Below are 72,089 nucleotides of genomic sequence, written 5' to 3'. Positions count from 1 at the left end.
GGAATAGAAGAACCTTGAGTATCTTCGGCAATGATGGCCTGTTCTTCGACTTCTCCATCCTCAGGAAGAGGAGGAAGGGAAGCCATAGTAGGATGATTCTGCAAGAAAATAGCGACAAAAGAAAATTAGCGAGATACCAATACAATGAGATGCAAGGAAAAGTTTAGAGCAAGACAGAAACTCGAGAAGACAAAATACCTCGGGAAGAGGATTGGAAGCACTGTATGGTTCTACTCGACAAAAGGAGGGAATAGGATCCTTCTTGGCTAGTCGAGAAACTCTTCGAACCAATTTCTCCAAGTCCTTTACAGAAAGATCGTTGGAGATTCTGTTGGCGTCGTTTTTGCCAGAGTACGTCCAAAGGGGATTTTTGCGAGCCTGAAGAGGCTGCACTCTAATCCTAAGGAAGTAGGCAGTGATTTGAACACCAGACAGCTCTTTGCCTCGAGTGTTTTGAAGCTGATGAATACGAGACATGAGTGCCTCTATCGCCTTTTTCTCTTCCTCAGAAGCTTCGGCATCCCAGGAGCGGCGGCGCTGAATTCTGGCATTTCCGTCGAAAGGAACTATGTTGTGTTCAACGGAGTTGGCGCTTTCTTCGTGAATATAGAGCCACTTTTTGCGCCATCCTTGGACAGAATCAGGAAATTTGACGTCGAAATAATCGACATCAGTACGAACACAGATAACAACGCCACCTATGTTATAAGTGACGTTGTGGGAGCCATTGCGGCGGAGGCAGAAAATGCGTTTCCACAGAGCCCAATTGGGAGGGATTCCGAGGAAGCATTCGCAAAGTGTGATGAAAATAGAAATGTGAAGGATGGAATTGGGGGTCAACTGGTGCAGTTGAATCCCATAAACGAAAAGAAGGCCGCGGAGAAAATCGTGAATTGGGGTCGAAAGACCACGGATAAGGTGATCAACAAAACTAACCCGGTACTCCATTGGAGGCTTGGGGTAGCTTTCTTCGCTGGGAAAGCGGATGGCGTCTTCCTTCTTCATGAGGCCAAGCCTCTTCAGCGTGTTGATGTCCTGGTTGGAGATTTTAGATCTCTCCCACTCAAGATCCTCGACGGCCATCTTGGATTCCGGAGTACTGTGGCGAGTGAGTCGCGTGCGCGGTGGCATCAACGGCAATGGGCAGAGCAATGCTCGTGAGTGCGGATGATCAGAGAGAGTTGGGCGCAGGAGAAGCTTTTGCGAAGAGGAACAGATGAGCGGCGCAAGCGAGGGGATGAACGGAGGTTGAAGAAAGGTTTATATAAGAATCGGGTGAAGCAGTGCGCCGTTGGATGAAGAAATCGTGTGGTGAAAAAAGATCTCCTAGATACAAGGGTAAAAAGGTATTTTTACTGAGATAGGCGTTACCGTACGTGCGCCAGAAAAAGCGGAGGACGTGTGTCCCCCACTTGCACGACGTGTCAACGTGGTGGAAGTAATGGACCCACAGGGCAGAAAAATCACGACTATTCAACAGAGATGAAGTAAATTTGGTTAAGGGAAGCATGTCGACAAGGAAAATAAAAGAAGATTGGCGATAGGGAGAATTATTAAGTACTTCGGGAGCCTTTGATCAAATACAAGTTTTTGCCCAAATGCTCGGGGGCTACTTCGACAAAAAGTAAAACTTCGAGTATGGCAATATAGAAATTACGGGAGCCTACAACCAAGCACAAGTCCTTGGCTGTAGCCTCGGGGGCTACTCCCATCGGGAGCGCTGTTCGCGCACCCGAGAGATAAAAAAAGAAGAAGAAAGAGATCATATTGGGAAATAATGACAATATAGTGACAAGGTGGACTAAAATGTTGAGCCTACAACCAAGCACAAGTTCTTGGTTGTAGCCTCGGGGGCTACTCCCATCGGGAGCGCTGTTCGCGTGCCCGATGAAATTAACAAAGGAAAAATAGAAAAGCAAGAGAGTATATTTCGAGTTATAATTAACTCTACATATACTCCCATCGGGAGAACAATATAAGTCAAAATTGACTCGATAAAATGTGCCATTCCAACAGCCGGAAAAGCACTCGACAATATATTCTCAGAACGCCGAAGTTGCGATCAATTTCTGAATGCCGCAAATTTGCGAAGGTAAGACCCCAGATCCGTTCTGCTGGGCGTGGCATCGCCAAAGACTGCGCTCTGCTACCTTTATCCGTATCAACAGATACGAAGAAAAATCCTAACGGACGCGTTAGGTACCCGATAAATTTGACTGGGACTCGACAGAATGGTAAGACCTTAAGCGGCACCTGTCGAAGTTTACACCAGTATCCCGAGATCATGTCCAGGGACGTGATCTTGAAGTAGGTTTTTGCGGATTGCCACTAGAGCAGTTAACTAGTACCTGATCCGTCAGATGAACTAGCCCCAACTACCATTATCCCTGTACAATATAGAATTTTATGTGAAGAAATATAAAAAAGTTGAAGCTTTCGAATAAAAATAAACAGTGGAGATTTTCCCTGATTCTACAATTCAAGCAAAATCTCGGGGGCTACTGACATAGGCATCCCAAATGGGCCTGCCGAAGATAGTACCCGGGGTTTATTGAAGGCCCACTACCCGAAGAATAAGAAGATTCGGGAGCCCAAGATATATCAAGGAAAGTCAAGAGTTGTAATAAGAAGTGTTATTTGTAATCTGGCGGGATGAGTTAGAAACCATCCCGGACTCTGTAACTTGTATAGCACGAATCCCTCGGCTCCACCTCCTATAAAAAGGGGGAGTCGAGGGACGAAGAAAGGATCGAATCATTGTCTACAAACCCTAGTTTTCATAATCGTCGAGTACTTTCCGGCTGAAACCTTCGAGATCTACTTACCCTCTACTTCCAACTAAACCCTAGCCTACAATCCATAGGCATTGACAAGTTGATACCTTGTCAGTCATCCTCGAAGGATGTCATCGATGCAGTAGAATATCTAGAAATTTAAGTCCCATCTTCCTTCTTGTACCTTTTATTATCCTTTTTTTGAATTGCTCAGCTTCTTCTACAACCGGTATTACATGGTCCCATCAATGTGCATGGTGTTCATCAGGGCTAAAACCCCTGCATCTTCCGGGATAGTTTTCTCGAACATCAACCTTTTCATAGCATTTTTGTCGGCATCAGACATGTGTTGTTCCTCCGGTTTGTTGGGGCTAGAGGCAGTGTCCGATAGCTCACAATCAATGGTGTTGGTACGTCTTTCCGAGTGTTTACATCAAATTTCCACGGCCCAGCATTGCAACTCTACCTGGGAAGCCTCTTCCTTGAGAATGAAATCCATCCATGGCGCCTGACCAACAATATGCATTGGAGGCCCGCGTCAACCAATCGGAATACCACCAATTGAGCCAGCTCCACATCCCCACCTTGGATATGCATGGATCCACTCCCCAAACGTTAAGTCCTTGTCCTCAAACACACCTATGACACACTCCTTATGCTCATGATCGATAAGTCCACATGCAAAGCAAAAAATGCCCAGCTTCTCAGACTTCACCTCAAACACAGATCTCTTCCCTCCCAAGGAAATCGAGACAAAATGAGAAAGTGACCGACGAACATCATGTTACAAAATTACACTTGAACCCTTTGGCTCGGTTGATCTTAACAATAACCACCTCCCCCGCTTGACGACTAACCAATTTTCGCACCACCGCCTCCTTGTGGTAAGCAGGCGGTAAGCTTTAGGGATTTTATGGATTTGAATCCACACTGGCATGAACTCTAGATGACTGAATCTGGGTTGAAAATACCATCACAGGGAGCAATAATAAACATCCCAATCTCGAAACAGCCAAGGACCACATTCCAATACCTTTCCCACCGAGGCAAAAACATTTTTATCACGATTTTTTGGCACCCGCGGGATGGATTGTAATTTCCGCGCCGAGTTCCACGTAGCTCTCATCTGCTGACAGAAATATTCATGGTATAACCCTTCCCGCAATTCACACGGGCGACTGCTAACTATCAAGTGCTCTCCACGAGATTCGCATCCACCTCCTCAACGATCAAGTCATCGAATTACTCCTTTCCAATATCCATACGATCAGAAAGAGGGTCGATACTTCCATCACGTGGTGCCTCAGAGATTGTCGATTTACCATCAACTTCTTCTACTGGCAGCACCGTTCGGACGGTGTTTAGCTTTCCTTCTCCCGTCTCGTTGGTGACGGATTCAGTGTTGTAAGATGATTGATTATCAGCAATGATGCCGATACGAAAAACCCCTAACTCCAACAATGTCGAGAGTCACGAAACAATCTGGGGGCGATCCTCCTTAAGGCAGAAGGATGAACATGCAAGCCTGAGTTATAGTCTGGAACGACCAAGAATCATGGACAGAATGGTAGTAGAGTCGGGATGCAGACGAGATTCAAAGACTCGCCACCAGAGTCGCTGGGGGGGGGGGGGGGGGGGGGGACGGAAACCGTAAGGGGCACTTTTTTTCATGGTTTGTTAATTCAGTTTATAAATAGCTAAAATTTGTGCGAAAACTCATCCGTGCTCTTGAGCACAAGTGAACCTGGTTTTTGAAATTTTTGAAAATCACACTTTTAATTTGGTATCGAAAAATTCTTCAAAAAACTACGTACCTATATACATATACATCAATTTGCACACCAAAATTTTCGTTAAAAATATGTTATATTTTGGGAAATACAAAAAAGACACATTTCTGACAAAAATACGCGTATGTAACCCCTACTGACAGATTTTTTTTCTCTAGCCCAAAATATAACGAGTTTTTTACTGAAACTTCACACAGATATATGGACCATGTTTACATATTCCCGAAATAAAATTAGATTTTTTTAAAACTTAAAAGTACTTCTTTTTTTTTAAAAAAAAAGAGGGCACACTGGTGCCCAGGTGCACGGAATTCTCTTGTAAATTTGTGTAGCCTACTCTCACCATGCTACATGTCCATTAAATATGCATAATTATACCTAAAAAAGTACTGTAACCAGTAGTGTTATAGCTACATAAATCACGATCGCTATATGTTCGTAGTGGTACTAGATAGATCTCAGATGATACATACAAGCATGATTTAATGTAAGTGTACATGTTAGCTATTAGTCATATGAAACTGTGAAGCATGATTTAAATATATTAGTCCTCACCTGTCACCACTAAGTAAGAGAGAGAAATACATCTCCCGCCTCAAGTAAAAATAGATACTTTGATATTTTTTTTGGCACACTAAGATGATGACCTTTCAACAATTAGCATGACATAACTACCATCATGCACTGTTGATGCCAATGATCATAGGACGTGATGATCCAACGATATTCATTGCAAGCAGGGGAATAATCAGCACTATATATATGCAAGAGCGAGCTTTACTTTCCCATCACCTCCATGCATACGAAGCCACACAGGAGGTTCTTAATGTGTTGTTATTAGGGAGGTTGTTGTAACAGTCCATACTTCTTATGTAGCTTGAGATATTAGAGTGAACCAAAGTAGAGTACACATTTTACTCGAGTAAATTTGTGAACCCATGCGCAACTTGAGCGTTGGGTCGTGACGTTGCACGGTACGGGGTGGGCAGTGTGCGACCAATAGTCTGCATCGTACGGGAGGTCCTGGCCGAAGCAACATGAGTTGCCCGTAATGCACCGTGTAGAACGCTTCTGATGAGTAGATTAGCGGGGGAGGGAAAAAAAACGTTTGGCTCCTGCGCGTCGCTCCCGCGGGCGACGGCAGGGGCGAAAACCTAATCCGCGCCTCCACCCATCCTCCTTCCCTCCTCCCCCGCCGCCGCCGGCCTGGGCCGCCGGGCAAAGCCCGCGTGGCGCCGGCGGCGGCGGGATCTCCCTTACCCGCTCGCGCGTGGTCCTGCGCGGGGCAGGAGCGGTCGGCGGCGGTGCGGCTCGGGGCGCCTCGTGCTCGGTCCGGCGGCGATGGCAGGGCATGGCGGCGACGGTTCCGGCGGAGGGATGGGCTGGTGCGGCTCGTGGTGCTGGGCGGCAGCGGAGGGCGGTGGCGGGGCGGCTGCCGGCGATGCGGCCCAGTTTGGGGCCAGGCGGGCCCCGATCTGGGCCAGAAGGGCCTCGGCCTGGGACAGGCGGTCCTCGGTCGGGGCCAGCTCCGGCGGACGTCCGCCCTGCTCTCTCCACTGTTGGTGCCAGGGCTGGGCCAGGTGGGCTCAGCTCCGGCGGTCCTCGGCGGCACGGTCCGAGCCGCTCCTCCTCCGTTTGGGGGGTCAAAGCGGTGTCCTTGCGGGAGTGCAATGGCGAGCGCGAGGTTGCCGACAAAGTGTCGGGCTTGACCAGCGGCATGGCGGCGTCGGGAACGGTGCGGCTTTGTCCCTGGGCGTCGTGGTGGGGGTGCTTCTCTGCGGCGGTATGCGGTTTCGGCCGAGGCCGTCTTGCAAGAAGTGAGGTCGCGGCGACGCCGCCCTTGGTCTCTGGCTAGCGCATGGCGATTCGGTGGTGGCACGATTAGGATTGGCACGGTGTTGCAGGTGGATGGCGACGGCGGCCTGGGCGCAGCTGCACAGTGGCACGGCTAAGGAGGCTTGATCGAGGCCTGGCAGGCGGCCGGGCCTGATCTTGGCTGAATCGGCTATGGTACTGTGTCCGGTCGGCGGGCACCTCCTGGTGGCGGAGGGCGGATCCCCTCCCCTAGGTTGTCGTGTGCTCTGATGGCTGCTGGCAACGGTGCCTCCTACTTTGTCCAATTCGCGTTGCGATGTGATGGCCGAGTCACGGGCTCGAGTTCGTGGGGATGCCGGGGCGGCGGCCCTGGAAGGCGGACTGCGCGGATGGCTCTACGGCGGGCAACGTGGCAGCGGTGGTGGTCTCACTCTTCGGTCATGAGGATGGCGTGGAGCGGACGGTGGGAGTTCCTGGAGTTGGCGGCGCTTCGGCTTTGGCAACCCCCAGATCGTGTTTGGAGATCCCACCTTGGGGACAGCGGGTGACTAAGTTCTCGGGCGTGGTGTGCGGATGCTTTCGAGCGAAAGTTCAGCGCCTCGGCGCCAACGACGGCGATGCCTGCGGGTGTCGTAACCCTCTTGGGGGCGTCGTTGTGGGTATCCGTCCCACGCTACGGCTCCGGGTGAAAACCCTAGACCTCACGGTCTCGACGACGGCGGCGGAATGCGTCGTTACCCTCTTGGGGGCGTCGTTGTGGAGCCCCGAGTCGACTTGGTTTCACCTTAATATCTTCGGTGGCAAGTGTGGGGTTTTCTGTGTTTTTTCTTTCTTTTCTTTGATCTGCTTTGTATGAGGTTCTCCTCTCCACCTTGTATCGGTTCGGCCGTTGTGGCTTTATTTATAAAGCGGGGCGAAGGCCTATTTCGAGGAGAACGCTTCTGATATATACAAGGGACTGCACCACCTGAGGCGGATCGTCATGGTTGTAGCAGTCCGTCATGTACCAGACCATCAACCAGCGAACTGCTGCAGTCTCCATGTCGAGGAATGCACTCAAGGCTGTGTGTACTTTCCTTCCTTTTCACTCTTAACTCGTATGAGCTCGATGGAGGCGGGCTACCAGCCTCGTGAAGCAAGCAGCGCTGATGATCAACAGCGCAAGAAGACTTTTCCTGGCCTCATAGGGTGTGAGTTAAGGTGTATTTGGTTGCTCGCACCAATTTTTTTCTTTTTTCTTCAATTTCGGTCAGTTGAAAGTTGCCTGTGCGTGAGTGAAAATGTGGCTTGGGCATGTCTTGTGTTTTGTTTGGATGTTTGATACGTCTCCGACGTATCGATAATTTCTTATGTTCCATGCCACATTATTGATGATATCTACATGTTTTATGCATACTTTATGTCATATTTATGCATTTTCCGGCACTAACCTATTAACGAGATGCCGAAGAGCCAGTTCCTGTTTTCTGCTGTCTTTGGTTTCAGAACTCCTAGTAAGGAAATATTCTCGGAATTGGACGAAATCAACGCCCAGCATCTTAGAATCCCCGGGAGCTTCCAGAACACTCGAGAGCCGCCAGAGAGGGGCCACAGGGGGCCCACATATGGGGCTGGCGCGGCCCAGGCCCTGGCCGCGCCGCCCTATTGTCTGGTGGCCCCAGACCCTTTCTGACGCCGCCTCTTCGCCTATAAGAAGCCCCTCGACCCAAAACTTCGATATGGAAAAGGCACGGTACGAGAAACCTTCCAGAGCCGCCGCCATCGCGAAGCCAAGATCTGGGGGACAGGAGTCTCTGTTCCGGCACGCTGCCGGGACGGGGAAGTGCCCCCGGAAGGCTTCTCCATCATCACCACCGCCATCTTCATCAACGCTGCTGTCTCCCATGAGGAGGGAGTAGTTCTCCATCGAGGCTCGGGGCTGTACCGGTAGCTATGTGGTTCATCTCTCCCTATGTACTTCAATACAATAATCTCATGAGCTGCCTTACATGATTGAGATTCATATGATGATGCTTGTAATCTAGATGTCATTATGCTAGTCAAGTGGATTTTACTTATGTGATCTCCGGAGACTCCTTGTCCCACGTGTGTAAAGGTGACAGTGTGTGCACCGTGTGGGTCTCTTAGGCTATATTTCACAGAATACTTATTCACTGTTATGAATGGCATAGTGAAGTGCTTATTTATATCTCTTTATGATTGCAATGTGTTTTGTATCACAACATATCTGTGTGCTACTCTAGTGATGTTATTAAAGTAGTTTATTCCTCCTACACGGTGTAATGGTGACAGTGTGTGCATCGTGTAGTACTTGGCGTAGGCTATGATTGTGATCTCTTGTAGATTATGAAGTTAACTATTGCTATGATGGTATTGATGTGATCTATGCCTCCTTTCGTAGCGTGAAGGTGACAGTGTGCATGCTATGTTAGTACTTGGCTTGGTTATGTTGATCTGTCATGCACTCTAAGGTTATTTAAACATGAACATCGAATATTGTGGAGCTTGTTACTCCGGCATTGAGGGTTCGTGTAATCCTACAAAGTTAGTGGTGTTCATCATCCAACAAGAGGGTGTAGAGTCTAGCATCTATCTATTTATTCTGCTATGTGATCAATGTTGAGAGTGTCCACTAGTGAAAGTATAATCCCTAGGCCTTGTTCCTAAATACTGCTATTATCGCTGCTTGTTTACTGTTTTACTGCATGTTTACTTACTACACGCCAGCAAGCTATTTTCTGGTGCCGTTACTACTGCTCATATACATTCATACCACCTGTATTTCACTATCTCTTCGCCGAACTAGTGCACCTACATCTGACAAGTGTATTAGGTGTGTTGGGGACATAAGAGACTTCTTGTATTGTGGTTGCAGGGTTGCTTGAGAGGGATATCTTTGACCTCTTCCTCCCTGAGTTCGATAAACCTTGGGTGATCCACTTAAGGGAAACTTGCTGCTGTTCTACAAACCTCTGCTTTTGGAGGCCCAACACTGTCTACAGAAAAAGGAGGGGGCGTAGACATCAAGCTATTTTCTGGCGCCGTTGCCGGGGAGGAAAGGTAAAAGGCACTCATACTTCGGTTTCAGGTAACTAAGTACTTTTCTGGCGCCGTTGTGTTTGTGCTCGAAGCTATTTCCTTTAGATTCTACAATTGCATCTTTTTGTTTCTTGTTTACACTAGTTTGGCATAATGGACAACAATGAGCTTCTTATTCTATTTCCTGATTTAAGACATGGATGGTTTGATCTGAAAATTAAAAAACCCATGGAACATGTTAGTATGAACGCTTTGAACACTATTGTTGCTAATGATATGGAAAATTCTAAGCTTGGGGAAGCTGGTTTTGATGAGCATGATATTTTTAGTTCCCCAAGCATTGAGGAGAAAATTTACTTTGATGATACTTTGCCTCCTATTTATGATGATTATAATGATAGTAGTCTTTTGGTGCCACCTACTATGGAGGATAAATTTGATTATGATTACAATATGCCTCCTATATTTGATGATAGCTACTATGTTGAATTTGCTCCCACTACAATTAATAAGAATGAATATGCTTATGTGGAGAGTAATAATTTTATGCATGAGACTCATGATAAGAATGTTTCATTTGATAGTTATATTGTTGAGTTTGCTCATGATGCTACTGGACATTATTATGAGAGAGGAAAATATAGTGGTAGAAATTTTCATGTTACTAAAACACCTCTCTATATGCTTAAAATTTTGAAGTTAAGCTTGTCTAGTTTTCCTATGCCTGTTGCATTATGCCTACATAACTTGTTTATTTACAAGATTCCTATGCATAGGAAGCATGTTAGACTTAAATGTGTTTTCAATTTTCTTCTTGATGCTCTCTTTTGCTTCAACTCTTATTTCTTGCGAGTGCATCATTAAAACTGCTGAGCCCATCTTAATGGCTATAAAGAAAGAACTTCTTGGGAGATAACCCATGTGTTTATCTTGGTACAGTAACTTTGTTTTATATTTGTGTCTTGGAAGTTGTTACTACTGTAGAAACCTCTCCTTATCTTAGTTTTGTTGCATTGTTGTACCAAGTAAAGTCTTTGATAGTAAGGTTCATACTAGATTTGGATTGCTGCGCAGAAACAGATTTCTGTCTGTCACGAATCTGGGCCTAATTCTCTGTAGGTAACTCAGAAAATTATGCCAATTTACGTGAGTGATCCTCAGATATGTACGAAACTTTCATTCAATTTGAGCATTTTCATTTGAGCAAGTTTGGTGCCTCAATAAAATTCGTCTTTACGGACTGTTCTGTTTTGACAGATTCTGCCTTTTATTTCGCATTGCCTCTTTTGCTATGTGGAATGGATTTCTTTGTTCCATTGACTTCCAGTAGCTTTAAGCAATGTCGAGGAGTGTTAAGAATGATTGTGTCACCTCTGAACATGTGAGTTTTTGATTATGCACTAACCCTCTAATGAGTTTGTTTCGAGTTTGGTGTGGAGGAAGTTTTCAAGGGTCAAGAGAGGAGGATGATACACTATGATCAAGAAGAGTGAAAAGTCTAAGCTTGGGGATGCCCCGGTGGTTCACCCCTGCATATATCAAGAAGACTCAAGCGTCTAAGCTTGGGGATGCCCAAGGCATCCCCTTCTTCATCGACAAATTATCAGGTTCCTTCTCTTGAAACTATATTTTTATTCGGTCACATCTTATGTGCTTTACTTGGAGCGTCTGTTTGTTTTTGTTTTTGTTTTTGTTTGAATAAATGCTTGTGTGGGAGAGAGACACGATGAACACATGTGTTCTTAGCTTTTAGTGTTCATGGCGAAGGTTGAAACTGCTTCGTTAATTGTTATATGGTTGGAATTGGAAAATGATACATGTAGTAATTGCTAAAATGTCTTGGATAATGTGATACTTGGCAATTGTTGTGCTCATGTTTAAGCTCTTGCATCATATACTTTGTACCTATTAATGAAGAAATATATAGAGCTTGCTAAATTTGGTTTGCATAATTGGTCTCTCTAAGGTCTAGATAATTTCTAGTAAGAGTTTGAACAACAAGGAAGACGGTGTAGAGTCTTATAATGTTTACAATATGTCTTTTATGTAAGTTTTGCTGTACCGCTTCATCCTTGTGTTTGTTTCAAATAACCTTGCTAGCCTAAACCTTGTATCGAGAAGGAATACTTCTCATGCATCCAAAATCCTTGAGCCAACCACTATGCCATTTGTGTCCACCATACCTACCTACTACATGGTATTTCTCCGCCATTCCAAAGTAAATTGCTTGAGTGCTACCTTTAAAATTTCTATTCTTCATCTTTACAATATATAGCTCATGGGACAAATAGCCTAAAAACTATCGTGGTATTGAATATGTACTTATGCACTTTATCTCTTATTATGTTGCTTGTTGTGCGACAACCATGTTCCTGGGGACGCCATCAACTACTCTTTGTTGAATATCATGTGAGTTGCTATGCATGTTCGTCTTGTCTGAAGTAAGAGTGATTTATCATGATCAAATGGTTTGAGTATGCATATTGTTAGAGAAGAACATTGGGCCGTGATAACCCACAAGTATAGGGGATCGCAACAGTATTCGAGGGAAGTAAAACCCAATTTATTGATTCGACACAAGGGGAGACAAAGAACACTTGGAAGCCTTAACAGCGGAGTTGTCAATTCAGCTGCACCTGGGAACAGACTTGCTCGCAAGAGTTTATCAGTAGTAATAGTTTTATAGCAGTAGCAGTAGTGAAATAACAGCAGCAGAGTAACAAAGACAGCAGTAGTGATTTTAGTAAACAGCAGGATTAAAATACTGTAGGCACGGGGACGGATGACGGGCGTTGCATGGATGAGAGAAACTCATGTAACAATCATAGCAGGGCATTTGCAGATAATAATAAAACGGTGTCCAAGTACAAAGCAATCAATAGGCATGTGTTCCATATATAGTCGTGCGTGCTCGCAATGAGAAACTTGCACAACATCTTTTGTCCTACCAGCCGGTGGCAGCCGGGCCTCAAGGGAAACTACTGGATATTAAGGTACTCCTTTTAATAGAGTACCGGAGCAAAGCATTAACACTCCATGAACACATGTGATCCTCACATCACTACCATTCCCTCCGGTTGTCCCGATTTCTGTCACTTCGGGGCCATTGGTTCCGGACAGCGACATGTGTATACAACTTATAGGTAAGACCATAAACAATGAATATCATGATGAAACAATAACATGTTCAGATCTGAGATCATGGCACTCGGGCCCTAGTGACAAGCATTAAGCATAACAAGTTGCAACAATATCATCAAAGTACCAATTACGGACACTAGGCACTATGCCCTAACAATCTTATGCTATTACATGACCAATCTCATCCAATCCCTACCATCCCCTTCAGCCTACAGCGGGGGAATTACTCACACATGGATGGGGGAAACATTGCTGGTTGATGGAGAGGCGTTGGCGGTGATGGCGGTGATGATCTCCTCCAATTCCCCGTCCCGGCGGAGTGCCAGAACGGAGACTTCTGGCTCCCGCGACGGAGTTTCGCGATGTGGCGGCGTTCTGGAGGGTTTCTGGCGACTTCGACTTCTCTCCGTGCATTTTTAGGTCGAGGCGAATAAGTAGTCCGAAGGAGGGCGTCGGAGGCCGGCCGAGGGGGCCACACCACAGGGCCGCGCGGGCCCCCCCTGGGCCGCGCCGCCCTATGGTGTGGGGCCCTCGGGCCTCCACCTCAATTGTCCTTCTGGCTCCGTTAGTTTCCTGGGAAAATAGGGCCTTCTGCATAAATTCCGAGGATTTTCCCGAAAGTTGGATTTCTGCACAAAAACGAGACACCAGAGCAGTTCTGCTGAAAACAGCGTTAGTCCGTGTTAGTTGCATCCAAAATACACAAATTAGAGGCAAAACAATAGCAAAAGTGTTCGGAAAAGTAGATACGTTTTGGGCGTATCAACTCCCCCCAAGCTTAGCTTATTGCTTGTCCTCAAGCAATTCAGTTAACAACTGAGCGATAAAAGAACTTTAACGAACACATTTGCTCATATGATGTATATATTCTCATGCTATGGCTAATACTTAAGCAATTCATAATGGGATACATGCAAATAAGATCATCTAACAGCCATGTCAATCATGGAGAGGTACCAACAATTAATAATAAGCATCATGAATCATGTATATAAGCAGGATTGCAATGTTCATAAGAGAGTATGATAAAGTGGTATCTCGCTTTTGTATTTGATTGGCAAAACATAAATGCCCGGGCACCTCTGGAGTTCATAGAAAGACTAGAAGTAGTGATTGTCAAAAGATAAATGCATCAAAGTTATACCACAATCAATCATATTTTGAGACAAGCATATTATACTAAGAATGACAGTTGTGCTCTCAAGATAGTGCTCAAAGAAATAATGGAGACACAACATAAAAGTAAAAGATTGACCCTTCACAGAGGGAAGCAGGGATTAACATGCGCTAGAGCTTTTCATTTTTATAAAGACAGGAGTAAAATTATTTTGAGAGGTGTTTGTTGTTGTCAACGAATGGTAATGGGTACACTAACTACCTCGCCAACCGGACTTTCAAGAGCGGCTCCCATGAATTATTGCATATTTTATTTGGCACTCCTTCCAACCTTTCTTTCACAAACCATGGCTAACCAAATCCTCGGGTGCCTGCCAACAATCTCATACCATGAAGGAGTGCCTTTTTATTTTAGTTTTATTATGATGATGACACTCCCCCCAACCTTTGCTTACACAAGCCATGGCTAACCGAATCTTCGGGTGCCGTCCATCAATCACAAACCATGGAGGAGTGTCTATTTAAGTTAATTAATTCGGGACTGGGAATCCCATTGCCAGCTCTTTTTGCAAAATTATTGGATAAGCGGATGTGCCACTAGTCCATATGAGAGTCCGTCAAAAGTAAATGACAAGGGTGAAAGCTAAACACCACATACTTCCTCATGAGCTATGAAACATAAACACAAATTGAGAAGCATTTTGAAGGTTTTAAAGGTAGCGCATGAGAATTTACTTGGAATGGTTTGAAATGCCATGCATAGGTATTTATGGTGGACACTTTTGGAACAACTTGGTTTTCAGGTGTTTGGAAGCACGAGCAGCGTTCCCGCTCAGTACAAGTGAAGGCTAGCAATGGACTAGGGAGCGACAAATCAAGAGAGCAGTAACTGTCATAATCATGCTTGCGGCAAAATAAATTAACGGAGGCATAAAAGTGATACAAGAACTCTGAAGCAATATAGATCATCGAGGCTTAATTGACTTTTTGTTCAGTCATATGCATGCGTGAGCATGTGCCAAGTCGATATGAATGAATTATCCAGAGGAGGATACCATAATGCCATACTTACTTATGAATAAAACAATGCAAGCAAACATCCATGACATGCTACTCATATTAATAAATTGGTGCTAAACATGAGAGATCATGAACTACTAGACTTTCTCAAATAACATATACCTCACATGAACCAACTAAGCATGCTCACATGGATGAGTATATGTACAAAAATGAAAACAAATAGAGTTCATACCAGCCTCTCACCACAATCCAATTGTCGTAGATCGTCATTATTGCCCTTTCACTTGTGTAGCTTGGATAATATGAAATGAAAACCACGCTCCAGCCACCGAAGACCATTGAACTCATAAAGAACTTTACAAACCAAAGAAGAACAGCAAATATTTTTGGTGTTTTCGAATTTGAGAACAAGCACAAAAGGAAACAAACAAACAAAGCAAAATCTTTTTGGGTTTTCTTATAGCAAACTAGCAATAGCAAATAAAGTGAAACAAATGCAAGAAACCAAAGCAAACAAATGGTGAAGAGAAACAACAGAAATATTTTTGGTCTTTTTGTGTTTTGGGAAGGAAACAAAGCAAAAACAAGAAATAGCAAACTAAAAGAAACACATAACAGCAGGATGACAGAAATCTGCCAAAACCTGACAGCAGTACAGAAATCGATTTTTACAAAAATTTTACGTTGCTCAGATCGAAAAGTGTTCAACTAATGAAAGTTAGATAACAACCTGGGGAACCTGCACAAAAATTGGCAGCTCAAAATGATGCTCTGGCTATTTTTGAGAATTTTTACGGTAACGTTCCAGAATCTGTTTTCAGGCAGCACTTCCCCAAATATCATCTTCCTCTCATTAGAAAACCACTCAAACGAACAAAACAAGTATGTACAAGTATCCAGCAACCATAATATGCAAAGAATGAGTGATGCCGGTATACCTCCCCCCAAGCTTAGGCTTTTGGCCTAAGTGGAGTTCAATCCCATCGATCACATGAGGTAGTGTCTCCGTAATATGACGAAGATGGATCGTATTCCGGGTATGTGCTAGAAGAAGCACCTGGATATGTGACGGTGTGGTCGTAGGAGGCCCCGGCGTCCTCGGAGTCATGTTGCTGGTGGAAGTCTTTTATCTTCAAATGCTCATCCACTTCCTCCTTAGTGCACGACCATGATTGCCTGTCAATACTTAACAAACCTAGTTGGGGAAGAGGAATTTCTTTCTCATCCCCGTCAGAAAACAACATTCTATACACCATATTATCTAAAGTAGATTCAGTGGTAACAAAATGATGACTCTTCATAGCAGCAATGTCGAGTCTCCTAGGGGCCAATGGCACATCATTAGGATCAATAGGAAGATTAAGATATGTTAAAACACGCAGTGCAATAGTTCCTCCAAAAATAGGCCCCCTGGTAGTCAGGCGGCGAGCAATAAGAGCACCAAGGTGATAGGATGTCTGACCAGTAAGTGCAATATTCAAGAAAGCAAGATGGTAACTAGAAATGTTGCTAGTGTTCTCCCTACCAAGAATACTAGTAGCAATGTAGTAGGCAAAGTACTTAATGGCGGGGAGTTGGATGTTCCTTATCTTGCCCCGCTGAATGGTGCGACAATCATCATCGGTGATCCCTCGGTAGAGCTCCAACAAGTCCCGGGGGTTGTCATCAATCCTACTTGCTGTACCTACAGGGGCAATATCCAATGCAAGACAAAAATCCTTCAATTGCATTGTAACAGTATTACCATAGATCCTGAATGCAACCGTCGGCTCATATTGCTTGTTGTTGAACTGGAAACTCTCGACGAAGATCTTGGTGAGCATGTAGTATTGCTCCCTTTCATCTTCCATATAGGTGGTTAACCCTGCCCTATTGACAAGGGTCAAGAAATCCTCCAATATCCCTGCATTCCTTAGAAAATCATAGCATGGAAAAGTAGAAGCATTAGGAGGCCCGTTGTCCTCTTCAGGCGCGAAGCTAGGCGCGAGGATGTCTTCATTGTATGATCGCCTAATCCGGGTGGCGGCCCTAGAAGGCCTCCCGGTGCTGGTTGTCCCTTTCTTGAACAACTCTCCAAAGTTGAACTTCTTCATAGCTTCTCTGAAATTTTTAACAAGTGATATAAAATTTGATTTGGTGACATATAAACAAGGGAAACTACCATAGGAACTTGCTAGAGTACTAATCATGCGTCAAAACTAATTTCTACCACTTAGAACAAGCATGCAAGCTCACTAAACATGTTACCTACAGCAGCAAAATAATCAAGATATACTCAACCAAACGAAATTCTACTTGGATCATTGGAGGAGTCACATACCAAGGAGCAAATGTGCCAAATTTCAGCAGGAAATCTGGGCTGAGCAAAGAGATCGAGAAATCTGGAGCTCTGGAGCAAAAACGCGAGTGAGAGGAACTTGGTACGAGTTTTTTCGGGAGAGAGAAGGTGCTGGAAGAAAGAGATGACAAAGTGGGGCAAAGGGGGGCCCACACCACATGGTGGCGCGGCCACCTCCTTGGCCGCGCCGGCCTGTGGTCCGCGCCCTCCGGTGCCCCACAGGTCATCCTCTGGTGCTCCTGTGTTCCTCGTCGAAAAATAGGACCAACGGTATAATTTTTGTGAATTTTTGAAAACTTTGAAAAATGAACATTTCTGGGTATTTAGTTTATTATTACTGGCCAGGAAAAATTTTGAAATCTTCAAATAACTAAGGAACTTTGCAAATTAAAAAGTGCTACAGCAACTAGAGCAAGTGGAGGAAGAAAAAGATGTTGTTTACCTCCTCTATGCATATAAAAGGTATTTGTTAACAAGGTTGATCAAGTCTTGCCACCAAATAAATTTTACATAGCATAAGAAGAAATAAACCTCAAATCAATCATGTTACCTTGAATTGTATTGATATGGATCCAATCACGAGAGTTTGATATTCTTCTTTAGGCTCATATATAGGACAATCAATAGTTCCCACTTTAACACTTCTCACATTAGTAATAGTATTGACTCCACATACTTTATCAATCTTCTTGGGGAAATAGACGGTATGCTCCTTATCATCAACATTAAAAGTAACCTTTCCTTTATTGCAATCAATAACAGCCCCTGCGGTGTTAAGAAAAGGTCTCCCAAGAATAATAGACATATTATCATCTTCAGGCATTTCCAACACAACAAAATCAGTTAATATCAAGCAGTTAGTAGTGACTTGAACAGGAACATTCTCACATATACCAACAGGAACAGCAGTAGATTTATCAGCCATTTGTAAAGATATATCAGTAGGTATCAACTTATCTAAGTAAAGTCTCTTATAAAGAGAAAAAGGCATAACACTAACACCGGCTCCCAAGTCACATAGAGCAGTTTTAACATAATTATTCTTAATAGAACAAGGAATAGTAGGTATACCTGGGTCGCCCAACTTCTTTGGTATTTTGCCATTGAAAGAGTAATTAGCAAGCATAGTGGAAATTTCCTCATTGGGTATTTTCCTTTTGTTAGTAACAATATCTTTCATATACTTTGAATAAGGAGGCAATTTAATAGCATCAGTCAAAGGTATTTGCAAGAATAGAGGTTTCATCCAATCACAGAATTTATTATAGTGTTCTTCTTCCTTTGATTTTAGTTTCTTAGCAGGAAAAGGCATTTGCTTTTGCACCCAAGGTTCTCTTTCATTACCATGTTTCTTAGCAATAAAATCTTCTTTAGTATACTTTTTATTTTTAGCATGCTTTTCAGGTTCAGCTTCAACTTCTTCTTTATCAGAAGCGTCATCCTTATCATTATCTTTATCATTATCATGTTCATTACCACTTTCAGTTTCAGCATCAGAAATAGAAATACTATTAGGATCATTAACAAGTTCAGAGGATTCTACAACATTTTTATGTTTCTTCTTCTTTTTCTTCCTAGAATGAGCACTAGGTTCAATGCGTTGAGAATCTTGTTCAATTCTTTTGGGATGCCCTTCAGGATATAGAGGATCCTGGGTAGAGACACCACCTCTAGTTGTTACTTCATAAGCATGTTTCTCTTTAGAATTATTCCCTAACAAGTCATTTTGCACTTTAGTGAGTTGATCAATTTGAGTTTGAATCATATGAAAATGTTTAACAAGCATCTTAACATCATTGGAGGTTCTCTCTACAATACCATGCAATTCACTAATAGCTCGAGAAATTTCCATTAAATGATTCTCTACTCTCATATTAAAATTTTCTTGCTTAACAATATAATTATCAAACTCATCTAAGCATTGTGCAGGAGGTTTTGAATACGGAATATCTTCCCTAGTAAAGCGTTGAAGGGAGTTTACCTCAATCATGGATGAAGGGGGAATTATCTCACATATATCTTCTATAGGAGGTAGATTCTTCACATCTTCAGATTTAATACCCTTCTCCTTGAGAGACTTCTTGGCTTCCCTCATATCTTCATCATTCAATTTAATTAAACCCCTCTTCTTCAATATTGGTGTTGGAGTTGGTTCACGCGTAGTCCAATCATCATGATTCCGGCTTATTTTAGCCAATAATTCTTCAGCGTCATCCGGAGTTTTTTTCCTGAAAACACAACCAGCACAACTATCCAGGTATGCCCTAGACTCAATGGTTAGTCCACTATAAAATATATCAAGTAAATCATGCTTTTCCAAATCATGCTCAGGCCGAGCTCTAATAAGAGAGCAAAATCTCGACCAAGCCTCAGGCAATTTCTCTTCATCTCCCTGGTCAAAATTATAGATTCTCTGCAAAGCAATATGTTGAGCACTAGCAGGAAAGTATTTGCGGAAGAAAGTATCAAGCAATTCTCTTGGACTTTTAATAGAATTAGGTGGCAAATTATTATACCAAGTTTTAGCGTCATCCTTTAATGAGAATGGAAAGATTTTAGCAACAAAGTAAGTACGCATCTTGACATCATCAGAAAACAAACTACTCAAAGTAGATAACTCAGTCATGTGTTCAACATCACTCTCTTTTTCAGTACCACAAAAGGGTGTTTTCTCAACAATAGCTATATGAGATAGATCAAGAGAAAAATCATAATCTTTATCCCTAATGTTTATAGGAGATGTGGCAAATTTAGGATCAGGAGATAGTTTATATTTAACAGCATGTTCTGCAAGCAACTTTTTAATTTTTCTTGCATCAGTAGTAGCATTGCATTTTTCAATAAAATCATCATTAAGCTCCACATAATCTTCCTCAGGATCATCACTAAAATAATCAAGTTCAGGTGAACTAACAGGTGTAGTAACATTAGGAGTTTCAGCATTTTCTATTTGTCTAGACCTAGCAATTGTAGCATCTAGAAAGGATCCCAATGAACCACTATCATCAAGCACAGCAGAAACATTATCACTATTATGAGAGTTTTCAGATTCAGCAGAAGTACCCGCATGTGAAGCATGCGGCGGTGAAACAAGTTTATCAATCACAGATGGTGAATCAAGAGCAGCAGAGGTATTCAGAATTGTACCTTTTCTTGTAGTGGATGGTAATATGGCGATCTTAGTATCGCGAGGTTTACCCATGATGGAGAATTTGCAGCGAACAATATTAATCCAAGTGAACTTCCAAATAAAGCTATGCTCCCCGGCAACGGCGCCAGAAAATAGTCTTGATAACCCACAAGTATAGGGGATCGCAACAGTCTTCGAGGGAAGTAAAACCCAATTTATTGATTCGACACAAGGGGAGACAAAGAACACTTGGAAGCCTTAACAGCGGAGTTGTCAATTCAGCTGCACCTGGAAACAGACTTGCTCGCAAGAGTTTATCAGTAGTAACAGTTTTATAGCAGTAGCAGTAGTGAAATAACAAGAAGAGAGTAACAAAGACAGCAGTAGTGATTTTAGTAAACAACAGGATTAAAATACTGTAGGCACGGGGACGGATGACGGGCGTTGCATGGATGAGAGAAACTCATGTAACAATCATAGCAGGGCATTTGCAGATAATAATAAAACGGTGTCCAAGTACAAAGCAATCAATAGGCATGTGTTCCATATATAGTCGTGCGTGCTCGCAATGAGAAACTTGCACAACATCTTTTGTCCTACCAGCCGGTGGCAGCCGGGCCTCAAGGGAAACTACTGGATATTAAGGTACTCCTTTTAATAGAGTACCGGAGCAAAGCATTAACACTCCATGAACACATGTGATCCTCACATCACTACCATTCTCTCCGGTTGTCCCGATTTCTGTCACTTCGGGGCCATTGGTTCCGGACAGCGACATGTGTATACAACTTATAGGTAAGACCATAAACAATGAATATCATGATGAAACAATAACATGTTCAGATCTGAGATCATGGCACTCGGGCCCTAGTGACAAGCATTAAGCATAACAAGTTGCAACAATATCATCAAAGTACCAATTACGGACACTAGGCACTATGCCCTAACAATCTTATGCTATTACATGACCAATCTCATCCAATTCCTACCATCCCCTTCAGCCTACAGCGGGGGAATTACTCACACATGGATGGGGGAAACATTGCTGGTTCATGGAGAGGCGTTGGCGGTGATGGCGGTGATGATCTCCTCCAATTCCCCGTCCCGGCGGAGTGCCAGAACGGAGACTTCTGGCTCCCGCGACGGAGTTTCGCGATGTGGCGGCGTTCTGGAGGGTTTCTGGCGACTTCGACTTCTCTCCGTGCGTTTTTAGGTCGAGGCGAATAAGTAGTCCGAAGGAGGGCGTCGGAGGCCGGCCGAGGGGGCCACACCACAGGGCCGCGCGGGCCCCCCTGGGCCGCGCCGCCCTATGGTGTGGGGCCCTCGGGCCTCCACCTCAATTGTCCTTCTGGCTCCGTTAGTTTCCTGGGAAAATAGGGCCTTCTGCATAAATTCCGAGGATTTTCCCGAAAGTTGGATTTCTGCACAAAAACGAGACACCAGAGCAGTTCTGCTGAAAACAGCGTTAGTCCGTGTTAGTTGCATCCAAAATACACAAATTAGAGGCAAAACAATAGCAAAAGTGTTCGGGAAAGTAGATACGTTTTGGGCGTATCAGGCCGCTAACTAAAGCCATGATCCATGGTGGAAGTTTCAGTTTGGACAACAAACCTCAATCTCTTATGAGAATATTATCTGTTGTTGAATGCTTATGCATTAAAGAGGAGTCCACTATCTGTTGTCTATGTTGTCCCGGTATGGATGTCTAAGTTGAGAATAATCAAAAGCGAGAAATCCAATGCGAGCTTTCTCCTTAGACCTTTGTACAGGCGGCATAGAGGTACCCCTTTGTGACACTTGGTTGAAACATGTGCTATGCTATGATAATCCATGTAAATCCAAGCTAATTAGGACAAGGTGCGGGCACTATTGGTATACTATGCATGAGGCTTGCAACTTGTAGGATATAATTTACATAACTCATATGCTTTATTACTACAGTTGACAAAATTGTTTCTTGTTTTCAAAACCAAATCTCTAGCACAAATATAGCAATCGATGCTTTCCTCTTTGAAGGACCTTTCTTTTACTTTTATTGTTGAGTTAGTTCACCTATCTCTCTCCACCTCAAGAAGCAAACACTTGTGTGAACTGTGCATTGATTCCTACATACTTGCATATTGCACTTGTTATATTACTTTACATTGACAATATCCATGAGATATACATGTTACAAGTTGAAAGCAACCGCTGAAACTTCATCTTCCTTTGTGTTGCTTCAATACCTTTACTTTGAATTATTGCTTTATGAGTTAACTCTTATGCAAGACTTATTGATGCTTGTCTTGAAATACTATTCATGAAAAGTTTTTGCTTTATGATTCAATTATTTACTCATGTCATTTACATTGTTTGGATCGCTGCATTCATTACATATGCTTACAATAGTATGATCAAGGTTATGATGGCATGTCACTCCAGAAATTATCTTTGTTATCGTTTACCTGCTCGGGACGAGCAGGAACTAAGCTTGGGGATGCTGATACGTCTCCGACGTATCGATAATTTTTTATGTTCCATGCCACATTATTGATGATATCTACATATTTTATGCATACTTTATGTCATATTTATGCATTTTCCGGCACTAACCTATTAACGAGATGCCGAAGAGCCAGTTCCTGTTTTCTGCTGTTTTTGGTTTCAGAAATCCTAGTAAGGAAATATTCTCGGAATTGGAAATCAACGTCCAGCATCTTAGAATCCCCGGGAGCTTCCAGAACACTCGAGAGCCGCCAGAGAGGGGCCACAGGGGGCCCACACATGGGGCTGGCGCGGCCCAGGCCCTGGCCGCGCCGCCCTATTGTCTGGTGGCCCCAGACCCCTTCTGACGCCGCCTCTTCGCCTATAAGAAGCCCCTCGACCTAAAACTTCGATACGGAAAAGCTACGGTACGAAAAACCTTCCAGAGCCGCCGCCATCGTGAAGACAAGATCTGGGGGACAGGAGTCTCTGTTCCGGCACGCTGCCGGGACGGGGAAGTGCCCCCGGAAGGCTTCTCCATCATCACCACCGCCATCTTCATCAACGCTGTTGTCTCCCATGAGGAGGGAGTAGTTCTCCATCGAGGCTCGGGGCTGTACCGGTAGCTATGTTTTTCATCTCTCCATATGTACTTCAATACAATAATCTCATGAGCTGCCTTACATGATTGAGATTCATATGATGATGCTTGTAATCTAGATGTCATTATGCTAGTCAAGTGGATTTTACTTATGTGATCTCCGGAGACTCCTTGTCCCACGTGTGTAAAGGTGACAGTGTGTGCACCGTGTGGGTCTCTTAGGCTATATTTCACAGAATACTTATTCACTGTTATGAATGGCATAGTGAAGTGCTTATTTATATCTCTTTATGATTGCAATGTGTTTTGTATCACAATATATCTGTGTGCTACTCTAGTGATGTTATTAAAGTAGTTTATTCATCCTGCACGGTGTAATGGTGACAGTGTGTGCATAGTGTAGTACTTGGCGTAGGCTATGATTGTGATCTCTTGTAGATTATGAAGTTAACTATTGCTATGATGGTATTGATGTGATCTATGCCTCCTTTCGTAGCGTGAAGGTGACAGTGTGCATGCTATGTTAGTACTTGGTTTGGTTATGTTGATCTGTCATGCACTCTAAGGTTATTTAAACATGAACATCGAATATTGTGGAGCTTGTTAACTCCGGCATTGAGGGTTCGTGTAATCCTACACAGTTAGTGGTGTTCATCATCCAACAAGAGGGTGTAGAGTCTAGCTTCTATCTATTTATTCTGCTATGTGATCAATATTGAGAGTGTCCAGTAGTGAAAGTATAATCCCTAGGCCTTGTTCCTAAATACTGCTATTATCGCTGCTTGTTTACTGTTTTACTGCATGTTTACTTACCACACGCCAGCAAGCTATTTTCTGGTGCCGTTACTACTGCTCATATACATTCATACCACCTGTATTTCACTATCTCTTCGCCGAACTAGTGCACCTATACATCTGACAAGTGTATTAGGTGTGTTGGGGACACAAGAGACTTCTTGTATTGTGGTTGCAGGGTTGCTTGAGAGGGATATCTTTGACCTCTTCCTCCCTGAGTTCGATAAACCTTGGGTGATCCACTTAAGGGAAACTTGCTGTTGTTCTACAAACCTCTGCTTTTGGAGGCCCAACACTGTCTACAGGAAAAGGAGGGGGCGTAGACATCAATGTTCACAATGCTCTTTGTGAATGTAAATTCAAATTTTCCTGAAACTTTTAGATACCATTTTATTATTTTTATTTCAGCCTTACTAGAGCCCGGGAGAACAAAGATGTGCTCGACCGAACCCTAAGGAGATATAGTTTTGCTAGTTCTCCATCGATCGAGAATTAGGATAGAGCTCGATGGACATGAGGATCATTAGATTTGTATTGCGATTTGTGCCCCATCTGTATTGTAATTTGCAAGTAGATTGCAACTGAGAAAAAGGGTCCCTCGCCATTTGATTCGTCTAATGATTTGTTATAGCTGGAACTTCTAAGTAGGATTGAGTTGACTAAGGACTAAGCTAATTCTCCGTCATCAAGAACTAACTGCTAACATTGGTTATATACATATTATGATGAGATTAAGTCACACATAGTAATACAACAGTGAAGTACACACCTAAGTCACATACGGATCACAAATAATCTGAGACAATACAGATAGCTGCGAACCAAAGAAAACAGTCCGATCGAAGAATCAATTAGCACAGAGTTCGTTCGACCAGGGGACACGGTGTTTCAGCGGAATCAACACTGTACTACATACGTACATGAGGGATCAGTGTGAGGCGACGAGCTTGGGCCCTCGGCCGACGAGCGCCGCGAGTGGGCCGATAGCGAGGGAGTTTATGTAGGTGCACAGCTCGGTGTAGGTCGACGTGTTTCGCTTGTCAATGAACTTGTCAACGCCGTCGGGCCCGCCCATGATGGCTCCGGTGAGCTCGTTGGGGTTTGGGCCAGTCGGGCGCAAACCAGTCGCCGAAGCTCATGCCGCGTTGACGACGGTCCCGGGCTTGAGCACGGCGAGGAGCACCTGCGCGCCAGGGTAGTCCTTGTCGTGGCGGAAGAGAAGGGAGGAGGCGGCCAATGCATAGCGAGCTTTGCCGGAGACCGAATGGGGGGCTAGTGGAGATGCTCTAACGGGCACCTTTTTGTCATGTTTTGTTAGTTGAGTTTATAATGAGCTTGAATTTGTGTACCCTACAAAGCCTACTCTCACCATACTAGATATCCATTAAATATGCATAATTGTAGTTAAATATATTGTAACCGGTAGAGCTATTGCTAGATAAATCACGACTGCTAGATGTTTACAGTTGTACAAGATCGATCTCAGATGATACATAGTTATAAGTGTACATGTTTCTTTTCGATAAGTTGTCGCCTCCTCCAGGCGACAGGGGGCGTAACCCTAAATCCTGCCACCACCTTCCCTCTCCCTCCTACCCCACCGCCTCGTCGCCCCTAGAGGCGCTACCGGGCCAAGCTCGCGGCGCCGGTGAAGGAGGCGGCGGGGATCTGGGCCCTTGGCTCCCCGCGCGGTGATAGGTGGAGGACCTCCGCGCCGGGCTCGCCGCTGCTGACGAAGACATTTGGCGGGCTCCTTCTGCTCCGAGCTGCTCCTCTGGAGTGGCCGTGGTCCAGGGGTGGCGCCTTCCAGTGCTTTTCCCCGGAGGGTGCCCTGTGCTCCAGGGCGGCGGGTGGATGGGTAGGGTCGTCCGGGTGGCTTCGGCGCCCTATCGTCAGATCTGGAGGCCGGTGACCTGATCTCCTCTCCGCCTCTCCCTCTCCGCCAGATCTGGGTGGGGTCGGCCTTCGGCCGCCCGATCTGTGGCTGGGGATCCAACGCGCATGGGTTCCGCCCACCTGTGGAACCGGGCGAAAGCCCTGGCTGGCTTGTCGAGCCCGACGACGGTGACGCCTATGGGCGCCGCGGTCCTCCCTGGAGGCTTCGTGGTGGTCTCCGTCAACAGGCAGCGTCTCGGGTGAAATCCCTAGGCCCCTGGGCCGGGCAGTGGCGGCGCCTCGGTGTCGTGAGCTTCTTGAAGCCATTGCCTTGGGACGAGGTTCTCCATGTGTTTGGCGAGTTGGTCGTGTGTTGCTCGGCGGCGCTTGGTGTGGCCCTTGATCTTGGCCTCGAGGAAGTTCTTGGGCCCGTTTTGCTGCAGGCATCTTTTTTGGTGGTTCCTTGGCGTGGTGCTCATGGCGGTGTTGCTTTCCGGCGGTCCGGCGCCCACGAGCCTGGGCGAGGGGATAGGGTTCCCCTCCGGAAGCAATCCCGGCATGAGCGACGTCAAGGCCCGGTTCTCCTTTCCCTTCCTGCGTGCGGGCTATTCCTTCGTATCGGATCCCGGATCGGTGTTACTCCTTTGCATCTCCAGTTCATCCCGTCTTGGAAGCAGGTGGCTTTCTCCGTCTGGGGCAGTTCCTAAGCAACGTCTTGAAGTTCGATGGCAGCAGAGCTCTGGCTAGCTTCCCTGTTCTTCGGTGCTTTGCATTAGGCTTCTCCTGTTTCTTTCTGTTGACCTATTTTCGTTTCTGTAAGCTATGTTCAGCACCCTTGTACTTCTACCGTGTGTGGCTTAATTAATTTTAAGCTGTGCTGCAAAGCCTTATGTTTAAGAAACATGATTTAATATATGTGTGCATGTTAACTATTAGTCAGACTATAAAATACATGAAGCTGTGAAGCATGATTTAAATATATTAATCCTCACCTGTCACCACTAAGTAAGAGATAGAAATACATCTCCGCCTCAAATAAAAATAGATACTTTGATATTTTTTGGCACACTAAGATTATGATCTCTCAACAATTGGCGTGACCTAACTATCACCATGCACTGTTGATGCCAATGATCATGGGAGCGTGATGATCCAACGAAAAGAATTGCAAGCAGGGGAATAATCAGCACTATATATACTATATGCAAGAGAGAGCTTTTCTTTTCCATCAGCTACATGCATACGGAGCCACCCAGGTGGTTCTTACTCTGTTGTTATCAGGGTGGTTGTTATAACAGTCCATACTCTTATGTACCTTGAGATATTAGAGTGAACCAAAGTAGAGCACACATTTTACTCGAGTAAATTTGTGACCTATGGGAAACTTGTGTGTTGTGACGTTGCACGGCACGGGGTGGGCGCTGTGCAACCAGCACTAGGGGAGGTCCTGGCCGAAGTAGCGGGGGTTGCCCGTAATGCACTACGTAGAACGCTTCTGACATAGACAAGGGACTGCGCCACCTGAGGCGGATCATCAATGGTGTCGCAGTCCGCCATATACCACCCCATCAACCAGCGAACTAGTGGGGCCTCACTGTTGACGGATGCACTCAAGGCTGTGCGTACTTTCCTTCCTTTTCACACTTAACTCGTGTGAGCTCGATGGAAGCGGGCTACCAGCCTCATGAAGCAAGCAGCGCTGATGATCAACAGCGCAAGAAAACTTCTCCTGGCCTCATAGTCATAGGTGTGAGTTAGGGTGTATTTGGTTGCTCGCACCGATTTTTTCTTTTTTCTTCAATTTTGGTCTGCCGGAAGTTGCCTGTGCGTGATGAAAATGTGGCTTGGGCATGTCTTTTGTTTTGTTCGGATGTTCACGATGCTCTTTGCGAATATAAATTCAAATTTTCATGAAACTTTTAGATACAATTTTATTATTTTTATTTCAGCCTTACTAGAGCCCGGGAGAACAAACATGTGCTCAACCGAACCCTTAGTGAGATATGGTTTTGCTAGTTCTCCATCGATCGAGAATTAACTTAGAGCTCGATCCACATGAGGATCATTAGATTTGTATTGTGATTTGTGCGCCATTTGTATTACAATTTGCAAGTAGATTGCAACCGAGAAAAATGGTCCCTCGCCGTTTGATTCGTCTAATGATTTGTTGTAGTTGGAATTTCTAAGTAGGATGGAGTTTAATTAAGAACTAAGCTAATTCTCCATCATCAAGAACTAATTGGTAAGATTGGTTATATGCAGATTATGATGAGATTAAGTCACACATAGTAATACAAAGTACACACCTAAATCACATATGGATCACAAATAAGCTGAGGCAATACAGATACTAGCTGCGAACTAAAGAAAACAGTCCATTCGCAAAAAAGAAAAAAGAGAAAGAAAACAGTCCGATCGAGGAATCAATTAACACAGAGTTCATACATACACGAGGGATCAATGTGAGGCGACGAGCTTGGGCCCGCGGCCGGCGAGTGCAGCGAGCAGGACGATGGCGAGGGAGCGGATATAGGGGCAAAACCTATACACCGACCAGGTCGGTGGCTGCCTGCCACCGCACACCCCCTGGTTGGGTATGGGCTAGGCCCATTTGTGTCTGTTTAGCCTGTATTAGTTCGTTTTTCCTTTTCTTTTTTCTTTTATGGCTTCTTTTTCTGTTTTTCTTTTCTATTTTCTGTTTTCGGTTTTGTTCATATTTTTTGAGATTCGCAAATTTTAATTTTTAAAAATTGTTCAAATTGAGAAAATGTTTAAATTCAAAATTGTTCAAATTTGAAAACCGTTCAAATCTGAAAACCGTTCGTTCAAATTTGAAATACGTTCAACATATTTTCAAATGCGAAAATATAAACAAAATGTTTAAATTAAAAAATGTTCAAATTTGAAAACTATTCAAATCTGAAAACCGTTCAAATTTGAAAACAGTTTAAATTTGAAAACCGTTCAAATTTGAAATCTATTCAAAAAATTTCAAATGCGAAAATATTGAAATTCGAAAAATGTTCAGTTTCTAAATTTGTTCAAATTTTCAAAAAGTTTAGATTCAAATTTTGTTTATATTCAGCAAAACATAAATGAAATAGCAGAAGAAAAAAGAAAGAAAGGAGAGAAAAGTTACTGGGCCAGCCCAGTGCCTCCCGCCTGGGGTGTGCGGACGATCAGCTTAATGGGCCGAGCCCATATACGCCCGGGGGGGTGTGCGGTGGGTTCGCTGCCACCGACCAGCTCGGTGAATAGGAGCCCCCACTGATATAGGTGCACAACTCAGTGCAGGCCGAGGCGTTTTGCTTGTCGATGAACTTGTCGGCTCCGTCAGGCCTACACATGATGGTCCCAATGGGCTTGTTGGGATTGGGCCTATCGGGCGCGAACCAGTCGCCGAAGCTCATGCCTCAGTTGACGACCGTCCCGGGCTTGAGCGCGGGGGTGGAGGCTCCGTGGTGGTGCGGCTGCATGGGCGGAATGACCCCGAATCCGATGACGTAGGACCTCCCCATGGGGTTGGCCTCGAGCAGGTAGTCCATCTGCTGCTTGGCGAACTCCCGGGGTGATGAAGACCTGGTGGAAGGGGGTGTGGGGAAGTGGTAGCACGGCGCAAACGAAGTTGTCGCCCTGCGTCTTGAAGTTCTACATGCCCCCGCTGGCCGTCATGTTGAGCTGGCGAGGAGAACCTGTGCGTCGGGATACTTGAGGTCCCAGCTGAACTCGGCCACGCTGGAGAAGATGGCCTCGTGGCTGATGAAGGGCCTTTTTGAATCCTTTCTGCTTATATTTCTGAATCCTTTCTCCTTCATTAATATTTATCAATAAAATTATCACACTGAAATAAGATGAAAAAGCTGAAGTTGTCCAGCATGGAGAGCACCCAAAAGCTCCATCGAGTCTGCTGGACTCTCTGGGAAAACCATACGGACGTAGTGCCTTATTGTGTTACATCTGAAAAAATGTCTTCTTCACTTCCTTCTCGGAATGCGTTGCAGTAAGAAGGGCATTTTCCTCATCGAAAACTTGAGGAATGTCATCAGCACGGGTTTCATCCATCGAGAAGCTACTTTCCTCTAGATCCCCAAACTAACATTTATAATAGTCTGAGCTGATTGTGTCCTTCAATCATACCTTATCATGTACTAGAGAATCAATGAGTTTCTTCATGTGCCTACCATTAGTGTCACTATGAAAGTATTTCGCATTCAAATCTATTTCCAAAATGAATTGGGCCTTTGATCATTGTTACCACTTGAGTTCCCCTTTGTACAGTTGTCCGGCTAACTTAGCGTTGGATTGCCTTTTCAGTTCAATCTCTTGCGTCGTTTTTGGTCTCACATCTTCGATCGCTTCAATCTCATCCATAACCGATGATAAGAAGAGTTCTCACCTTTCAATCGCCCTGTTATATATCTCACCCATATCCACCAAGGTATATATGCATAGCGCAATGTGTTATTCCACCTGTGAATGGGATTCAGACCAGAGACAGGTGTCTCCCATACCTTTTTAACCAAACTAGCATAGTGGCCCGCGTAATAAGTACCGGGAAATAAAATTAAAATAAAAAGGTAAAAAAAAGGTTATGTCGCTGAGGGCCTCTAATGTGGCCTTCGTCGTACACCTACCACTTCACGTGACAGGAACCCACGTCAATGGCTATGGCTTTGCTAACGGACACCCTTGGCGTCTGCCGACATTCTCTTCAAGAAAACCCACAATTATGGCGAGGACCAGGTTCTACCGATGACCTTCGTCGTCCACCTACCACTCCACGTGACAGGAACCCATGTCAATGGCAATGGTTTGGTTGACGGGCACCCCTGACATAACGGCACGTATGCCGACATTCTCTTCCATAAAACCCAGCTTTATGGTGAGGACCAGGTTTTGCCGATGACCATTTGAGAGCGCTCAACATGCCTGCATATATGTAGGCCAACCCTATATTGTGCCATATGTTTGTGTTTTAAACAGAGCGGCAAATCCATTTTTTGAAGCCACATGATATGTACGTGGATAAATATATTGGTCAGATTAAATTTTTAGAAAATTCTTACCGTTGTATATGCCGAGGGCCTCTAATGTGGTCATCGAATTATTGGCATACACCTACCGCTGCCAAACTTCCATCAGTATTGCAGAACTGCGTTGTCACATGTCAAGAATCTATGTCGACGGCTATAGCTTTTCGACGGGCACTCTTTGCATAAATGCATGCATGCAGACGACAAGATTTTGCCGATGGTCTGTTCAAAAAATCCCTTGTATACCTACGTGTATGCTGACGGTCATCTTAGAGCGCTCAGCATGTCGGCTTGTATGCCGATAGACCATATATCGTGCCAGCTGTTGTATTTTAAACAAAGCGTGAATTCAATTGTCCTTCCCTATATTGATTAGATCAACTTTGTGCTCTGCAATTCTTTCAGTACGGGTATTAGTTTTACTAGCAATGAACGGCGCGGCGGCACGCCGCGCCATATTGTGGCTCTTTGATGGTAATTTTACCGTGGTAAATATTTTTGGGTCGAGTTGATTAGTTTGTCCTTTTAGAGTTGATGTGTTCTGATTTTTCTAAGACTAAGCTGTTGTGTCGTTTTGTTTTTATATGGCAGATCCATTTTGATTTCTACTTGGATGTGGATGGTGGTGGAGTATCTTAGTAATCGGTGGATCACAGAAAAATAAAATTATTAATGAACCATCAAAAGAACACATTGTGTAAACCAATCAACTGCAAAATTATGCGTGCAAAATTCAGAGTTCTAGACTGTGAGTGCATTCCGAGTGTTGTAGTCTTATTTATCTTTTTTCTTTCTTCCATAGGTGGGGTTCAACCTTGTTTTCGTAATATTATCCTTTTGTTATTTCCCCCAATTGTGATTAGAGGACAGTGCTTAATTAGTTAATTTGTTGATTTGTAGGTCTAAGTATAACATGTGACTTGCTAGCCAATACGAATTTCCTGCTCCGCCACTGCGTCGGCAGCAACAACCAAGTGAGAAAGACACGTCAACAGCCCAGCGACGGCTATGGAGAAGCCCAACAACGGCGGCAGATGACAACCTAACAAAAATGGTTGAGATGTGCTTAGCAGGATTTTTTTTTCCAGCTTGTGCTTCCAGCAGGATCGTTTAGAGTGTTCCCAGTTTGTAGCATTGAGAAAATTCAATATGTATTGAACAAATTTCAGCGCAACAGAATTGCAATGCGCTCTCAGCGATGATATTCCTATTTTTCGAAAAAGGAGGCTTTATTACTCAAAAGGTGCGATGATATTCCCATGGGCATACATATAATACGATTTGCAATAGGGGGCGCATTATGTGATCAAATGGTAGATTAGCAGAACGATACAGTCTTGCAGCTACTCAGAGGTCTATTACATACGATCGTGCGGCAGTATTTGTAGCATGCAATTTGAATTTATTACTGATATCATTCAAACAAAATATCAAGGAAACATAAGAATGACATATAGACTTTAACTGACAATGTGATGTCACATAAGAGTAAGCTCGCTACATATTTGAGCAAACAACTATAGAACTTCTTATTAAAAAAAACATGGACCGATAATCTTTTAGAAGTGGTAGGAAGGAAAATAAAAATGTTCTCTTACATGAAGTTACATCATCTTGATCCAGTAAACCTAATATTCATTTGCATAATAGATGTTCCCTTGGCTGAGAAAGTACTCAGTTGTTAGCAATCTAAACGATGATGGCGACAAAGCCTTTTGATCATGGTGTCCTGAAATTGTTTCACCGTATGTTGGAGTCAGCTGCAAAATATCATTGTGTAAATACTTTAGTTAGAAAAATGAACCATACAGTATAGAAGTAATAGTTGTTGATTAGTACATTACATTTCAGCCTTGAATAATACCAGTTGGACATGCAACACGAATCTCAAACACCAGGACAAAATCATGTTACATCATTATCTCGATGTATGGAAGCACATTAGAGTCTTTGTGAATGGCAAAAGCTCAGTTCAATCTCACACTTGTACCATCTGAAAAGCAACTTAGTAGGCATGCAAGTAAGAAATGTGTCAATAAAAAACCCTTGAATGTTAAGCAAGCATAGCTAAAAATGTGTATACACAAAAATGTATGCACCGCTGCTCAGATAAACTGATCATGATCCGACAGAAATATTGAACCTACCGTAGCTATAGAAGAACAATATTTATGCAGCTCGACATATTTGAGTTTTTGTTTCCAATCACCAAGTGACGGTTCAAAGAGGAAGATGTTTTTACAGAGAGACATCCACATCTCCACTCACCAATAAAGCTTTAAATTTTCTTAGCCAATACCCGCAAACTTTTCTGATTAGCCAATACATTTGATGTAGCTAGCAATTGACATCCATAGAAGCAACGTGCAATAAACAAAATTTGTTGACTATCTGTAACGAAATTGAAAAAAATAAGTAGTTCTTAATTTAATAGTACGGAAATCTATTCACTATCTCGAATGCCTTAAGTTGATTATCTGAGACAAAAAAGAAAGGAACAAACCTTGATACATAAACGTGTTACCTTAATTCCTCAAGCAATCAAATAAATTGGACTCTAGATACTTGGCTGAATTGTTGCAGTATCTACCTTTAACATGAAGTTGTGTGCATTTCAAAGTTTGCCATTTTGAAAAATATCTGCTGTGTCATACCTGCTGTGAAAAATTCAGATTTGTAGATGCGCGTGTTATCTCAGTTGAGCAAGTATTAACACAGAGATCACCTACAGGATATTGTAGTGGTAAAACAAGCGTAGTATATTTATTTATAAATAATACTCTAAATCATGAAAAAGTTAGTTCATATTTGCGGTACTACATCCCAGTTAAGTTCCAGTGAGGGCATGTACTCAGGTTATTTAATATGGAAATCTTTGTACAATGTATAATAGATTGATAGGGACCAATAAATACCCATAGCTTTCTCACATAGCTATTTCTGTAGCTCTTCGTAGGAATTATTTATTAGCAGATATTTCTGCATTACTGGTCTGAAGAATTAGATCCGGAACTTGCGCCTTTATATTCTACTGATCAATCCGTTTGAGGAGATCCTAGGCTGTGTTTAGTAAGAAGAAAAAACTATTAACAATGCTTTTGTTCATGCGACTAAGGCCGAGCTGAGATGTAGATGAAAAAAATCTACAACTGAAAATTAGCAATGAATGGTGAACGCCTTTTCATATCGATAAGAATGAATTATTAATTTAATGAATCGACTGATTTTTAGAAATCATTCATGGCTAGAAATATTCAGGGTAAAAGAAAAGGAGCAAGAAAATTACGTTCAGTTCATCTAGCAAGGACAACATAAATCTTTATCTATTCGAGTTTTGCATACACATGTTGTCTACAGCATTAAGCATGCACTGGTACAACTACATAATATAATAAAACACACGGATAGTCTAATCTTGATGAATTAAATAAGCCTGTCAAATGTGAAACCTGCATGCTTTTCAGGTCTTGAAAACACAATAGGCATGTTTCTCTGAAATAAGATTTGTTCTTAAATAATTAATATGTTCATATAACTTACCCACGACCAGTTGCAGTTGTATAGTAGGGTAGGTCACTTCCGCAGAAATTTTCAAAATGATTTCTATTTATCTTCATAAGTTAATAATTTTGGCTCCACATTCATAGCTCATGTAGTTGTGATTCAGATGTATGATCAAATCGTGGGTTATCTTTGTTACATGAACTATCGGAACGCACCTAAAAGATAGTCTGGAATTTAAGCCGACAACTTTACAGTTTCCTGTAACTATCAAGGGCGGTCATAGAAGCACACTATCATGGTAAGCATACTTACAATCTATGTCCAGTATCAGAGACCTTACTCATCTTACTTTTCTACAGCAACTCTGGAAGCCAGCGTCGGTGCAGTGGCTACAAATTCAGATTGCGGCGTTATCTTATTGGTTGCCCGCACCTTTGCCAATTGCATGGATGCTAATAAAGCTGAACTTCGTGCTCCGAAAGAAGGCATCGACCTTGCTGCTCCTGGTGTCACAGACCAGTTAATTTTGAGAATGATTGTGCAGCTATTGTACATCCTGTGAATGCCAAGTGCTTTACATAAGGCACTAACCTGATCACTTGGTTGGCAAGTGGTCTCAACCACGGTTCTGCATTCAAGTATCTGCATGTAAAGCATCTGTCAGCCATGCTCTTTTAAAAAACAATATAGAACATGATAAGTAAGCACAATGTACATAAGGGTGTGGTCAAAGGGTTAACGATAATTAGTATGCATTCTACATTTCTTGTCACCACAGATTTGATGCATATGATGCTCGACCTTTCTATTGTCTCAATAAGATTTTGAAAGCATGTTTTCAGTTAAGAAGAGAAGATGAAGATTCAATTAGCAAACAATGGAGAAAATGACAATTGTGGTAGATCCTGCTTTTCCCCGCGACTCATACATAAATACAAATTAGTATAAATTATCGAAGTAAAGAACACAAATTATCTGTTGCGCGCTTAAAATACATGTGTGCACAAAATTATCAGCTGCACTTGAAATACATATTATATATATATATATATACATTAATTGGTATGTTGAAAAGGAAAGTGATGTACATAATAACTTAGAAAGGGAATTGATTCATCTCGGTTTAATCAATCTGTGCAAACATTATAAAGAAAGATTTAGAGGTCACACGCTCTGTTGTTACATCCAGAAAAGACCTTGTAGCTCGTCGGCGGCACTTCAGGCTTCAGCGTGCGGAAGCGGAGGACTGGAAATAGAGTCACCGATGTACATTGTATCGGATGGTAATGCAGAGAAAATGATCCGAAGTCAGAATCCAACAGATCATGCTATGCAATGCTGATCAAAGAAGTGAAAGCGTTGCTTCAGGAAGGGGAGAATTTGTTATCAATCACATTAGAAAGAAATCAAAATACTATCAGTTATTAGCTAACTGATGTTAACCATAGCGAACCTTGCACATCTCACCTGTCTGGCTATGTTCAGGGAGACGGTAGTAGGCTAGTAGCTGCTCTGTGCGAGAATGGTTCTTTTCACGGAGAAGAAGTGAGAATAACCGAGAAAAAACTTGGGAGGAGGGAAGGGGATGAGATGAGTAGCGGGGAAAGAGGAGCATACACCCGACCACGGCTGCTGGTGGATGTGAAGGCGGCACCGTCAGCTCTCTCTGGAGATCCGGTGGAGGAGAAGGCCTGGCCGACGTTGGGAAAGCGCTCGCGGTCGTCGTGCCGCCGCTTGCCATCAGACCCCGGCTGCACGACGAACGCCAGGCCCGTCTCCGTCATGGTCCGCCTCCATCATCGCTCTCGGGTTCCCTCGTCCGCCTGCGCAAGCTGCTCCCATCGGTTTTGCTCGGTGTCCTGTACCGTCGTGCCGCCGTGCCGCTGTGCCCGAGATGGAAGAGGAGGATGGCGCTGTCGCTTGTGTGGGTGCTGTTGACAAATGGGGTAGGGATGAGGAGGATTGGGCCTCACCGGCTACTGCTGCTTGGCGTCGAAGCCATCAAAGACCTTCTCCCCATCATCAAGTTCGGTTGTTGCATCCCCTCCCGCCACCGGCCGCCGGCCACCTACGACCCCCTCTCTTTACACCGGCAACCGCTCACCGTGGTCACCACCTGCTTTGTCTCTCCCTACCACCGCAAATCTCCGGCCCGTGGTGTGGCAATATTTTTTCTGATGGAAAGAGACAATTGTATGAGACGTGGGAAGGAAACGGGAGGGATCGGGAGAGAGGAAGGGGAACGAATTTTCTAGATAGGTCCTGGCGAGGAGAGGAAATAGTCAAAGCGGCGAGGTCAGTCAGGTCACTGCTATTGGTTCAGAGAAACACCAAAACGCTAAAGAACCCCCAAACTACACACAAGAGAATCGCATGTTAATTCCGAGCAGAACCCCAAAATTATGAGAAAAATCGAGTCAGTTAAGCTTTAATATAGTAGTTATATATTTGGTCACTATACATTCCGGTCAAAATCTAAATGTTTTTAACCTCTAATTTATTGACATACATTTAGTTCAGATTAGCATCCTAACGGAAAGCCAATTTCAACTTCTCCTTTCACGTGTAATAGCCATGGTGATTTTTTCCTTTTAAAGATCACGTGATAGTGCTTTTACTATAACCATTTCCAGGCTACTCCTTTTAATTTTCTTTCCTAGGAAGGGTGTCACGTAAATGTTAAAGTGTATGTCTATAAAACATGTGGGCATGTATGTTACGTAATTGTTCTAAATCTTATCCATTGAAATTACATATCTAACCGTTAAAATAATTCCGATGATGTGGATCAACGTAGTGCCTCTATTTTAAACCTCTGTATTGTGCTTTTAGTATATAATAGATTAGAAAACCATCTCGATGCAGCCACCCAAGTTCGAATTTTATTTGACGTTTGCACGGTGGTCTAGCGCTCCGGTGATTATCAGTATAGGAGCATGGTCCAACAAAACTTGAATACGTGACCAGTGGAAATTTCGGTTACCAGTCTGAGTCCATAAGTACATGGTTAATAGTTCCATATATTTGTGGTAAATATAGCTTAAGCGTGATTATACACTTATTGATGCATATCATGCTTCAGGCACATGTAACTGAATCGGCAAAGCACATCTTTAAAATGATCAATACTGAACACGCCAGTTAATCATGACACTAACTTGTTTGGAAGCTGCCTAGGCCACGCAAGATGCATGCATATGTGATCACAGAGATGCTCTGCCTTGGCTCGTTAAGTCGTTAATTAGCCATAAAAATGTGAATGGGGCGTAGATGGATGATGCATCTCTCTATCTCTATATAAGCCAGAGCTTCCCAGTCGATTCGAACTCTACATGAGAGATGAGTATGCTTTTTAGATGGTCAAATACTTCGAAATTCAGCACACAGCTGGGACATTAGAGAAAACCAAAAGCCGATGGTGCACGGCCTATTGCGGTGCGCGCACTCAGACTTACCTGAGTGCACAATGTTGTGCCGTTGCACGGCACGGTGTGGCGCCTGCGCTACCGCGGGAGACGTTGTATATTGCCTGAGCCAGCTGCTTGTTGCCAACAGGGACGGAGCCACGATTGGGGTATATATAGAGGGGGCGAACTGGCTAGCTCAAATAAGATGTAGCATATCAGGATGTATTAAGTCCAAAATAAAATAGGTTATCAAGGTATGTTTAGCAGTAATATTAGGTGAATATTTTTTTTCCACATACTAACACATATATTGAATAATCCGTGACAAAGTAATGCTTGTACCACTTTATAAGTTCAAATAGTTCACCAACGAACAGATCAAATTTTAAAAGCCAGATTTGGGGTTGAAGCAGTAGGCGCGAAAAAGGAATCTATACTCCTACAATATTAATCCTATAATGCTTGTGCCACTTTATAAGTTCAAATAGTTCACTAACGATCAGATCAAATTTTCAATACCAAGCCAGATTTGGGGTTGAAGCAGTAAGCGCGAAAAAGCAATCTATGTATTACTCCTATAATATATATGAGAACTGAATAACGAGAACAACTAATGGCATGTCTAACCAGCTGAATGATTGCTGCATGTCGTGTAGTGGCATATAAAATTCAAAATTTTCTAAACCTTAGTTTGAAATTCTTGTAGACTTTAGCTACCTAAAGCTGCACATTGCCAGGAATTGCAGAGTACTTCGTGAGCGCCAGTTTTTTTTTAGATAAAAAAGGGTGAAACCCCCAGGTTCCATTAAAATGCAACCAAAAGTCACAAGGATCCAACGAGTTGTGAACTCAAAACTCAACAGTTAAGGCATAGTTTTACAACTAAAAAAAAAACTGGGAGGCACCATCTGGAGATAGCCACATGAGCATTACATAACTGGGGGGGAACCAAATGGCAAACACCATTAACACTAACTTCTCACAGGCTATCAGAGGCGGAGCTAGCTATATGGCGAGGTTTGGCGGCCGCCATACCTAAATTTTGACGCTAATATTATGTACATATATGCAGATATGCTTCAGGTTTCTCTTCTGCTGAGTACTGATTGCTTCCATCGATGGGAATCAGCGCATCGGTGCTGTTTGGCGAGCTGGAAAAGATCGAACCGGTAAGTGGTTTCCCCCGTGTTGGGCCTGGGATCAGTTGGGCCTGATCGGTAGATCACTTGGGCTGTACCTGTACGCTCATTGGCATCAAGAGTTAGAAACCGATCGCCACATGATGATACAACACCGAAGACCGAATCCTGCCGCCTACTCACAAACCGATGGCGATTATGCGGAGCGGAAGCAGTCAAAACCGCGACCGCCGGCCAACGAGACGAGGCCGTGACCGGCGACTGGGCGAAGAAGGATATGGCGCGGAAGAAAAACACCAAATACTTAATGCAAGGTACTGTATTTGATTTCGGAACTAAATTTGGACTTCGAATTCAGAAACCAATCTGACTGAAATAAGCTCCAGTACAAAATCTGCTATAGTGCTCTCAATGATCAGTTGATTGATTTTACCCTGGCTGTCTCCCGTGATTTTCTTGTACATACATAAAAAGCCTTTTTGCCAAAGTATGTGACGCTAGCAGCTCAACCTAACTCATCATCCTAAGGCAGAGAGTGAAGAGGAAAAACATGTTCATGATCTGATAGTTGGTCAAGGGAAAGAGGATCTCAATGAAGAGTGAAACTCAGATAACATTTAGTGAGGTATTTTCAGTACAACAATTTATTTTAACATTGCGAAATTATATTGTACATGTTGAACAAAGTAATATTTATCTTCTGGAGTCTTGCATTTCTCATTTATGCCAAACCTAAAATATTTTCCTGCCTCCGCCACTGCAGGCTATCTCCTAGTGCCAGCATGGAACGGCTCTCGCGGCGGTCGAGGCTTGAATGGTCTTTGCCAAACATCCCCAAAAGCAGACATTTCATATCCAAGCTATCCGCAAGAGCTCCCCACGAAGATGATCCAATCGCATCAGGTTTGCATCTAGAAGGGACGAGTGTTTGTCCAAACACAACAGGCGCCAGCTTCTGATCAACACAACAGTTTTTCTTAGTAGCTCTTTGACACCTGGCCAACTCAGTCCCTGGAAACACATAGCATTACGAGTAGACCATAAGGTCCAGAGCACAGCCGAGGAAAATATATTTAAGACAGAATTATTATCTTCACTAATCCACCATCTAGCAATAGATTCAAAACTGTCCCCAATTTTCTTGCCAAATATGTCAGAAATAATTTCCCACAAGTATCTAGCTACTACACACTCAAAGAACAAATGTGAAGATGATTCCAGCTCATTGCAAAACAAGCAGGTGGAATCATCCACATGTCTGCGTTTTCCAAGATTATCTCTTGACAAAAGTTTGTCGTTTGCAAGCAGCCACAAGATGATATGAATCCGAGGAGGAATATGAAGTTTCCAAACCGCTAGGGTATGGATCGGAATCACACCACCATTGTTAACAATGCCATAGAAAGATCGAACCGAGTAAGAACCAGAGGGATGGAACATCCAAATTGGGCAATCATCATAATCGGAAAAAGAAACAGTTTGCACCAAGGCAACCAAATCAAGCCACCTATCATATAGGACCTGTGATACCGTTCTTCTAAAGGTAAACTTCAGATTAGAACCGTCCCATGCATCAGCAATTGTACACTGTTGTTCATTAACTATAACATATAAATCCCAAAAAAGAATAGCAAGTGAACAATGACCAAGCCATGTATCTTCCCAAAACAGAACTTTTTTACCATTACCAACTTTCCACCTGTACCCAACCTAGCTGATGAAGCAGCCCACATAACCCCTTTCCGAAAAGGGGAGCAGTGTACAGGTTTAGCATTAAAGATATTAGGAGAAAGATTATACTTATAATCCACAATCATTTTCCAAATTTTATTGTTATCAAAATGATATCTCCTAATCCAAGACGACAACAGACAGAGATTAAAATCTCTCATATTTTGAATACCAAGGCCCCCATATTCTTTTTTACGGGATACAAAATCCTAGTTCACCAGATGATATTTATGGGAATCCCCAACATTATTCCAAAAGAAATGAGCCATTTGTGAGTTAATCGCTTTAATAGCCCATTTAGGAAATTTGAGGAAAGATAACAAGTACATAGGGATGCTAGCAACACATGCTTGTAAAAGGATCAGCCTGCCTTTGTAAGAAAGCAGCTTGCCTCGCCAACCGGCAATCCGTTTAATGATCTTATCTAAAATGGGTTATAAATCTTCCTTTTTTAGCTTTGAGAAATGCAAAGGCACACCAAGGTAGATAAAAGGGAAATCTGCTAATTTACACCCAAAGATTTGAGCAAACACTCTAGCATCATCTTCTTCCACATTAATAGTAAGAAGATCACTTTTATGATAATTAATGCGCATGCCCGACATTTGTTCAAAACAAGTTTAAAGCCATTTTAAATTCCTAGCCATCTCCACATCTTTTTCGAGAAAAAGAATGGTGTCATCAGCATACTGAAGGCTGATGACACCACCAGGAACAACAGAAGGCATAAGCCCTGAGATAAGATTGTTCCTGGCTGCTTTGTAAAGAATTTTTGTGAACACATCCGCAATGTAGTTTAATAGGATGGGGGAAAGGGGATCCCCCTGTTTAAGGCCTTTACCAGCAACAAAATAAGAACTATTAGAATCATTAATACGAACACAAAAAGAACCTTTATATAAAACAGATTTAATCAACATTCTAAATTTAGGAGAGAAATTCCTAGATTGCAACATAGAATCCAGGAACTCCCAATCAATACGATCATACGCCTTCTCATAATCTAGTTTCAAAACTAGACCTGTGTGCTTCTTAGAATAAACGTCGTGGATAACCTCATGAGCCGCCACTACACTCTCAAGAATGTAGCGACCCTTGATAAATGCAGTCTGATTATTAGCGATCATCCTATTACTAATCGGAGCAATCCTGTTTGTAATAGCTTTAGTTTTAATTATGAGCGGCAGTTTTAGACTCAGCATGTTACGTTCCAGCTTCCAAGGACTAGAAACTCAACTGTTTTTGCTGTTGTTTTTGCCATGCATGACACGGAAGGAGAAATTAACCACGCGAGAGGCGACCTCCCCTTGACCGGCCTGAAACCGAAGCCATTCTGGGCCGAACACTTCGCAACCTCCTAAACGCAAGCGCACCCCTCCCCTTTTAGCGAGCTTCCCTCTCCCTCCCGACCCACCTCCCATACGGCATACCCACGCGCGCCTTGCCATCGAGCTCCTCCCTCGCGTCGGCCCCTATGAAGAAGAAGCACACCGCGACGACCGGCGGCGTCCGTGCCGTCGCGCTGGTCCTCGCGGCGCTCGTCCTCTCCGGCGACGTCGCCGCGCACGGTACCTCATTCAACTACAAGGATGCGCTCACCAAGTCGATCATGTTCCTGGAGGCGCAGCGGTCCGGGAAGCTGCCGCACAACAACCGCATCAAATGGCGCGGCGACTCCGGCATGGAGGACGGCAAGCTCGCCCATGTACGTATATATGCATTGCCGCCGTTCATCTTGCTCACTTCTCTCTCTAAATTTCTTTAGTGTAGCTTCTTGGTTTGGTTCATCATATCTGTGTGTGCGTGTCTGTAGGATTCATATGAAATTATGAATGAATGCATGTAAATGTGGAGTGTTCATGGCATACGTTATCAAAGGATCATGCATGATTCATGGAGATATAACAGCTCTAATAAATGTGGACTATTGGCATTTGCACCACATGTAAATGTTTGCCCATTGAGTGCTTTAGCTAAAACATTGACGAAATGACTAGTAATTATCTTTTCGATTAATTTATTTTCGTCTTGCAATTATACTGTATGTACAAATTGTGCAGTAACCAACCAAGACAATTTTCGATAAAAAGACGAAGCAGGCAATGTCAGGTCGAAATCATGTCAACACACGTGCATGCATGTGTTTCAAGCAGCTGTGCATGCATAACTCAAACATTTCTTTCCCTAAAATAACAAAAAAAATCATGCATTTCTCCTGTATATATGGACGTGGTGAGTGAATTCGATCCAATGCATGGTCAGGTGGATCTCACCGGCGGGTACTACGATGCCGGCGACAACGTGAAGTACGGCCTGCCCCTTGCGTTCACGGTGACGACGCTGGCGTGGGCGGCGCTGGCGTTCAAGCCGGAGCTGCAGAAGACGGGCGAGCTGAAGAACGTGCACGCCGCCATCAAGTGGGGCACCGACTACTTCCTCAAGTGCGCCACGAAGAAGAACCACATGTGGGTCCAGGTGGGCGACCCCAACCTCGACCACCAGTGCTGGGTCCGGCCGGAGAACATGAACACGCCCCGCACCCTCTACCAGATCGACGACAAGACCCCCGGCACCGAGATCGCCGCCGAGACTGCCGCCGCCTTGGCCGCCGCCTCCCTTGTCTTCCGCAACGAGAAGGCCTACTCCCGCCGCCTCATCAACAAGGCCAAGCTGGTACGTAATAATTAACCATGTTAATTTTAATTTGGTGTGGCGGCATGCAATGCATGTACGGTGTTTGATCGAAACATAATATATTTTGTTCTTGTGTGAATGAGCAGTTGTACCAGTTCGGCAAGAGCCACCTGAAGACGTACGACGGCGAGTGCCCGTTCTACTGCTCCTACTCCGGCTACAACGACGAGCTGCTGTGGGCGGCGACGTGGCTCTACATGGCGACCAAGCGGCAGGTGTACGCCGACTTCATCAGCCACGAGGCCATCTCCTCCAGCGTGGCCGAGTTCAGCTGGGACCTCAAGTACCCCGGCGCGCAGGTGCTCCTCGCCGAGCTCAACATGACGGCCAGCGGCGGCCTGCAGAGCTTCAAGACGCAGGCCGATAACTTCGTCTGCGCCGTCCTGCCCGACACCCCCTTCCACCAGGTCTTCATCACCCCGGGCGGCATGATCCACCTCCGCGACGGCGCCAACTCGCAGTACGTCACCGGCACCGCCTTCCTCTTCGTCGTCTACGCCGACTGGCTCCACCGCGCCGGCGAGAAGGTCATGTGCGGGGACACGCCCATCAAGCCGGAGAGGCTCAGGGAGTTCGCCAAGCAGCAGATGGACTACCTGCTCGGGGCCAACCCCATGGGGAGGTCCTACGTCGTCGGCTTCGGGGTCAACCCGCCCACCCAGCCGCACCACCGGGGAGCATCCACCCCCGTGCTCAAGCCAGGGACGGTGGTTAACTGCGGCATGAGCTTCGGCGACTGGTTCGCGCCCGACAGGCCCAACCCCAACGAGCTCACCGGGGCCATCATGGGAGGGCCCGACGGCGCCGACAAGTTCATTGACAAGCGAAACGCATCGGCCTGCACCGAGCCATGCACCTACATCAACTCCCTCGCCATCGGCCCGCTCGCCGCGCTCGCCGGCCGAGGGCCCAAGCTCGTCGCCTCACACTGATCCCTCGTGTAACGTAGTATTGTGTTGATTCCGGTGAGGCCGAGCGCCGTGTCCGCGAGGCGTACTGTGCACCTGAATGAACTCTCCGTTAATTGGTTCCTCCTCGCACTGTTCTCTCTCTCAGCTATGTGTATTGTTTCTTTCTGATTCCGTATGTGACTAGGTGTACTTGACTGTATTCTGTGACTCAATCAGCTGTATGGTTAATCCGGCCATTCTCGTATGACTGCATGGTTGATGCGTGAACTCCCATGATTCGATCCGGCCATTCTTAGGTATGTACTTGACTGTTGTATTACAATGTGACCTACTCTCATAATATGTACATGATCAATCGGATCAATTAGTTTTCGATGATCAAGAATTAGCTTAGTTCTAAATCAATTGCAACATACATACAAATCTCATTTTCATTCACGCACGAGCAACTTCTAGCAACCAAACACGCCCTAATTCGCACTACTTAATGAGGCCATTACAAGTCTCCTTGGGCTGCTGATCATCAGCGTTGCTTGCTTCACAAGGCTGGTAGCCCACCTCCACATGGAGCTCAGACGAGTGAAGATGAAGGCAAGCACGAACAACCTTGTGTGCATATACCCCTCAGCGATGCGGAGCCGCATATTCGCTGGTTGATGGGGTGGTACGTGGCAGACTCCTCACGATCCGTCTCTCGTGGCGCGATCTCTTGTCGATGTCAAAAGCGTTCTACGCAGTGCAATACGGGCCACCCCGGCTGCTTCGACAAGGACCTCCCCTACGACGTAGGCTACTGGTCGTGCAGCCCCCGCCCCGTGCCGTGCAACGATGCGATCCGGCACACCAATTTCGCATGTGTTCAAAAATTTACTCAAGTGAAATGTGTGCTTTACTTTGGTTCACTCTAATATCTCAAGATACAGAAGAGTATGGATTGGTATAACAACACACTAAGAACCTCCTGCGTGGCTATGTATCCATGGAGTTGATGGAAAAGAAAAGTTCGCTCTTGCATATATATAGAGCTGATTATTCCCTGCTTGCAATGAATTTCGTTGGGTCATCACACTCCCATGATCATTGGCATCAACAGTGCATGGTGGTATCTAGGTCACGCTAATTGTTGAGAGGTCATCATCTTAGTGTGCCAAAAATATCAAAGTATCTATTTTTGTTTGAGGCAGAGATGTATTTCTCTCTCTTAGAGGTGACAGGTGAGGACTAATCTATTTAAATCATGCTTCACAGCTTCATGTCGTTTATAGTCTGACTAATGACTAATTATCTTCTAAGAGCAACTAATGTAAGGCTAACGATATATCTCTCCACCGCGTTGATGAACAAACAATTTTATATTTTGAGTGGCTATGGAGATGTTGGTGATTAGGATTTCAACATGGTGGGGGTGGTGGGGGGAGGCGAAGATATGATCGATTTTACATGCAATTCCTTTGAACTATATGTGTCATATCAAGTGTGAAATAAAAGAGCATGTATCTTATCATATTTTATTACATTAAGAGTGAATTCCACTTTTTACCTTGAAATTGTGCATTTGTGACACATATTACCCCATTTAGCGACACCTTGCACAATGAACACATACCCAAAAAAAAAGGTACAAAGCGTTTAAAATGGGGAATCTGCACAAATTTTCACTCGGCGAGGAAACTATAGGGTAAAAAGTGAATTCCCTCTTACATTAATTAATGTAAATAGTCTCAACTTTCGCATAGATAAGTAAAACATAAGTTTTGGCAACAAAAGAAAGCTATTTTTCTAAGTTTAAATATAGCTCAATTGTTAACATCGATTTGATCTAAATTTTGCGATAAGCTAGATTCGAGATTTATGTGACTGGCATGAGAAGGTATTATGTTACTCTCTCTTCTCAGTTAGCGAATTGTAGTTAAAATGGAAGAGAAAATATCCTTAGATTAGATTAGCCGTTCGTATACAATAGATGCACTATATCATGTACCGTGTACCTTAGGAATAATACATCAGGTGATCAAGGTGCTTGTGCATTCTCTTCTTCTTGGAGACGTCACTTTTGGAGAGCCTAGAGTTCACGTGTTGTTTTGGTGGTGAATGTATTGTTGCTGCTATGACTAGAACACGGATTTTTCTCTTAGTTTCCGTTTTTAGCTGTATGCATCTGTATTACCATTAGGGTATTACGTTGTTGTAGAGATTCGATGTAATTGGTATCTCCCGATATTAACATATTCGTTTTATAAAAAAAAAACACACTATATCGTGCACCGTGTACCATAAGAATAATAACCTAGCGGTGAGTCAACTGGACGGAGGACGGAGATGTGCCGCTATAGGCCAGGCAACGACCATCTGCGACGGCCAGCGTACTGGGGCCACTCGGCTGCCTAGAGACCTAGACAAGCCGCTGATCAAGTTCATCGACAAGCGAAACACATCGGCCTGCACCGAGCCGTGCACCTACATCAACTCCCTCGCCATCGGCCCGCTCGCCGGCCGAGGGCCCAATCTCGTCGCCTCCCACTGATCCCTCGTGTAACATAATGTATTGATTCCGGTGAGACCGAGCACACCGTGTTCTTCCAAGGGATGGAGCTCTAAAGCCAATCACCCCGAGAAGGCAATGCATTTATACAAAAGTTAGTGAGTTGATCAGTCCAATTACTGGCCAATGGGATGTGCAATAGGTTACTGAAAATTTCTGGAAAATAGATGCAGATATAATCCTATCTATACCTATCAGAGAAGAGTTTGAAGATCTTCTTGCATGGCACTATGATAGTAAGGGAATTTTCACGGTAAAGTCAGCGTATAAATTATATGTCCAGGATAGAGATGGACCGCAGCAGTCATCTTCTGGGGATCCATCAAACACTTTACAATGGGAGAAAATCTGGAAACTAGCATGTACACCAAAAATACAACAATTTGTGTGGAGGTTTGCCCATAATAGTCTTCCTCTGAAACTGAATATAAAAAGAAGAGGAATGGATTGTGACACTAGGTGTGTTTGTTGCCAGAGGCTAGATGAAGATGGAGCGCACCTTTTCTTGAAATGCAAAGAAGTAAAAAAGATATGGAATGATCTGAACTTGGAGGAGGAACGTCAATTGCTATGTACCTGTCCAGATGCAAAGGAAGTAGTACACCAGATGCTAAAAATGGGAGCAGAAAAAAGTGTGCTAATTGCATGTATGATGTGGAGATGGTGGACAAACAGAAATAAAATCAATGCAAAAGAGAAAGTAGGAGGACAAGAAAACGTAGTGGCCCAAACCAGATTCTGGGCGGGAGAATGCAAAGTGTTTTCCAGCAAGTTACGCCCTGACAGTATCCCTGTAGAGACAGCAGAATGGAAGACGCCGTCAGGTGATCGCCTCAAAATCAACATCGACGGTGCGTTTGCTGCATCAACAAGGACAGGTGGATGGGGTTTTGCAGTCAGAGACAGTACTGGTCAGATCAGGGGATCGGGAGCGGGAGCTCTCCGCTACGCTGCGAGCGCGGCACAGGCTGAAGCACATGCTTGCGAGCAAGCAGCGCGTGCCGCTGCTGACTGGGGAATGGTTGATGTGATCCTAGAATCAGACGCGCAGAATCTTGTCCGAGCCATGAGGAGTACAGATTTTGACAGAACACCTGAAGGAATGATCTATAGGGATATACGTCTGTACATGCAGCTCCATTTCAACTCGTATGAGTTCTCCTATGTACCACGTACGTGTAATACTCTAGCTCATTCCCTTGCTGAGTATGGTGCGAGCCGGCAGGACATGAAACTGCTTTGGCCGGAATCGCTGCCGAATGATGTACCTTTGTGTGTGACCAGCGCTTCTGCTGGATCAGTTCAGTAATGGAATCAAGTGTTCCATTTCAAAAAAAAAAAAAAAAAAAAGAGCACACCGTGTCCGCGAGGCCTAGCTAATGTGCACCTGAATGAACTCTCCGTTAATTGGTTCCTCCTCGCACTGTTCTCTCTCTCTGATCTCAGCTATGTGTATTGTTTCTTTCTGATTCCGTATGTGAGTAGGTGTATTGACTGTATTATGTGACTCAATCTGTATGGTTAATCCGGCCATTCTCGTATGACTGCATGGTTGATGCGTGAACTCCCATGATTCGATCGGGAAGCAATATGGCTAGTACACACACTTTGTTTCCTAGCTAAAGTTTAGAAGAATTTCGAACTAAGGATCGGAACATTTTGAATTTTATATGTAAGTACTAATCGGCTCGTTCCTCTCGTTCGCTCCCATGGGGCGACAAGAGGAACCCTAAAACAGCCACCGCCGCTAGCACCTCCCCTCCTCCTCCCGTCGTCGCGAGGGTGCGGATGGGCAAAGCCTGACCGACGTGGCAGCGGCGGGGGCCTCCTTGACAAGTTCTTGAGCCTTGGCACCCCGCCACCCCGGTCATTAGAAAATTAGCAAAATAAATTGCAAATTTTGCAATGTTCAACACTGAGCCAGTTAAGTAGGTTGGGAGCATACATCACTATGCATTAAAGTTTTCATGTCATCATCAACAGAGAATTATTTGCTTGCGGACACCCTCCTTTCTCTTTCATCCAAGGCACCTCATTCGTGTGATCTTTGTTGTCAGCCTAATGGATTTTTTCTAAAAGCTAGAGAGAAGTACCCTTAATTGGGTGTATCCAACGGCCTTGGGGAAGTGAAAGTGAAGGTTGATCAATAGCTTAGAAAGTTTTCTTTCTTTCTTTTCATTGTGACTCAAAGCCACAAACAAGGGTTGTTGGTGGGGGATATGGTCCGGGGGGGGGGGGGGGGCATCACCAAGCTCGCTCGCTAGAAAAAACGGCCTAGAAGGTTCAAGCTACTCATCGAGCGACTAGACCAGGGGAATCACCAGCAACTGGGCCTAAGAAGATGTCTTGGAGAGTAGGCTAAGGCCCACTAGGCCTATGCGTTTATAACCACCATAGCATGATTCATGTAAACCCTAACCGGGGGTTGCTCATATAAACCCTGGTGTGCAACCCTAGAACGTTCGGAATCTCTAGTCTCGAAACCCTAGCTCGCACCCACCAACTGACAAGGGGTTAACTTGTCAATGCCTACAAGTAGTAGACTAGGGTTTCGTTGGATGTAGAGGGCAAGTAGATCTCGAAGGTTTCAGTCGAAAAGTACTCGACGATGTAAAAACTAGGGTGCGAGAAAACAATGATTCGATCCTCTCTTTGTCCCTCGACTCCCCCTTATATAGGAGGCGGAGCCGAGGGATTCGTAGTACACAAGTTTACAGAGTCCGGGAGGGTTTCTGACCCGTCCCGCAAGATTACAAATAACACTTCCTATTACAACTCTAGCTTTCCTTATCACCATCTCGGGCTTCCGAACTTTATATTCTTCGATACGTGGGCCTTCAGTAAACCCCGGGTACTATCTTCGGCAGGCCAATTGGGAATGCCTATGTCAGTAGCCCCCGAGATTTTGTTTGAATCGTAGAGTCAAGGAAAATCTCCACTTTTATATTTATTCAATATCTTTGAACTTTACCACATATCTTTGCATACAAATTTCTATATTGTACAGGGATGATGGTAGTTGGGGCTAGTTCATCTGACGGATCAGGTACTAGTTAACTGCTCTAGTGGCAATCCGCAAAAACCTACTTCAAGATCACATCCCTGGACATGATCTCGGGATACTGGTGTAAACTTCGACAGGTGCCGCTTAAGGTCTTACCATTCTGTCGAGTCCCAGTCATGTTTATCGGGTACCTAACGCGTCCGTTAGGATTTTTCTTCGTATCTGTTGATACGGAAAAAAGTAGCAAACCGACGTCAGAGACGGCGCCACGCCACACAGAACGGATCTGGGGTCTTACCTTCGCAAAGTTTTGCAGCATTCAGAAATTATTCGCAACTTTGGCGTTCTGAGAATATATTGTCGAGTGCTTATTCGGCTGTTGGAATAGCACATTTTATTGAGTCAACGGATGACTTATATTGCTCTCCCGATGGGAGTATATGTAGAGTTATTTATATAACTCGAAGTATGCTCCCTTTTGCTTCCTTTTTTCTCTTTTCTCTCTCTTTTTTTTTTGTAATTTCATCGGGCACGCGAACAGCGTTCCCGATGGGAGTAGCCCCCGAGGCTACATCCAAGGACTTGGACTTGGTTGTAGGATCCACACATTATGCCACTATATTGTCGCTCCTTCTCGAGCTTTTATATCTATCGGGTGCGCGAACAGCGCTCCCGATGGAAGTAGCCCCCGAGGCTATGAACAAATGCTTGCGTTTGATCATAGGCTCCCGCAATTTCTATATTGTCATACTCAAATTTTACTTTTTTCCAAAGTAGCCCCCGAGCATTTGGGCAAAAACTTGTATTTGATCAAAGGCTCCCGAAGTAATAGATAAATTTTCCTGCCGCCAATCTTTTTATTTCATACTTGTCGAGATTTTCCCCTTGGTCAAAGTGACCTCAATGCTGACGATAGCCACGATCTTTGTATCCAAGAAACTCGAGTACTGCTGTCCCTGCCTTGTGGGTCCAAAGTTCCTACCATGTTGACACGTCGTGCAAGTGGGGGACACACGTCCTCCGCTTTTCCTAGCGCACGTACTGTAACGCCTATTCTGTTTCATCTAAGTAAAAGTACCTTTTTACCCTTTAGTTACGAGTTCCTTGTCCACCGCACGATTTCTCCATCCAACGGTGCGTCGATTCACCACACCTTTATTTAAGATCATCGTCTTCCTCCTTCTACACTTTCGCTCGCGCCGCTCCGCTGCTCTCATCTGCCCAAATCCTTCTTTGCGCCCCATAGTTCTTTGAGCTCCGCCACGCTCGCACTATGCTACTGCGCCATTGTTAATGCCACCGCGCAGACTCACCAGGAACAGTACTCCTGAATCCTCGATGGCTGCCGCGGATCTGGGAAGCGCGGAGTGGGAGAGATCCAAAATCTCCGCCCAAGACATCAACCAACTGAAGAAACTGGGGATCAGCAAGTAGCAAGACGCGCTGCGCTTCCCCAGCGAAGAAAGCTACCCAACCCCTCCAATGGAGTATTGGGTTAGTTTTGTTGATCATCTCATTCGCGGCCTCTCTGCCCCTATTCACAATTTTCTTCGAGGGTTGCTTTTCATGTAAGGATTGCAACTCCACCATCTCACTCCCAACTCCATACTCCACATCTCGATCTTTATCACCCTCTGCGAGTCCTTCCTTGGAGTCCAGCCTAACTGGGCTTTATGGAAGCGTCTCTTTTTTTGTCGCCACAATGGCTCTGCCAACGTCGCCTATAACATAGGTGGCGTAGTTATCTGCGTCCGCCCTGATGTCGAGTACTTCGATGTCAAATTCCCTGATTCAGTTCAAGGGTGGCGCAAAAAATGGTTATACATCCACGAGGAAAACCATGGGTCTGTTGAAGACAACATTCCTCCTTTTGACGGTGCCGAAAGAATCTGTCGTCGCCGATCCTGGGATGCAGAGGCTACCGCCGAAGAAAAAGCGGCGACAGAGGCACTGATGACTCGCATCCGCGAACTTCAGAATACCCGTGGCCAAGAGTTATCGGGTATCCAAATCACGGCGTATTTCCTCAGGATTAGAGTGCAGCCTCTGCAAGCTCGCAAAAATCCCCTCTGGAAGTATGCTGGCGACGAAGATGTGGATCGCTTGTCAGTCGATTTGCCGGTCAAGGACTTAGAAAAACTTGTCCGAAAAATCTCCTCCCTCAACAAGAAAGATCCTGTCCCCTCGTCTTGCCGCGTGAAGCCGTATAGCGTCACCAACCCTCTCCCTGAGGTAATTTCTCGTGTGACCTTTTTTTTATCGACCACTTTTTTTTTGTTTTTGTTGACATCTTTTGTATAACTTTCTTGTCGACATTCTTCTGTTTTGTAGAACCATCCAGATCTTGTTTCTCTTCCTCCCCTTCCTGAAGGTGGAGAAGTTGAGGAACGGGCTGTTGTCACCGACGACAACCAGGGTACTTCTCGCCCTGAGAGTGAAGCCGCAGTTTCTCGAAAATCTGCTGTATCCTCTGAAAAAGAGACCTATTCTGAGGCCACTACCTCAGCACATTCCCCTCCTCCTGCTGTTTCTCCGAAGAACAAGAGGAAGAGGAATGAAGTTGAAGATTCCGGCACCTCCAAAGCCGAAGAAGCTGGTCCTTCCGAAGGGAAGAAAGCTTTCGACCCTTTCTTGGATGCCCTTGTCAGCTCGTAAGTCCTTTATTGTGCTTTGTTGCTTATCTTGCAAAATACTTGTCGTCATTTTTCCTTATATTGTCGACGTTTTATTGCAGTGATGATGAGGAAGAAAATCCTCCTATTGACGTGGCTGCTCGAACGAGCACGTCACGTACTTTAGTTGTGTCGGATGCTCAACCTGATGTAGAGGAAACTTCGCCTCCTCAACATAACATCGAGCATCCAACTCCACCTGCAAGCCCCCGGGCCCCTTCACCAAAGAGGGCCAGGATTGAACCAGTCGAAGAGCCCACTCAACTAAGTGGTGGTTTCACGACTTCTTCACTGAATGACGTAAGTTTTATCCATTACTCTTTTGTTTGATACCTTTTTTTTTCTTTGTTGCCATCGAATTTTTCCCGTACTATATTTGACTTTTCTTTCTTTGGATTTCTCTAGCCTTTGATGAAGGAGTTTTTCCGGCTCGATACCCAATTCGTCGGGTACCGTGATCTTTCGAACCAGCTGAAAGGTACTATCTTGCTATCTTTTTCTCAATTGCATTTCCTTCCTCTTAATTCTTGTCGCAATAGTCATTATTGTTGACCTCTTTTTCAGCCAATCTTGCGGAAGCTAAAAATCGTGATGACACACTTGCTCGCAAACTGGAGCAAAGTGAAAAAGCTCGCAAGGAGGCTGAAGCAGATGCCAAAAAGGCTAAGGCAGAAGCCGCAACCGTCGAAGATCTTCGAAAGAGACTTCATGAGGAGGAAAAGTCTTTAAGCGAGCGGATTTCCGAACAATCTGCTCGCGAAGAAGTGATTATCAAGCGCATGGCGTCGCAGAGCCGTCGTTTTGCCAGTAAGTGCCCAAACTATTTTGACTTCCTTGAACTTCTTCTATCTTGCTTACTTATCAATAAATTTTTGTCTTGGCAGGAAAGACGGGTCAAGAATATGAACTTACGGATCCCGAGAATGATCCCCTACTTGACGCGCTTTCTCTCCTTGAGATTCATGGAGACGAGGCACGCGACGGCCTTGCCGAAGCTGAAGCGGGGTTGTCGCAACTTTATCCCTACTTCTTCCCGAAGAAAGAACAACCTGCGCCGTTCCTTGCCCTCGCCAAGTGCTTCAACACTCCCAAAAACCTTGGGCTCAAACTTCGCCAAGAAAGTTTGAAGGTTGGCGTGGAGGGTACTATCGCCTTGGTTGCCGATAGCCAACAGAATATCGACTGGACTAGGGTTGGCGACACGCAAGAGATGGAGACCAAAATGTGGCAGTCGCTGATAAAAGCTGCAAAGCCAAACTCGAAGAAGGTCCTCGCTTATCTTGGGTGCAAACCAACTCCAGCTCCAAGCTCATCCAAAACGGAGGTCTAGTAGACCACCCTATCTTTCCTCCTTTTTTTTGTTTCTCTTTCTTCCTTTTGATGTTGTCGCTGATGTCTACGCGCGCTTCTATTCCTGTAGACAGTGTTGGGCCTCCAAGAGCAGAGGTTCGTAGAACAGCAGCAAGTTTCCCTTAAGTGGATCGCCCAAGGTTTATCGAACTCAGGGAGGAAGAGGTCAAAGATATCCCTCTCAAGCAACCCTGCAACCACAATACAAGAAGTCTCTTGTGTCCCCAACACACCTAATACACTTGTCAGATGTATATGTGCACTAGTTCGGCGAAGAGATAGTGAAATACAGGTGGCATGAATGTATATGAGCAGTAGTAACGGCACCAGAAAAGTGCTTGCTGGCGTGCAGTTGATGATGGTAATATTGCAGGAAGTAGAGATGCAGTAAAACAGTAAACAAGCAATGATTGCAGTATTTGGAAACAAGGCCTAGGGATCGTACTTTCACTAGTGGACACTCTCAATATTGATCACATAATAAAACCACTCTACACTCTCTTGTTGGATGATGAACACCACTAATTGTGTAGGGCTACAAGAGCACCTCAATGCCGGAGTTAACAAGCTCCACAATATTCGATATTCATATTTAAATAACCTTAGAGTGCATGATAGATCAACACAACTATACCAAGTACTAACATAGCATGCACACTGTCACCATCATACTATGAAAGGAGGAATAGATCACATTAATACCATCATAGTAATAGTTAACTTCATAATCTACAAGATATCACAATCATAAACTACACCAAGTACTACATGATGCACACACTGTCACCATTACATCATGAAGGAGGAATAGAGTACTTTAATAACATCACTAGAGTAGCACATAGATGAATAGTGATACAAAACTCATATGAATCTCAATCATGCAAGGCAGCTCATGAGATCATTGTATTGAAGTACATAGGAGAGAGATTAACCACATAGCTACCGGTACAGCCCTTAGCCTCGATGGAGAACTACTCCCTCCTCATGGGAGACAGCAGCGTTGATGGAGATGACGGTGGTGTTGATGGAGATGCCTTCCGGGGGCACTTCCCCGTCCCGGCAGCGTGCCGGAGAAGAGACTCCTGTCCCCCAGATCTTCGCTTCGCGATGGCGGCGGCTCTGGAAGGTTTCTCGTACCGTGGCTTATTCGTATCGAAGATTTAGGTCAGGGACCTTTAAATAGGCGAAGAGTCGGAGTCGGAGGGCTGACGGAGCCGCCACACAATAGGGGGGCGCGGCCCAGGCCCTGGCCGCGCCAGCCCCATGTGTGGGCCCTCTGTGGCTCCCCTCTGGTCCCTCCCAGGTGTTCTGGAAGCTTCGTGGATTTCTAAGATGCTGGGCGTTGATTTCGTCCAATTCCGAGAATATTTCCTTACTAGGATTTCTGAAACCAAAAACAGCAGAAAACAGGAACTGGCACTTCGGCATCTTGTCAATAGGTTAGTTCCGGAAAATGCATCAAAACGATATAAAGTGTGAACAAAACATGTAAGTATTGTCATAAAACAAGCATGGAACATAAGAAATTATCGATACGTCGGAGACGTATCAGCATCCCCAAGCATAGTTTCTACTCGTCCCGAGTAGGTAAACGATAACAAGGATAATTTCTGAAGTGACATGCTACCAACATGATCTTAATCATACTATTGTAAAGCATGAATGAAGTGATTCAAAGCAATGGTAAAGATAATGAGTAAACAACTGAATCATATAGCAAAGACTTTTCATGAATAGTACTTTCAAGACAAGCATCAATAAGTTTTGCATAAGAGGTCGTTTGGAAGCCAGGCTTTCATTTCGTTTGTAGCATTTGAAAATGAATACATGTATTCATTTCATTTACATTGTAATTTCAGAAATATACACTTGTTTGGTTGCCACAGGAATTGCAAATGACAGCAGAATTCAATATTGAATGTGTAGAGGCTTCCATAGAGAATTGCAAATGACAGGTTTCAGCTTGGAATCATGTTTACCCATGGAGTCATTTTGCTAGAATTCCTAAATGAAATGACAGCACAATTCTGTGGCAACCAAACAGCCCACCTATGGAATTCCAAAATGAATTCCAGGATTCCAGGCCCAAATGATGGATACCAAACGACCTCTAAGAGTTAACTCATAAAGCAATAAATTCAAAGTAAAGGCATTGAAGCAACACAAAGGAAGATATAAGTTTCAGCAGTTGCTTTCAACTTGTAACATGTATATCTCATGGATAGTTGTCAACATAAAGTAATATAACAAGTGCAATAGGTAAACATGTAAGAATCAATGCACAGTTAACACAAGTGTTTGCTTCTAAGGTGGAGGGAGATAGGTAAACTGACTCAACATAAAAGTAGAAGAATGGCCCTTCACAGAGGGAAGCAGGGATAAATCATGTGCTAGAGCTTTTCAAGTTTTAAAATCATATAGAGAGTATAAAAGTAAAGTTTTGAGAGGTGTTTGTTGTTGTCAACGAATGGTAATGGGTACTCTAACTACCTTATCAACCATACTTTCAAGAGCGGCTCCCATGAAGGACGTTATCTCTACCAGCAAGGTAGATCATCCCTCTTCTCTTTTGTTTACATATGTATTTTAGTTTCATTATTGATGACACTCCTCCCAACCTTTTGCTTACACAAGCCATGGCTAACCGAATCCTCGGGTGCCTTCCAACATTCACATACCATGAAGGAGTGTCTATTTGCAAAATTAAGTTGCTTACTGATGAATCAGAGCAAAACATGTGAAGAGAATTATTAATGAAGTTAATTAATTGTGGGCTGGGAACCCCGCGCCAGCTCTTTTTGCAAAATTATTGGATATGCGGATGAAGCCACTAGTCCATTGGTGAAAGCTGCCCAACAAAATTGAAAGATAAAACACCACATACTTCCTCATGAGCTATAAAACATTGACACAAATAAGGAGTGATAAAGTTTTGAATTGTTTAAAGGTAGCATATGAAGTATTTACTTGGAATGGCAGGAAATACCACATAGTAGGTAGGTATGGTGGACACAAATGACATAGTTTTTGGCTCAAGGATTTTGGATGCACGAGAAGTATTCCCTCTCAATACAAGGCTTAGGCTAGCAAGGTTGTTTGAAGCAAACTCAAGTATGAACTAGTGCAGCAAAACTTACATAAGAACATATTGCAAGCATTATAAGACTCTACACTGTCTTCCTTGTTGTTCAAACCCTCACCAGAAAATATCTAGACTCTAGAGAGACCAATCATGCAAATCAAATTTTAGCAAGCTCTATGTATTTCTTCACTAATAGGTGCAAAGTATATGATGCAAGAGCTTAAACATGAGCACAACAATTGCCAAGTATCAAATTATTCAAGACATTATACCAATTACCACATGTAGCATTTGCTGTTTCCAACCATATAACAATTAACGAAGCAGTTTCAACCTTCGTCATGAACATTAAAAGCTAAGAACACATGTGTTCATATGAACCAGCGGAGCGTGTCTCTCTCCCACACAAGCATGAACTTATTCAAACAAAACAAAAATAAAAACAAATAGACGCTCCAAGTAAAGTACATAAGATGTGACCAAATAAAAATATAGTTTCAAGAGAAGAACCTGATAATGTTGTTGATGAAGAAGGGGATGCCTTGGGCATCCCCAAGCTTAGATGCTTGAGTCTTCTTGAAATATGCAGGGATGAACCACCGGGTGCATCCCCAAGCTTATATTTTTCACTCTTCTTGATCACATTATATCATCCTCCTCTCTTGACCCTTGAAAACTTCCTCCACACCAAACTCGAAACAAACTCATTAGAGGGTTAGTGCATAATCAAAAATTCACATGTTCAGAGGTGACACAATCATTCTTAACACTTCTGGACATTGCACAAAGCTACTGGAAGTTAATGGAACAAAGAAATCCATCCAACATAGCAAAAGAGGCAATGCGAAATAAAAGGCAGAATCTGTCAAAACAGAACAGTCCGTAAAGAAGAATTTTTCTGGGGCACTTAACTTGCTCAGATGAAAATGCTCAAATTGAATGAAAGTTGCGTACATATCTGAGGATCACTCACGTAAATTGGCATAATTTTCTGAGTTACCTACAGACAGGGCGACTCAAATTTGTGACAGTAAGAAATCTGTTACTGCGCAGCAATCCAAATCTAGTATCAACTCTACTATCAAAGACTTTACTTGGCACAACAATGCAATAAAATAAAGATAAGGAGAGGTTTCTACAGTAGTAACAACTTCCAAGACTCAAATATAAAACAAAGTACTGTAGTAAAATAAACACATGGGTCATCTCCCAAGAAGTTCTTTCTTTATAGCCATTAAGATGGGCTTAGCAGTTTTAATGATGCACTCGCAAGAAATAGTATTTGAAGCAAAACAGAGCATCAAGAAGCAAATTCAAAACACATTTAAGTCTAACACACTTCCTATGCATAGGAATCTTGTAGATAAACAAGTTCATGAAGAGCAAAGTGACAAGCATAGGAAGATAAAACAAGTGTAGCTTCAAAAATTTCAGCATATAGAGAGGTGTTTTAGTAACATGAAAATTTCTACAACCATATTTTCCTCTCTCATAATAATATCCAGTAGCATCATGAGAAAACTCAACAATATAACTATCACATGAAGCATTCTTATCATGAGTCTCATGCATAAAATTATTACTCTCCACATAAGCATAATCAATTTTATTAGTAATAGTGGGAGCAAATTCAACAAAGTAGCTATCATTACTATTCTCATCAAGTGTAGGAGGCATAGTATAATCATAATAAAATTTACTCTCCATAGTAGGTGGCACCAAAATACTACTATCATTATAATCATCATAATAGGAGGCAAAGTATCATCAAAGAAAATTTTCTCCTCAATGCTCGGGGGACTAAAAATATCATGCTCATCAAAACCAGCTTCCCCAAGCTTAGAATTATCCATAGCATTAGCAATAATAGTATTCAAAGAGTTCATGCTAATAACATTGCTATTTTTCAAACAAAGTTCCATGGGTTTTTTAATTCTCTCTTCAAACACATCATGTCCTAATTCAATATAAAGTTCATAAAGATCTCTAATTTTTTTGTTGTTTTCCATTAAGCCTAACTAGTGTAAACAAGAAACAAAAAGATGCAATTGCAGGATCTAAAGGAAATAGCTTCGAGCACTCACAACGGTACCAGAAAAGTGTTTGGTTACCTGGGACCGGAGTGTGAGTACCTTTTACCTTTCCTCCCCGGCAACGGCGCCAGAAAAGTGCTTGATGTCTACGCGCGCTTCTATTCCCTCAGAGATGTGTTGGGCCTCCAAGAGCAGAGGTTTGTAGAACAGCAGCAAGTTTCCCTTAAGTGGATCACCCAAGGTTTATCGAACTCAGGGAGGAAGAGGTCAAAGATATCCCTCTCAAGCAACCCTGCAACCACAATACAAGAAGTCTCTTGTGTCCCCAACACACCTAATACACTTGTCAGATGTATAGGTGCACTAGTTCGGCGAAGAGATAGTGAAATACAGGTGGTATGAATGTATATGAGCAGTAGTAACGGCACCAGAAAAGTGCTTGCTGGCGTGCAGTTGATGGTGGTAATATTGCAGGAAGTAGAGATGCAGTAAAACAGTAAACAAGCAATGATTGCAGTATTTGGAAACAAGGCCTAGGGATCGTACTTTCACTAGTGGACACTCTCAATATTGATCACATAATAAAACCACTCTACACTCTCTTGTTGGATGATGAACACCACTAATTGTGTAGGGCTACAAGAGCACCTCAATGCCGGAGTTAACAAGCTCCACAATATTCGATATTCATATTTAAATAACCTTAGAGTGCATGATAGATCAACACAACTATACCAAGTACTAACATAGCATGCACACTGTCACCATCATACTATGAAAGGAGGAATAGATCACATTAATACCATCATAGTAATAGTTAACTTCATAATCTACAAGAGATCACAATCATAAACTACGCCAAGTACTACATGATGCACACACTGTCACCAATACATCATGAAGAAGGAATAGAGTACTTTAATAACATCACTAGAGTAGCACACAGATGAATAGTGATACAAAACTCATATGAATCTCAATCATGTAAGGCAGCTCATGAGATCATTGTATTGAAGTACATAGGAGAGAGATTAACCACATAGCTACCGGTACAGCCCTTAGCCTCGATGAAGAACTACTCCCTCCTCATGGGAGACAGCAGCGTTGATGGAGATGACGGTGGTGTTGATGGAGATGCCTTCCGGGGGTACTTCCCCGTCCCGGCAGCGTGCCGGAACAGAGACTCCTGTCCCCCAGATCTTAGCTTCGCGATGGTGGCGGCTCTGGAAGGTTTCTCGTACCGTGGCTTATTCGTATCGAAGATTTAGGTCAGGGACCTTTAAATAGGCGAAGAGGCGGAGTCGGAGGGCTGACGGAGCCGCCACACAATAGGGGGGCGCGGCCCAGGCCCTGGCCGCGCCAGCCCCATGTGTGGGCCCTCTGTGGCTCCCCTCTGGTCCCTCCCGGGTGTTCTGGAAGCTTCGTGGATTTCTAAGATGCTGGGCGTTGATTTCGTCCAATTCCGAGAATATTTCCTTACTAGGATTTCTGAAACCAAAAACAGCAGAAAACAGGAACTGGCACTTCGGCATCTTGTCAATAGGTTAGTTCCGGAAAATGCATCAAAACGATATAAAGTGTGAACAAAACATGTAAGTATTGTCATAAAACAAGCATGGAACATAAGAAATTATCGATACGTCGGAGACGTATCAGTCGCCAAAGTAGCTTTTGGTGACACTTATCCCACTAGCTCCATTGTAATGCCTTGTAATTATTTTGAAAATCAATGGAATTCTATTTTGCTTGATGATTGATATCGAACTTTTTAATTTCAGTTGATATTTGATAACTATACTCCAACTCCTGCTCCTTCCGATATTTTGCCTACTTCTTCTCGCTCGAGGAAAGTATTTGTTAATACTGAACTTGGTGAAGATTCCTCGAGTGCGAGTTTATCGCAAGATTTGGAAGAACTTCGGCAACAACTTCAGTATGCGAAGAGGCAAACACTTGTGATGATGGAGCAATCTCGCAAGGCATCCGAAGCAGAAAAAATTGCACTTCAACAAGCTCAAGAGGCCATGGCTGCCAAGGAAGCCGCCATTTCTGAAGCTGAGAAGGCAACTACCCGAGAGAACTCCATGCTTGAACTGATGAATGAGGCCGCTGCCGATATGTCCGGTATTTTATTTCGAACCAAAACTCCTTCTATCGTTCTGTTGTATCTTTTTTGAGTTTTTCGTGCTGTCGTCAAATAGGTTCCTTTCTCGATGCTGCGGCTGAAGATGAATGGGTAAACACGAGGACCAACCTGCTCATCAACCTTTCTCTTGACCATGGTTGTCTGTTCTGGGCCACTCCAGAACGGACCCGACAAATTGTCAGATTTCAAGACCGCGCCTGTCAGGTTCACGATTTCCTGGATTTCTGTACTAGAACATTGTCTCTGGTTTACAAGACGATGTTTCCTCGGAACGAGGCACCCGATACTCTTCTTGGCTTGATGGAAAAATTTCGAGATGCTCCGCAAATCCATGGCTTTGTTCGGGCGCAACTTTCTACTAGCGCCAGGTTTGCTATGATGATGATAAAAATCTGTTATCCCAAGTTTGACATGAGCCAAATTGTTTCCAAATGCATGGCCAAGATGGCAAAAAGGAAAAGGGATGTTAGCAAAATTGATGATCATGTGACCCCTGTTGCCGAAGATATGATGGATGAACTTCTTCGGATGGATTCTGAGTTCTTCGTGAGGGGCAGCTATGCTGAACATAGTACTCGTACTGTAAATCGGATGACCATAGACAATATACTAGGGCATAGTTGATTTTTCTTTTCCTCTGGTCACGTTGAGTTTTTCTCAGGAATTGTCTCTTGTATGTTGTGAACATGTTCTATATTGTAAAGTCAATAAATATTTTTATTTTTCCTCATCAAGCCCCCGAGTGTCTTTGTGGCGAAATTCTTTATTGTATCTGCGAGGTTTTGAACCAAGGCAACTAAATTATATTGAATATACTATATTTGCGGGTACAAGCCCCCGTGCCTTGTTGTTGATCGCTATCTTGTATCTTTGTTTATTTTGCGAGGTGTTTTCGCACCAAGGCGAAATATTTTTGGAGATATGTATTGCAAGTCTTACGCACAAGCCCCCGGGCCTTTCGAAGAGAAAATATGTATCTCGACTATTGATGTCTACGCCCCCTCCTTTTCCTGTAGACAGTGTTGGGCCTCCAAGAGCAGAGGTTTGTAGAACAGCAGCAAGTTTCCCTTAAGTGAATCACCCAAGGTTTATCGAACTCAGGGAGGAAGAGGTCAAAGATATCCCTCTCATGCAACCCTGCAACCACAAAGCAAGAAGTCTCTTGTGTCCCCAACACACCTAATAGGTGCACTAGTTCGGCGAAGAGACAGTGAAATACAGGTGGTATAAATAAGTAGTAGCAACGGCACCAGAAAAGTGCTTTGCCCAGGACAGTAAACAAGCAGTAGTAACGCAGCAGTAGTAACGCAAAGAAACAAGAAACAAGCAGCGATAGCAGTATTTAGGAACAAGGCCTAGGGATTAGACTTTCACTAGTGGACACTCTCAACTTTGATCACATAACAGAATAGATAAATGCATACTCTACACCCTCTTGTTGGATGATGAACACCACTAACTGTGTAGGATTACACGAACCCTCAATGCCGGAGTTAACAAGCTCCACAATATTCAATGTTCATATTTAAATAACCTTAGAGTGTAAGATAGATCAACACAACTAAACCAAGTACTAACGTAGCATGCACACTGTCACCTTCATGCTAAGAAAGGAGGCATAGATCACATCAATACTATCATAGCAATAGTTAACTTCGCAATCTACAAGAGATCTCAATCATAGCCTACGCCAAGTACTAACACGGATGCACACACTGTCACCATTACACCGTGCAGGAGGAATAAAACTACTTTAATAACATCACTAGAGTAGCACATAGATAAATTGTGATACAAACACATTGCAATCATAAAGAGATATAAATAAGTACTTCACTATGCCATTCATAACAGTGAATAAGTATTCTGTGAAATATAGACTAAGAGACCCACACGGTGCACACACTGTCACCTTTACACACGTGGGACAAGGAGTCTCCGGAGATCACATAAGTAAAATTCACTTGACTAGCATAACGACATCTAGATTACAAGCATCATCATATGAATCTCAATCATGTAAGGCAGCTCATGAGATTATTGTATTGAAGTACATAGGAGAGAGATGAACCACATAGCTACCGGTACAGCCCCGAGCCTCGATGGAGAACTACTCCCTCCTCATGGGAGACAGCAGCGTTGATGAAGATGGCGGTGGTGTCGATGGAGAAGCCTTCCGGGGGCACTTCCCTGTCCCGGCGGCGTGCCGGAACAGAGACTCCTGTCCCCCAGATCTTGGCTTCGCGATGGCGGCGGCTCTGGAAGGTTTCTCGTACCGTGGCTTTTCCGTATCGAGGTTTTAGGTCCAGGGGCTTTATATAGGCGAAGAGGCGGCGTCAGAAGGTCGAAGGGGCGACGACACTATAGGGGGCGCGGGCCCCCCCTTGGCCGCGCCGGCCTAGGGTTTGGTGGGCCTGTGCCCCCTCTCTGGCGGTTCTCGGGTGTTCTGGATGCTTCCGGGCAAAATAGGAACCTGGGCGTTGATTTCGTCCAATTCCGAGAATATTTCGTTACTAGGATTTCTGAAACCAAAAACAGCAGAAAACAAAGAATCGGCACTTCGGCATCTTGTTAATAGGTTAGTTCCAGAAAATGCACGAATATGACATAAAGTGTGCATAAAACATGTAGATATCATCAATAATGTGGCATGGAACATAAGAAATTATCGATACGTCGGAGACGTATCAGCATCCCCAAGCTTAGTTCTCGTCGTCCCAGCAGGTAAAACGATAACAAAGATAATTTCTGGAGTGACATGCCATCATAACCTTGATCATACTATTTGTAAAGCATATGTAGTGAATGCAGCGATCAAAACAATGTATATGACATGAGTAAACAAGTGAATCATAAAGCAAAGACTTTTCATGAATAGTACTTCAAGACAAGCATCAATAAGTCTTGCATAAGAGTTAACTCATAAAGCAATAATTCAAAGTAAAAGCATTGAAGCAACACAAAGGAAGATTAAGTTTCAGCGGTTGCTTTCAACTTGTAACATGTATATCTCATGGATATTGTCAACATAGAGTAATATAATAAGTGCAATATGCAAGTATGTAGGAATCAATGCACAGTTCACACAAGTGTTTGCTTCTTGAGGTGGAGAGAAATAGGTGAACTGACTCAACATAAAAGTAAAAGAAAGGTCCTCCATAGAGCAAAGCATCAATTGCTATATTTGTGCTAGAGCTTTTATTTTGAAAACATGAAACAATTTTGTCAACGGTAGTAATAAAGCATATGTATCATGTAAATTATATCTTACAAGTTGCAAGCCTCATGCATAGTATACTAATAGTGCCCGCACCTTGTCCTAATTAGCTTGGACTACCGGATCATCGCAATACACATGTTTTAACCAAGTGTCACAATGGGGTACCTCCATGCCGCCTGTACAAAGGTCTAAGGAGAAAGCTCGCATTTTGGATTTCTCGCTTTTGATTATTCTCAACTTAGACATCCATACCGGGACAACATGGACAACAGATAATGGACTCCTCTTTAATGCATAGCATGTGGCAACAATTATTATTCTCATATGAGATTGAGGATATATGTCCAAAACTGAAACTTCCACCATGAATCATGGCTTTAGTTAGCGGCCCAATGTTCTTCTCTAACAATATGCATGCTTAACCATAAGGTGGTAGATCTCTCTTACTTCAGACAAGACGAACATGCATAGCAACTCACATGAAATTCAACAAAGAATAGTTGATGGCGTCCCCAGTGAACATGGTTATCGCACAACAAGCAACTTAATAAGAGATAAAGTGAATAAGTACATATTCAATACCACAATAGTTTTTAAGCTATTTGTCCCATGAGCTATATATTGTAAAGGTAGAAGAATGGAAATTTAAAGGTAGCACTCAAGCAATTTACTTTGGAATGGCGGAGAAATACCATGTAGTAGGTAGGTATGGTGGACACAAATGGCATAGTGGTTGGCTCAAGTATTTTGGATACATGAGAAGTATTCCCTCTCGATACAAGGTTTAGGCTAGCAAGGCTATTTGAAACAAACACAAGGATGAACCGGTGCAGCAAAACTCACATAAAAGACATATTGTAAACATTATAAGACTCTACACAGTCTTCCTTGTTGTTCAAACTCAATACTAGAAATTATCTAGACTTTAGAGAAACCAAATATGCAAACCAAATTAGCAAGCTCTAGGTGTTTCTTCATTAATGGGTGCAAAGTATATGATGCAAGAGCTTAAACATGAGCACAACAATTGCCAAGTATCACATTATCCAAGACATTATAGCAATTTACTACATGTATCATTTTCCAATTCCAACCATATAACAATTTAACGAAGAAGAAACTTCGCCATGAATACTATGAGTAGAGCCTAAGGACATACTTGTCCATATGCTACAGCGGAGCGTGTCTCTCTCCCACACAAGCATTTATTCAAACAAGAACAAAAACAAGAAACATACAGACGCTCCAAGTAAAGCGCATAAGATGTGACCGAATAAAAATATAGTTTCAAGAGAAGGAACCTGATAATTTGTCGATGAAGAAGGGGATGCCTTGGGCATCCCCAAGCTTAGACGCTTGAGTCTTCTTGAAATATGCAGGGGTGAACCACCGGGGCATCCCCAAGCTTAGACTTTTCACTCTTCTTGATCGTAGTATATCGTCCTCCTCTCTTGACCCTTGAAAACTTCCTTCACACCAAACTTCTCATAAACTTCATTAGAGGGGTTAGTACATAATCAAAAACTCACATGTTCAGAGGTGAAACAATCATTCTTAACACTTCTGGACATTGCTCAAAGCTACTGGAAGGTAATGGAACAAAGAAATCCACCCAACACAGCGAAAGAAGCAATGCGAAATAAAAGGCAGAATCTGTCAAAACAGAACAGTCCGTAAATACGAATTTTTAATAAATACTTCCGTTGCTCAGATCAGAAAACTCAAAACTAATGAAAGTTGCATACATATCTGTGGAACACGCACGTAAATTGGCATATTTTTCTGTGTTACCTACAGAGAAAACAGCCCAGATTCGTGACAGATAGAAATCTGTTTCTGCGCAGAAATCCAAATCTAGTATCAACCTTCGATTAGAGGCTTCACTTGGCACAACAAAACACAAAACTAAGATAAGGAGAGGTTGCTACAGTAGTAAACAACTTCCAAGACACAAATATAAAACAAAGTACTGTAGCAAAATAACACATGGGTTATCTCCCAAGAAGTTCTTTTCTTTATAGCCATTAAGATGGGCTCAGCAGTTTTAATGATGCACTCGCAAGAAATAGTATTTGAAGCAAAAGAGAGCATCAAGAAACAAATCCAAAACACATTTAAGTCTAACATGCTTCCTATGCATAGGAATCTTGTAAATAAACAAGTTCATGAAGAGCAAAGTGACAAGCATAGGAAGATAAAACAAGTATAGCTTTAAAAATTTCAGCACATAGAGAGGCATTTTAGTAACATGAAAATTTCTACAACCATATTTTCCTCTCTCATAATAACTTTCAGTAGCATCATGAGCAAACTCAACAATATAACTATCAAATGAAACATTCTTATCATGAGTCTCATGCATAAAATTATTACTCTCCACATAAGCATAATCAATTTTATTAGTTGTAGTGGGAGCAAATTCAACAAAGTAGCTATCATTATTATTCTCATCAAGTGTAGGAGGCATAGTATTATCATCATAAAAATTACTCTCCATAGTAGGTGGCACTAAAAGACCAATATCATTATAATCATCATAAATAGGAGGCAAAGTATCGTCAAAGTAAATTTTCTCCTCAATGCTTGGGGGACTAAAAATATCATGCTCATCAAAGCCAGCTTCCCCAAGCTTAGAATTTTCCATATCATTAGCAACAATGGTGTTCAAAGCGTTCATGCTAATAAGTTCCATGGGTTTTTTAATTTTCGGATCAAACCATCCATGTCTTAAATCAGGAAATAGAGTAAAAAGCTCATTGTTGTCCATTATGCCTTACTAGTGTAAACAAGAAACAAAAAGATGCAATTGCAGGATCTAAAGGAAATAGCTTTGAGTACTTACGGCGCCGGAAAATAGCTTAGTAGCCGAGATCCGGAGTGTGAGTACCTTTTACCTTTCCTCCCCGGCAACGGCGCCAGAAAATAGCTTGATGTCTACGCCCCCGCCTTTTCCTGTAGACAGTGTTGGGCCTCCAAGAGCAGAGGTTTGTAGAACAGCAGCAAGTTTCCCTTAAGTGAATCACCCAAGGTTTATCGAACTCAGGGAGGAAGAGGTCAAAGATATCCCTCTCATGCAACCCTGCAACCACAAAGCAAGAAGTCTCTTGTGTCCCCAACACACCTAATAGGTGCACTAGTTCGGCGAAGAGACAGTGAAATACAGGTGGTATAAATAAGTAGTAGCAACGGCACCAGAAAAATGCTTTGCCCAGGACAGTAAACAAGCAGTAGTAACGCAGCAGTAGTAACGCAGTAAAACAGTAAACAAGCAGCGATAGCAGTATTTAGGAACAAGGCCTAGGGATTAGACTTTCACTAGTGGATACTCTCAACTTTGATCACATAACATAATAGATAAATGCATACTCTACACCCTCTTGTTGGATGATGAACACCACTAACTGTGTAGGATTACACGAACCCTCAATGCCGGAGTTAACAAGCTCCACAATATTCAATGTTCATATTTAAATAACCTTAGAGTGTAAGATAGATCAACACAACTAAACCAAGTACTAACGTAGCATGCACACTGTCACCTTCATGCTAAGAAAGGAGGCATAGATCACATCAATACTATCATAGCAATAGTTAACTTCGCAATCTACAAGAGATCTCAATCATAGCCCGCGCCAAGTACTAACACGGATGCACACACTGTCACCATTACACCGTGCAGGAGGAATAAAACTACTTTAATAACATCACTAGAGTAGCACATAGATAAATTGTGATACAAACACATTGCAATCATAAAGAGATATAAATAAGTACTTCACTATGCCATTCATAACAGTGAATAAGTATTCTGTGAAATATAGACTAAGAGACCCACACGGTGCACACACTGTCACCTTTACACACGTGGGACAAGGAGTCTCCGGAGATCACATAAGTAAAATTCACTTGACTAGCATAACGACATCTAGATTACAAGCATCATCATATGAATCTCAATCATGTAAGGCAGCTCATGAGATTATTGTATTGAAGTACATAGGAGAGAGATGAACCACATAGCTACCGGTACAGCCCCGAGCCTCGATGGAGAACTACTCCCTCCTCATGGGAGGCAGCAGCGTTGATGAAGATGGCGGTGGTGTCGATGGAGAAGCCTTCCGGGGGCACTTCCCCGTCCCAGCGGCGTGCCGGAACAGAGACTCCGTCCCCGCATCTTGGCTTCGCGATGGCGGCGGCTCTGGAAGGTTTCTCGTACCGTGGCTTTTCCGTATCGAGGTTTTAGGTCCAGGGGCTTTATATAGGTGAAGAGGCGGCGTCAGAAGGTCGAAGGGGCGACGACACTATAGGGGGGCGCGGGCCCCCCCTTGGCCGCGCCGGCCTAGGGTTTGGTGGGCCTGTGCCCCCTCTCTGGCGATTCTCGGGTGTTCTGGATGCTTCCGGGCAAAATAGGAACCTGGGCGTTGATTTCGTCCAATTCCGAGAATATTTCGTTACTAGGATTTCTGAAACCAAAAACAGCAGAAAAACAAAGAATCGGCACTTCGGCATCTTGTTAATAGGTTAGTTCCAGAAAATGCACGAATATGACATAAAGTGTGCATAAAACATGTAGATATCATCAATAATGTGGCATGGAACATAAGAAATTATCGATACGTCGGAGACGTATCAACTATCTTTATTATATTGCAGCACCGCGAGCCCGCCTCATCAAAAGCCTTTTCCGGCCCCACTCGGTGCCCCGAAAAAGGAAAAGAGTGCGTCTGAAAACTCGCGGGCGTTTCAGTACATTGTATTTTTACTGGGAGGACTATATTTCGACACTAGGCGTAAAAACGCCTTAGCTGTGCCACGTTCCAGGGGTTTTTCTCGGGAACCCTTGACTTCTTGTCCTTGATTCTGTATGCTCCTCCTTCGATGACTTCCGTGACGATGTAAGGACCAAGCCATGGTGACTCGAGTTTTTCAGTGCTCTGTTGATTGAGTCGTAGAACTAGATCTCCCACCTGAAAGGACCTTGGTCTCAGACGTCGACTATGATAATTTTTCAAGTCTTGCTGGTACTTAGTAACCCGTGATAGTACTTCATCCCGAGCTTCATCTAATGCATCGACATCGTCCTCCAATGCTATTCTTGAGGTTTCCTCGTCATATTCTGTGACTCTCGGGGAATCATGCTCTATTTCGATTGGCAACACTGCCTCAGCTCCGTGGACCAGAAAAAACGGAGTTTCCTGTGTCGCTATATTTGGTGTTGTTCGTATACTCCATAACACGCTGGGTAACTCTTCAGGCCAAGTATGTTGAGCTTTTTCCAGTGGTGCCAACAAGCGCTTCTTAATCCCGTTGCAGATAATGCCATTGGCTTTTTCGACTTGACCATTAGTTTGCGGGTGCGCAACTGATGCAAAGTGTAGTTTTATGCCTACCTCTGCACAATATTCCTTGAATTCCTTGGACGTGAAGTTGCTACCATTTTCCGTGACGATGCTATTAGGCACTCCAAACCTGAAGACGATGCTTTTCACGAATTTGACGACAGACGCCCCGTCTGGTGAATTTATCGGCTTGGCTTCTATCCACTTGGTGAATTTATCGACAGCGACAAGCATATACTCGTATCCTCCTGGCGAAGCTTTATGTAACTTCCCCACCATATCAAGGCCCCATTGAGCAAAGGGCCAAGACAATGGTATTGGCATCAGTTCTGCTGCCGGAGAATGAGGTTTCGCGGCGAATCTCTGGCACGCGTCGCAAGTTCGTACTATCTCCTTTGCATCCTCTATTGCTGTCAACCAGTAAAATTCGGCTCTGAAAACCTTGGCTGCAATAGCTCGACTGCTTGCGTGGTGGCCGCAGATTCCTTCGTGTACATCCTTCAAGATCATCCTTCCTTCTTCGGGTGTAACGCATCTTTGTAGTACTCCCGAAATACTTCGTTTGTATAATTCCCCTTTGACCACAGTAAAGGCCTTCGATCGCCTAATAACTCGCCTTGCTTCCACTGGATCGTCGGGTATCTCTTGCCTTAGGATGTATGATATATAGACATGCATCCAAGGTATCTACACCATCATCACCAAGTCCTGTTCCTCTTCTTCTTCCTCTGGTGCTTCTTTGGTAGCCCCCGAGGGTTTTTTGTCCTTATCCTTCTTTTTTGGTTTTGTCGCCTTCGTAGATCTTTCTGCTATCTTTTCCCAAAATACGCCTGGTGGAATTGCAAGGCATTGTGACCCGATGTTTGCGAGAACGTCGGCTTCATCATTGCTCAGCCTGCTGATGTGATTTACTTTGCATCCATCAAACAACTTCTCGAGCTCATTGTACACTTCCTTGTACACTATCATACTGTCATTGACTACATCGCATTGGTTCATGACTTGCTGAGCCACCAACTGCGAGTCGCCAAAGATTTTTAGTCGAGTTGCGCCACAAGCTTTCGCCATCTTCATCCCGTGTATGAGAGCTTCGTATTATGCCTCATTGTTAGATGCATTTGGGAACGTCATCCTCAAGACATACTTCAGCTTGTCGCCCTCAGGTGATATTAGTATCACGCCTGCTCCAGCTCCTTCTAATCTCTTGGACCCGTCTAAGTTCATAGTCCAAGTTCTCGATAAATCCGGTGGTCCTGTATTTTGTAACTCCATCCACTCTGCGATGAAGTCTGGTAAAATCTGCGACTTTATTGCCTTTCTTTTTTCATACGTGATGTCCCGAGGGGAAAGTTCTATTCCCCAAAGGGAGACACGACCCGTAGCTTCTGGATTGTTGAGTATATTGGACAAGGGCGCCTCATTGACCACTATTATCGGGTGTGCCGAAAAATAGTGCCGCAATTTTCTTGCGGTTGTAAACACTCCATATGCTAGCTTTTGATACTGAGGGTACCTCTGTTTTGAAGGCGATAAAACTTTGCTGACGAAGTATACTGGCCTCTGCACTCCATGGAGTTTTCCTTCTTCCTCTCTTTCAACGACAAGTGCTGTACTTACTACCTGAGGTGTGGCCGCAATGTATAACAGCAGAGGTTCTTTCTCTTTCGGCGCCACCAAGATTGGTGGTGTCGAGATTTTGCGTTTGAGATCCTCAAAGGCTCTGTCTGCTTCTTCGTTCCACTGGAACTTCTCTCCCTGTTTGATCAAGGCGTAAAACGGTAATGCCTTTTCCCCCAACCTGGCGACGAATCTGCTTAAAGCTGCGACTCGCCTGGTTAGCTGCTGTATTTCTTTTAACTTTGTTGGCTTTCTCATTGTTACGATGGCCTGGATTTTTTCGGGATTTGCTTCAATCCCTCTTGCTGAAACTAAGAACCCAAGAAGTTCTCCTGCAGGGACGCCGAAAGAACACTTTGTCGGGTTCAGCTTGAGACAGAACTTGTCGAGATTGTCGAAAGTTTCCCTCAAATCCTCGATTAGTGTGTCCCCCTTTTTTGATGTTATGATGACGTCGTCGATGTATACTTGTATGTTTTTCCCGATCTGTGTTGCTAAGCACTTCTGCATCATCCGCTGATATGTTGCTCCCGCGTTCTTCAAACCGAAGGGCATTGTTCGATAGCAGAACACGCCGTAAGGTGTGATGAACGCTGTTTTGACTTCATCTTCTTCTTTTAATCTGATCTGGTTATAACTAGAGTAAGCATCCAGGAAGGAAAGACGTTCGCATCCTGCCGTGGAGTCGATAATTTGATCGATCCTCGGGAGGGGAAAGTGATCCTTTGGACAATGTTTATTGAGACACGTGAAGTCGACGCA

The 72,089-nt window shown here is 43.7% G+C and overlaps 1 protein-coding gene and 2 long non-coding RNA genes across 4 annotated transcripts; 1 reads left to right on the top strand and 2 right to left on the bottom strand.

Annotated features, from left to right (window-relative positions):
- Positions 1-32,314: 32,314 nt before the first annotated feature.
- On the bottom strand, positions 32,315-33,570 carry LOC127309254 (uncharacterized). 2 transcript variants are annotated; one of them, XR_007857058.2, is made up of 4 exons: positions 33,458-33,570; positions 33,081-33,270; positions 32,778-32,926; positions 32,315-32,693 (listed from the first exon to the last, which is right to left on the bottom strand). It is a non-coding gene; the product is annotated as an uncharacterized lncRNA (long non-coding RNA). The 2 variants fall into 2 exon arrangements; XR_007857057.2 differs by lacking the exon at positions 33,458-33,570 and having other exon boundaries at positions 33,081-33,426.
- Positions 33,571-34,807: 1,237 nt separating this feature from the next.
- Positions 34,808-36,442, bottom strand: LOC127309255 (uncharacterized). Its single transcript, XR_007857060.2, has 3 exons — positions 36,411-36,442; positions 35,029-35,079; positions 34,808-34,940 (listed from the first exon to the last, which is right to left on the bottom strand). It is a non-coding gene; the product is annotated as an uncharacterized lncRNA (long non-coding RNA).
- Positions 36,443-42,094: 5,652 nt separating this feature from the next.
- LOC127305742 (endoglucanase 8) lies at positions 42,095-44,590 on the top strand. The gene is made up of 3 exons (XM_051336271.2): positions 42,095-42,419; positions 42,977-43,387; positions 43,495-44,590. Exons 1-3 carry the CDS (start codon positions 42,189-42,191, stop codon positions 44,338-44,340), a joined length of 1,488 nt encoding a protein of 495 aa, XP_051192231.1. The 5' UTR covers positions 42,095-42,188; the 3' UTR covers positions 44,341-44,590.
- Positions 44,591-72,089: the final 27,499 nt, after the last annotated feature.

Source organism: Lolium perenne, chromosome 6, assembly GCF_019359855.2.
Source record: "Lolium perenne isolate Kyuss_39 chromosome 6, Kyuss_2.0, whole genome shotgun sequence".
Classification (NCBI taxonomy): Eukaryota; Viridiplantae; Streptophyta; class Magnoliopsida; order Poales; family Poaceae; genus Lolium; species Lolium perenne.
Note: the sequence above shows the minus strand (reverse complement) of the source record. Positions and strands in the feature narration are given on the sequence as shown.

What these genes read in the sequence shown, in the direction of transcription:
- LOC127305742 (XM_051336271.2), top strand. Translation starts at nt 42,189, where the DNA reads ATGAAGAAGAAGCACACCGCGACGACCGGCGGCGTCCGTGCCGTCGCG. An exon ending in AGGACGGCAAGCTCGCCCAT is followed by an intron (nt 42,420 to 42,976) that starts GTACGTATATAT and finishes ATGCATGGTCAG; the next exon opens with GTGGATCTCACCGGCGGGTA. An exon ending in TCATCAACAAGGCCAAGCTG is followed by an intron (nt 43,388 to 43,494) that starts GTACGTAATAAT and finishes GTGAATGAGCAG; the next exon opens with TTGTACCAGTTCGGCAAGAG.